Source organism: Mytilus edulis, chromosome 6 (assembly GCF_963676685.1).
Source record: "Mytilus edulis chromosome 6, xbMytEdul2.2, whole genome shotgun sequence".
NCBI lineage: Eukaryota > Metazoa > Mollusca > Bivalvia > Mytilida > Mytilidae > Mytilus > Mytilus edulis.
Genome location: NC_092349.1, coordinates 19,708,931 through 19,780,248, shown reverse-complemented (window position 1 = coordinate 19,780,248; position 71,318 = coordinate 19,708,931). Strand labels below are relative to the sequence as shown.

General features: G+C 32.6%; 1 protein-coding gene across 2 annotated transcripts; it reads left to right on the top strand.

Annotated features, from left to right (window-relative positions):
• The first annotated feature begins 20,223 nt into the window (after nt 1-20,223).
• LOC139527319 (uncharacterized) lies at nt 20,224-64,298 on the top strand. Of its 2 annotated transcripts, none has more exons than XM_071322682.1 (24): nt 20,224-20,398; nt 21,396-21,454; nt 23,000-23,149; nt 24,811-24,885; nt 27,775-27,849; nt 29,889-29,973; nt 31,853-31,973; nt 32,906-32,981; nt 33,782-33,976; nt 36,362-36,488; nt 39,012-39,128; nt 40,072-40,181; nt 40,672-40,790; nt 41,129-41,274; nt 43,322-43,435; nt 46,272-46,363; nt 49,523-49,646; nt 51,158-51,342; nt 53,507-53,588; nt 57,326-58,309; nt 58,759-58,844; nt 61,461-61,590; nt 62,494-62,678; nt 63,944-64,298. In XM_071322682.1, exons 1-24 carry the CDS (start codon nt 20,329-20,331, stop codon nt 64,031-64,033), a joined length of 3,597 nt encoding a protein of 1,198 aa, XP_071178783.1. In that variant the 5' UTR covers nt 20,224-20,328; the 3' UTR covers nt 64,034-64,298. The 2 variants fall into 2 exon arrangements, with proteins under 2 accessions (XP_071178783.1, XP_071178784.1); XM_071322683.1 differs by having other exon boundaries at nt 20,280-20,398; nt 21,399-21,454.
• Nucleotides 64,299-71,318: the final 7,020 nt, after the last annotated feature.

Below are 71,318 nucleotides of genomic sequence, written 5' to 3'. Positions count from 1 at the left end.
TGTATTATTACGTTTAGATATAATAGCATATTTTTAAAAGAAATAACTCCGTATTGTCGAGCCTGTAACTTTTGTTGCAGAAAGCTCGACATAGGGATAGTGATCCGGCGGCGGCGTTAGCTAACTTTTTAAAAGCTTTATATTTTAGAAGGTGGAAGACCTAGATGCTTCATACTTTGTATATAGATGCCTCATGTTACGAAGTTTCCGTCAGTCACATGTCAAATGTCCTTGACCTCATTTTCATGGTTCAGTTACCACTTGAAAAAAAAATCAGATTTTTTGTAATCTTGAATTCTCTTTTATTATAAGTAATAGGACAATTATATTTAGTATGTGCGTACCTTGCAAGGTCCTCATGCCTGTCAGACAGTTTTTACTTGACCTCGACCTCATTTCATGGATCAGTGAACAAGGTTTTGGTGGTCAAGTCCATATCTCAGATACTATTAGCAAAAGGGCTAGTATATTCGGTGTATGGAATGACTGTAAGGTGTACATGTCCAACTGGCAGATGTCATCTGACCTTGACCTCATTTTCATGGTTCAGTGGTTATAGTTAAGTTTTTGTACTTTGGTCTGTTTTTCTCATACTTTATGCAATAGATCTACTATATTTGTTGTATGGAATGATTGTAAGGTGTACATGTCCAGCGGGCAGATGTCATCAGATCTTGACCTCATTTTCATGGTTGAATGGTCAAAGTTAAGTTTTTGAGTTTTGGTCTTTTTATCTAATACTATATGCTATAGGTCAACTATATTTGATGAATGGAAAGATTTTATGATCTATATGGTTTTTTTTTTTACCTCGACCTCATTTTCACGGTTCATTGCTCAGTGTTAAGTTTTTGTGTTTTGGTCTATTTTTCTTAAACTATAAGTAATAGGTCAGCTATATTTGTTGTATGGAAGCATTGTTAGCTGCACATGTCTGCTTTGCATGGTTCATCTGACCTTGACCTCATTTTCATGGTTCATTGGTCTTTGTTTAGTTATCTTGGTTAATGTTAAGTTTATGTGACAGTTTTTAATAAAGTTTTATCACGGCCGACACTCGGCTAACCGAGAGATTGGTCGGTTAATCTATATTCAGTATGCGGCTATATGGGCGATTGGTCTGTCAATCGGGTTGGTTATACGTCTGTTAAGAGTAAAACACACAATTTAATGTTAAACTCTATTAAATATACCGATTTTTGGCATATTATAAGAACCAAATCAAAAAAAGAAAAGTGTCTGACAAAATGATATCAATCATAGAACAATTCCCCCTTGTAAAAACATTTCATAGTCTGCGCAGTTTTCAGTAAAACTAAAAGGCGTCGCGCAAGTATGTAATATTTATGCTTATACCCATAGCAATTATTTCAATAAAAGGCGAAACAAACAATTTTAGATATCATTTAAAGGACACAAAATAATACTTTGGTTCTAAAAAATAAATTGACATTAGTAAATATTTCATAATTGTAATATAACGTGAATAATACCACGTTTTAGTGAAAATTATGGGAAATAAAGTCTGTTAATGGGTTGGGCAATTGAAATTGTGTCAGTTAAGAGTTATTTAGCCACGAAAATAGGTTTGCTACCTTTATATTTTCCCATTGAACAAGTTAAGAATGAGATGTTCTTGAGTAAAAAAACGGTGCATCAGTATCCTTCTAGTAAGAGCATTATAATTTTGACTTTCTCTGCACTTTATTGAAGGGTATGTCACTTCAATATAGTGTGATATGGTTTGGCCGCTGAAATACGCATGAATTTATTATTAAAGTTTTCAATCAGCCTTAATTTTTGTGTCTGTTCAAAGTAGCACGTTCTCTAATCCTACTAAAAATGTCTTTCTTATACAACACAGGGTTAACAGGGTACACATTACATGTTTTCGTTCTCATATGCACATGATATTTGTCACTGGACGTTAAACCCTACTTCGTCAGCATCATCCAATTGGTTCTTTTCTCCTATTACTTAATCATATGTTGTTTAAATATCATTCTAAAGAACTGAATGGAAAGGAGCGAATGCAGCGATACATTTGGTTATCTTAAGTTTTAATTCATTTTATTCCTTTTAGTTCCTTTCTATATAAGTGCAGAGAAGAGCTGCAGTTGTCCGCATAAAAACTTCTAGCATTTGTCACCAATATGAGTACATCGCAATCCGTTACTGTTTCAACACCCAGGGATGTTTCATCATTTTTGTTCATGTCTGTATTATCAAACATTTATTTTTTCTCGCTCTTTTTTAGCAATGCATCACTCTCTACTGTCCATATCTATTATTCTATATTCTGCGTCTCCAGTCAGATTCACGTGTATACCATGAGTGTCCAGATTGCGGGTGTTGTTTATTTCTGCATTCTTTAAATTGTTATTTAACTTTTCTCTACATTTTAATTTATCTTACTCATTATTCTTTCCAATTTTACTTACTGATGTTTAGTTTCATTACGACGTTTATCTCTGATTTATATACTGGTTACCAATGTAGATGACAAATTGGTGTCATTCATGGATGAAATTAATAATACTTTAATAAAACACTTTTTGAAACCATTTTTATCAATTTTCATTGTCTAAATTGTTCATTGTTGTTTCCGTATATTTTAGCCGCTCGTCTTGAGCCTACCCATTTGATCCGATAACACCCCATATAGCAGTGAAATCATACTTTTATTCCCATTCATAACTCTTAACAGACCAATTAACAGACCGAGTTTTATACATCCGACCCATTAACAGACCAGGTTTTAAATAAAGATTGATTTATGTCACCAAATACAGATTTTCGTGTAGATTTTTCACACACTGATATCAATATGGTTAACAAACATAATGCCGGTCTTTTTTCGATGTTCAAAATATTGCATGCAAGTAAATTCAACCAACGTGTCATTTTGTGTACATTTTGTGTGTGTAAAATGTGTATAAATGTATTAGATTTTAGCGAGAGAAATTTATGTATTACTGAAAAATTATTACACCAGGGTTTTCGATATCACAAACTGGTCAAAACATTTACTAAATTTTATCACCGGTATAAGGAAATAATTCGTAAATATAACTCAACATGCAGACATCTTATACGTTCAGGTATTTCACATCCAAAATTTTATGGAAATATTCTTTATAAAGCACAAAAATGTCAGTATTCTCCTCAGAAACTAACAAAACCTTTAAATAGACTTATTAAAAGGGGATATAGTTACGATACTGTTGTCAGGTCATTAAAGATTGCATATTTTGGCTTTAACATTGATTCACTGATAGGGTCTTTGCATCGGAACTAAACACATTTACTTCTAAAAAAACAGTTGTTGGCATGACACGGGTTATGTTCTTCTCATATATTTTATGATAGTATGATACTAAACCCCTAACGGGAGGGATTGTACCTGATATTCATATGATGAAGACATAATCTTTCAATCAGTTTAATTGAGGTCTGGAGCTGGCATGTCAGTTAACTGCTAGTAGTCTGTTGTTATTTATGTATTATTGTCATTTTATTTATTTTCTTTTGTTACATCTTTTGACATCAGACTCGGACTTCTCTTGAACTGAATTTTAATGTGCGTATTGTTATTCTTTTACTTTTCTACATTGGCTAGAGGTATAGGGGGAGGGTTGAGATCTCATAAACATGTTTAACCCCGCCGCAATTTTGCGCCTGTCCCAAGTCAGGAGCCTCTGGCCTTTGTTAGTCTTGTATGATTTTAAATTTTAGTTTCTTGTGTATAATTCGGAGTTTAGTATGACGTCCATTATCACTGTACTATTATGCATATTTTAGGGGCCAGCTGAAGGACACCTACGGGTGCGGGAATTCTCGCTACATTGAAGACCCATTGGTTGCCTTCGGCTGTTTTTTGCTCTATGGTCGGGTGGTTGTCGCTTTGACATATTCACCATTTCCTTTCTCAATTTTATTGATGAGTAACCCGCCTTTTCATTTTATAGATCGTACATCGAAGCTAGAAAAATGATGATTACACCACTGGATTCAGTACATTGAATTGTTTTGTTAGACATGAATTATTTTTATGAGAAAAATATATTTGAAAAGTTATTCAATGAAACATACAAAACTTTCAACGATTTTCTCGATAACACCTGATTAACAGACTTTAGCCAACCCAATTAACAGACCATCCGCCGATATAGCCGCATACTCAATATATAGATTAACCGATCAATCTCTCGGTTAGCCGAGTGTCGGCCGTGTTTATACTTAGGACTATCATCATAATATCAATGATAAGTAAAGAAGGCGAGACATTTCAGTGTGTGCACTCTGGTATTAGTCTCGATCATCTAGCCGCTTTATTTTTCAAAGTAGAGCGTCTGGATGACAAGTGATATAAAAATGGTAGTTTATGAAATTCGGAATAGTATCGGCTTTTTTAGCTTGTTGTCAAAGATAATGTCCAAGACGAATAACCAAGAAGTTGGTTATTGACTTCGGAAGAAATGACCTTACGATAATATTATTGAAAAGCCCGAGTGTACCGATTGTTATTTAAAGCTATTTATATATTTTTGTGACGACATACAATTCATGGAAAACACCATACAGCATGGCTTACATGCATGGGCATGAACGCGAAGGAAAAACCAGCACATCCAACCTTGGTAAGGTGTTATAACAACATACACTGTAACATAAATTGAAATGCAACCTGATACACTGACTGAGTAGTTATATTCTTTCATGCATGTCCGAGTCACGAAAGCGAGTTTATAATTATACAATAAATGTCAATTGTTATGTTGACTGGGACCCCTCGAACAGTCGTAATGTTATAAATACATTTTGGTTTGATGTGTAGTATCGTTCACTTTATAAAGACTTAATGGAAAACTACTATGAACCCGAAATATCACCTTCATCGAGTTTGTTGTATTTATCTAAATAAGGCAGTTTGCATCTTGATATTATATTTTAAAAAAAAAGGGGAGGAGTGATACACAATGATGTACACATTCAAATAAAAACCAAGTGTATCTAGAAGATGCCATTTTTTACATAGTACACTAAACGGTCAAAATGATTTATACATTCGATTTTCTGCAAAACAAAACAGTTAAACAATATATTCAGAATCAACGAAAAGAGGTGTCAATGAGGCAGCAACCAGTGAACCCAATAACATAAATTACCAAAAGTAGACATCATCATGATTAATAGTTTATCATGTAGACTAAAACAAAAAGTGAAGATAAAATTGCCAAAAAACTCAACATTACACACATAAGGAGATGCGGTATGAATACCAATGATAACTATCCACCTTAGTTCAAATGAATTGGATGTGAGCAATTATAGGCAACTGTATGGCCTTCAACAATGAGAAAAATCTATGCATGGTTTGGATAGAGAATACAAACAGGGAATGTGTCAGAGAGACAATGGGCAACCTGACCAAAGAGCAGTAAACAGCCCAATGCCACCAATGGGACAGGTCTTCAACGCAGCGAGAAAATTTTGCACCCTGAAGCCCGATTCAGCTTGCCCCAGGACAATAATTTATACTATATATTTGTATGATGTTGGTTTTTTTAACAATTTGTTTTTCATATATATGCTATGCTGGTGACTAAAAAATTCTTTGATTTTAATATTTACTTTCTTTTGTAGACAAACAAATGATGATTAATGGATACAGATTTTATTTATAAAATGTGAAGAATTAAAAAAAAAAACGTAATATTCAGGATTTTCATTGTATCATAAACAAGCTTCAATTTTATAACAACAAGATTCAAACTGAAAGATTTTTTTTCTAATTACTGAAGCATCAATCAGTATAAATAGATCACAGTACCACAAATGTTGGGTATACATTATTTTGACAGCCGCCACAAAGCGAAAAATAATACACAGATGTACATTGATTAAATGAAACAAATATCAAGAAACACTGTTGTCAGATATGTTAGGGAAATTAGATTTGTATTAACAAATTAAAAATCATATGAACAATTAAACAGTTAGTTTTTACGGTTGAATTGTATCTTATTTTCATGTCGAGCCCTTTTTAAATAGCTAACTATATGGTAGGGAGTTTTCTTAATATCGAAGGTCATGCAGTGATCACATTTATGTATATCCATGTCATTTGAACTTTGTTGGGTTGTTGCCTCGTTAGCAATCATACCAGTTTCCTTATCTTTATATCAAAGGTTCACAGCAGAATATATTGTTCTTGTGAATCTGTCCTTTGTTGTAGGCTAATACATGATGGAAATTATAAGAGTTGGAGAAGTAGAATACACTTTTGAGTTATTATCTTTCTTTTTACAACTTACTATGCAGTATTGGACAAATTCCATTCCATCTTTTCCATGTGCATGATTCAAACATGCATTCAAAGAGTATTGAGTTTCATGACTGACTGGTTAAGTTCTATATTTCTCCATGGACACGGGCTACACTAGCAAAGTGGTTATGTGTGAAGGTTGGTTCCTAAATATTTTCTTCCCAAAAGGATTAGGCGATTATTGTATTTAACAGCTTAGAAACATTCAGACTATTCTGTTGTTTGCCGTTTTAAGATCAGTTAATTTGGTAAATGAAAATTGAGTTGGCTCATTGTGTGATCTCGCTGATCTGCCAGTTATACTTGTTAAAAAAGGAGTTTCTACATATGCAATCTTAGTATTTGTATGAGATGTTTTCTTTACATAGACGTAACTTGATGTGTGCTTTTTTGTAAGGTAAGTATATGAGATATATAAAAAAAAGGACAGCATAAATTATTGCAGTAATTTACAGAAATACGAATGACGAGACAAAACAAGTAAAAATGGATAAAACAATAAAGAAATCGAGACTAACGGTGACACAATAAATTGATGGTTGCCGTTGCTTAACGTCCAGTGACAAATATTTCATGCATGTTTAGGACGATGTGAAACAATACAAAGAATAGATAATAGTGTGGTATTTTATAGTATGGAGATAAGAGAATGAAGTGGACAGGTGTGCTATAATATAAGAATAGTTTTATCTCGGGTTGTTTTTGAATCGTCTTGTGGTAAATAATGGTAATATTCAGGACGAAAAGAAATGAACAATAATTATAAAAAGGAGGTCCTAATTTATAGCTCGTTCGGGATACAAGTTGGAGTAATTATGACTCACTAAAAAATAAGGGTATATTGTATTGAAGCAGAAATATAGATTTAAGTATCACGGTCCAGCTACGGACCTCTTTTTAAGCGTGCAGAGAGCATGGTATCCTCTATACACGAACAGTGGCAGATCCAGAGGAGAACTTCACTCACTCATGCTACAGTGTTTCTCTATAATCAACCACATTTTTCCTAAGAAAAAAAAGGGGGTTTGGGTGGATCCGCATATGACAAGTGCTATAATATTTAAGCAAGGCCTCAGAATAAAACGAGGAAGGCGTTTGGATGCCGCTGTCTGCGGTACTCAGGTAGTGGGGGAACCAGGGGTGACACAACCGGCCGAAAACTAGAAAAGTATAGTTATTGATCTGCAAGTCTTAGATAAAAACCATGACAAAATAAAGTAAAACTTATATAAAGTACTTTTAATCAACGAAAAAAAATATCCGAAATCTGAATATAAAGTACGGAGTGTCTATTCGTCCGGCTAGCCGAACGAATAGTTAAAAATCTATATTCGTCCGGCCATCCGTCTGCAGATGCGCAAATATTCAATATCAATAAAAGTGTCAAGTGACGTGGAAAGTGTCCCGGATGAGGTGTCGGATAACACACGCGCGTATGCAATGGACGTGTTGAGAATTGGAGATCGTGATTCATATTTAAAGATGTCATAGAGAAAACCAGAGTGCATGTGATTGCCTTAAACAAATGTCTTTAGGAGTGATTCCAGAACAATAGCGTATACATGTTTACTGTGAGGAATAAGCCTGAAATTAAAGTGAAATTGATGATTTACCATATTTACCTTATGGAGGCAAAACGCATTCGGAAAAAATACTATATCAAACTTGCTTAGATGCATTATTTTTTAGTTATACTACAACGCAGATCTATGAACATACTGATATGCCTGGACTGGAATAAGACACCAGGATTTGGATATCCCCCCTTTTTTTGTTGTATCTAATATACATTTTTTTTCTAGATTTTTTTTATCGAAAACACAATCCTCCTTTTGGGTACAGGTAACACGTGCCTGCCCATCTTAAATTTCATATGAGTTAAAAATTGTCGAACAATTTAAATGAAGAATGGTGCATAATCATATATGAGGACCTTACTTTAACCCGGCAGACTTCACAGAAACTATAAATTCAGGATCTTTTGAAATCATAGATGAAGCCAATAATGATTGGCCCGACTATTTTCCTTACAGGAAATTCATACTGAGGCAGAACAACAAAAGAGAGAATCATTTTTGCCCCCCCTAAAAACCCAAATCTGAATCAAATGTATGTTTTTTTTATATAAGAATGAGCTTTTTTTTTCATAAAACGAGGTTAGACAATATATTTTAAAACAACCCGTGCTTCATTCAAAACCTTCAAAACACGATGTTATATCTTCATCATTATATATTTAGCCGGACAAATAGCGAAAACCCGTAAAATTGCTATTTTTCCGGCTTGCCGGATTAATAGACATTTTTGACTATTTGTCCGGCTAGCCAGACGAATAGCCACTGCCTATAAAGTACGGCCAATTAAAGCTTAATTTTGACTATATCTTTATTACATGTTTATAAATCACTCAGTTTCAGACAAGAACTCTGAGAACAGGAATACGTGTGATTGACTTCAAGTTTGTATTAAAATTTCCCATCAGCACGTTGGCCAACATAGAGTGAGCTACACGAATTTCTACATGTACATTTACTACTACACTGTTTACTGTTATTTTAAAAAAAAATATATTGGGGATAACGGAAGTGCTATTTATAGATATGTTCTTTATTTAGTTATTTGTTACGCCCCCTATAATTATTTGACCAGTCCGGTTAATCACCCCAGACGCTATATTTAAATATGCGTCTGGGAAATCGAGACTACTCTTGTATTTAACATAAGGCTTAGGTAGTTCGAAATACTTTCTATATACTCAATTCGAAATACTTTCTATATACTCAATTCGAAATACTTTTTATATACTCAATTCGAAATCTGTATATAGAATAAAACAGAACAGAATATTTCATTTTTCCAAATTAAAGGGTCTATAAAGAGCATATAAACAAATAGTGATGGTGCGAACTATTATTATTATTATTATACAGGATTTATTACAGCGCATTATATAATATCAAAAATTACACTAAGCGCTTTACAACATATTCATACAGTATATAAGTATTAACAATAAAATATGAAAGCCCATGTTATGAGATCCTAAAAACAAACATATCTAAAATAAATGGCATATAAAACTAGAACTACTGATGATACCCCGCCCAAATATTTCGTTGTTGAGTTGTGAATCTGAAAAAGCATCACACAGTATAGCTGACTAATATAAACCTTGAAGCCAAATTTCAGAAATCTTTGTATTGTAGTTCATCAGAAAAATATGACGATTTTTTTTAACTTGGGTGTCATGTGAAAAGTGTTAACAAGAAGTGGTTGAGTAATGAATCTGAAAACTTATCACACGATATAGGCGACTTCAATAAACCTTTCAGATATCCTTGTAATGTAGTTCATGAAAAAAATGCAACGAAAATATTCATGGGACGGAGGATGAACTGGACGGTGGGAAGGACGGACAGACAGAGGTAAAACAGTATACCCCACTTTTTTGATGCTGCGGTATAATGATTGGATCAATATTAAAGTCTTTACAACAATAATAATATGATATAATTATCTTTATAGCACCAAAAGCCTCAGTCACAATCGGAGCCAAAACAAAATAGAAAAAAAAACAACTATATATATCTAATAACAGTCAGTATCAAGACATGTACTACATAATTCAAAAGAACTATTGTTTAACAATACAATCGTCAGTATCCCCCCATAATAGTCAAGTTTTCTTGTGTTAACATCGAGATGTGCTAGAAATGTGCTGAACGAGTTCCTCCCTCAAACCATTATGAAGTGAGCATTCGATTGAAAAATGACGCTCATCCTCAACTCTATCAGCTGTACATTACTAGTATCTGACATTTTTTCAATTCTTAATGTAATGGGTGAGCACCGATTCTTAACTTACATATGCACTACCTTTTTCTGAACATCTACGGAAGTGTATTAGCGCCAAACATTTTTAAAATGTTTTCTTCCAATGTTTGCGTTACAACTCAAACCTTTGCGAAATAATGCAAACCTTTGTTTTATGTTATTTCTTATTTAAGATTCAAAGGAAACAGAAGTTATTAATAGAGGAGGCTGTATATATTAAAATGTATCTCCATTGTAGTCATTGCAAAGTAAAATCCTTGAATAATTCGATCATATCATTGACTTCAATAATGAGCAGAATAATATAATAAAATGTGATATGAATGCCAATAAGAAAACTCTCTATTTAAGTCACTTTTCCTAAAAGTAAACCATCATAGGCCAAAGTACGGTCTTCAACACATACATCCCAGCTCCTTTGTTCTAACAGGGGTGATCTGAGCCGGATCACCCCTACCAGATCACCCCAGTTTGAGTTCAATTGTTTTGTAACATTTTGGCGGGAATGTCAAATCCACTATACAACTTATATTTAATTATACGGAAAAGACTATTTATCAAAATCCACGTAGAAAAAATCCAGTGAATATGTTGAGATTCGAACTCAAGACCTTTAGCATATCAAGCCAAGACACAACCACTTCACCAGGACGACTGGATACGAACTTTCAGTAATTTAACATACTTAAAGGAAGCAAGATATTTTTATAAGTGGGGCGAGTTGGCAGACCTTTATTCAGTGGGGTTTAAACCCTTTTCGTTATCAAGTGATTTGTCAGTGATTGTGTAGTTTGATTTTAAACTTTTTCAAAAGTGGGGCGAGTCGGTTAACAAGAGTGGGGCGATTTTTTTTCATAAAGTGGCGATATACGTTGGGCCGATTGGCCAGTGGGGCGAGTTGACATTGTTTGATATCTACTCATCGTGTTCGGGGTCAAAAAGGGTATAAATCATATAGTTATATATAAAGTATATAATAATGGTTGTGTGGCGTTCTAAACTAGATTTTATGAATTTTAAATGGTTTTTCGTCTAATCTAAAACAGCTGGGATGTTAAATAGTTATCCCACTCGGTGTTGGTGTGTCAGTGTACTTAAGATCACCCTCTGGCCTCTGGCCATCGGGGTGATCTTACACTGACAAACCGCGCCATCGTGGGATAACTATTAAGGAGCGTTGGCTTACACTGAACAACAAACTAAAGGCCCCCAGAAACCATATCCTTGTTACTACTAGTATATATATTACAAAGAAAAATGAGTAAATTGAGGTTATACGGAAGAAAAAAAATCTACCCTACTAATATAGCTATAACCGAATTTAAATATACTTCCAAAGTAAGCTCTCGTTTTAGGACTGTGTAAAGTAGGTTGGCAATAAATATATAGAATGAAGATGTTTTATTAATAAAATTATGTTCTCTCTGTTCAAATTGCTACGCAAGCATCTTAAAAATACTTCAAAATATCCAATTCATTATTCAAAGTTGACTATTTCTCAATGTTCACGCGTATTTCGATATTTAAGTCCATCGTTACTCCTGTAATATCTGTTGCGGAACAAACTGACTATATACCTTTTGTTCCTCTCTTGATAAGCTGTCAATTGAGGCATATTATATATCTGTAATTAGGGACTGAAGGATCAAAGCAGTTCATTATTCAAAATATCCAATTCATTATTCAAAATTGGCTATTTCTTAATTTGCACGCGTAATTCGATATTTTAGTCCTTCGTTTCTCCTCTAATATGCGTTACGGAACATATTGACTATATACCTTTTGTTCCTCTCTTGATAAGCTTTCGATTGAAGTATACTATATATCTGTAATGTACACCTCATTCTAAAGCTTATCAAGAGAGGAACAAAAGGTATATAGTCAATATGTTCCGCAAGGAATATTACAGGAGTAACGAAATACTTAAATATCGAAATACGCGTGAACATTGAGAAATAGTCAATTTTGAATAATGAAATGGATATTTTGAATAATGGAATGGACTGCTATGACTCTTCAGCCCCTAATTACAGATATATATTATACCTCAATCGGAAGCTTATCAAGAGAGGAACAAAAGATATATAGTCAATATGTTCCGCAACGGATATTACAAGAGTAACGAAGGACTTAAATATCGAAATACCCGTGAACATTGAGAAATAGTCAATTTTGAATAATGAAATTGATATTTTGAATAATGGAATGGACTGCTATGACCCTCGGGGACGAAACGTCCACCAGCAGTGGCATCGATGACGTAATCAATTCAACTTGATTGTTTTTTAAACATTGAAGTAATGAAAGATTTTTCTGTTCATAAGTTTGTTTACAAGAAATAGAATATTTGAAAATGGGAATTAAAAAGAATAATCTTGTGTTGAGTTTCTAAAGTCGGTCAGTACTTATATTACATTAAAAATTTCTTATATAACATTAAAGATATCTTATTTGATATTTTTTTTTATATTACTTTAGATACGCTGAGCATTAATAATATTTACATAATACATAAACATTATCTTAACATAAACTTATACTTATATTTAAATGACAGTTTCCTTTCAAATGATAAACTTAAGACTTAACAGTAATTTTAACGAAAGACGTCATTACTCTAATTTTATTCAGGAAATTAACCAGATTTCGTGTCAAGATTTAAAGTAAAAGTATAAGAAAAATGTCTGTTTGTATGTACTTTAGTCTTATATATATAATTAGTAGACAGTTTGCGTTCATCGTTCCCTTCACACGAGAATTTCTTATTTTACAAACATTAATAATTTGCGTGTATGCACTACTCGGTAGGAAGTGCAGCAACAATTTTTAGGTAATGTTTTCATTAAAAATTTATAACCCACCTTCAATAGTACATTCACAGTTGGGCATGTTATATCAAAGTCATTACATTATCTAATAAATTTTGGTTCGATTTATGCATGTGATGACTTTAAAAGATATAAATTGAAATAGAAAAAAGAGTAGGTATTTTTTTTAGGATACTTTTTTTCTCAAAATGCTACTGCAAATAGAAAGAGAGCATTCGTTGGATATGCTAATAAAAATATATTTTTTTAAACTGAGACCAAATAAAGTACTGTTTAATAACTAGAGATCATCATGCAAACTTCAACAATAAGTAAACTCATACTACATACTAGTTGTAAGCTTTTAAAGGCCCCGAAATGACGAATGTAGATCATTTGAAATGAAAAAGAGGTAGTGGCCTACAAGACCATAAACGGAAAATGAATATGATTTATAGCAACAAATGACCACCGCTGGATTACAGGCTCTAAATATAATTTGGGATAGGCACATACAGAATAAGACGAAGTTAGATATGTTTGCTGGCGCCATGCAAGCCCCATCCTAACCCCAACATTTGACAGTGATATAACAGTACATCATTAGAACAAACTATAAGCATCAGTTAAATAGGATTTTACATACAAGACACTAAAAAACACACACAAGAGCCACAATGGACAGATCAAAGGGTAATCGCATTTAATAAAAGATAGTTCACTGTCAATAAAACTAATAATAAAGTCATATGTGACCCTGGTATAATACTACTAACAACGTAACTAAAACATTACTTCGATGCAAATACAATAGTTGATATTTATTTTTAGATAGAAATATTTTATTCCTTTACAATTGTCGCCTCTGAACCAACATAATAGTATAAATAAGAGATTAATACAGGACAGGGTTAAAACAATGCCACTAAAAGAAGAAAAATATATGATTTAACAAAACCAAAGAGATGTTTTCAATGCTACAGAATTTTACTTTTCTATTAAATTGAACTCTTTATCACTCTCTTGATGGGAACGTATCATATTATCTGATATGTTATTTAAACATACAATTTACATGTTTATATATATAAGAAGAACCACACCGAATCTGTGGTATTCCAATAGAAAGATTTAAGATGCCATTAAATGAAACTAGAAAACCCGCATTTATCATACGTTCCAATGATATGTGATCAAATTGCTGATATCCCTCTCCTCCATTTTAATGTATGTGGTTCAAGATTGTTCAACCTCAGGAATAGATTCCCTTAGCTGTATTTGTCAAAACATTCAGAAATTTTGTGTTCTCAATGCTCTTCACTTTCGCACTGTTTTTAATCTTTTTAACTTCTTCGATTGAAGCGTCACTGATAAGGCTTTGTAGACGGAACGCGTAACAAATTTCACGCCTGTTATATATGATGGTTTATTAACAACCATTGAATTGATGCAATTGATAGAGGTTGTCACCCCGATAGTATCACCAGCCTAGTAGTCAACACGTCTGTGTTAATATATGAATTATCATTAAAAATGGTCAAATTTATGAATAAAGATTTATACCAAAGAAATAGATTACCATATGTAAGCTATGTTTGGCAAAACTTAAAGGAACTTTGGTTGCTTAATGCTGTTCGTACTTTATTTAGCATTTTAAAAAAAAAATATTCGGCGTCACTCCTGAATCTTTTGTAGACGAAATTCGCTTCTGGTGTACCAAATTTAAATCCTGGTATCTTTAATAAATTTATTTACTACTACTGGATTACATGCAACTACTGGTTGATTTTGTCATCCAGAGAGTATCACAATCTTAGTATTCAGCAGTTATGTGTTGACATGAATTATCATTTATATGGTCGTTATAATAAATTGGTTCTTTTCAAAATTTTTAATGTTCGAAATACTGAGGATTTCTACCCAACGAATAAATTATCTTAGTTATAAGTTGCAAAACCTTCAGGAATTTTTGTTTTAAATGCTCTTCAATTTCGTACTTTATTTTATCTTTAATCTTTTTGATTAGAGTATGAACTTTTTGAAGACGTACAACAATTTTGGTATCTATGAAGAGTTTTTTTTTCAGATACACATATTCGGGAATACGCCTAAATTTGTTTTGAAGTCATACAATGTATATACAATACAATAAACATGGTACCGAGTGATAAGATTGATTGATTGCTGGTTGCTTAACGTCCAGTGGCAAATATTTCATGTTGTTCTCCTCTTAAATTTAATGCGTTTCCCTCGGTTTTAGTTTGTTATCCCGATTTTGTTTTTTGTCCATGGATTTATGAGTTTTGAACAGCGGTATACTACTGTTGCCTTTATTCATGCATATTCAGGACGAGAACAAGTTCACAATAAATACAATAGGTAGTTTGATACAATAGAGGCCATCTGGGATGATGTTCGGGGAAATTTGGACTGACACTGGAAAATGAGGGTATCTTGGATAGGGACAGACATTTTGCCTTGCACCAGGCCACCTACGGACCCCTCAAAAGAGTTGTTGCAAGGATTATTAACGTACAAAGAGTGTGGCACTCTCTTTACACGAGGCATCGGATTTAACGTCCCCCTTCTGACCGGACGTGACTACGAACTTGATACACACCGCACAGCCAAACGGACGCCCCACTTTGGCAAGCGTTTTACTGCCGGTCGGGAGAAGACCACGTGACCATATTTCTATACCCCAGTCACCCTTAGGGGTCCGAGTGATAAGAATGGCATGTGATACACTATACGTTAAAACAGACAGAAAACGATCCAGGGACACTTGTTTAAATAATCTACAATATCAGGAGCCTGTAATTTAGAATTTGTCGGTGATAACTGTATGTTGTACTGGTTTTTTTGTTCATTGTTTTATCATCAATCTCGCCATAATGTGACATATAACTGCTTAGGTCGTTTGTAAGATTGTTGTCTTATTCGAAAGTGCACCACTTTATAATTTATATACAAATTTGTGTTACTGAAAACTTATCACGATTCTTCACTCACAGTGAAGTTGATGAAACATATTATAATTGGATCATTAGAGAACTATTATAACATGATTTATAATAGTGTCTACTCTATTCCTAATTTCCCTGAATTTGAGAGCTTTACGTATGGCATAGTCTGTTTCTGTTGTTAAAGATATCCTTGTCTCTTCTTTTTTTTTGTAAAGAAGGAGACGGTTGTCAGAATCTCCTTTTCATTTATTTAATATATTAGAAGAGAAAATCTTTAATTCTTTATTGAACATCTTCAATAAACAGTTTTGAGAAAAAATGAAAGCGGTATTGTTAGCATTGAAATTCAAAATATAGTACTTTTACCATGGTTTTGATATAATAATATTTTCATTGGTTATGAAAGATGGACAAAAGATACCAGAGGGACATTCAAACTCATACATCATAAAAAACATATAATAGTACACAAAACACAACATAGAAAAAATAAAGACTAAGCAACACGAACCCCATAAAAAATCGGGGTGATATCAGACACTCTGGAAGTGTAAGAAGATCCTGATCCACATGTGGCATCCGTCGTTTTGCTCATGTTATAACAAACCCGATTCTAAGTCGTATTTGGTAGGTCACGTTCGTGAAAAGTGAAAAGGATTGTAGTTTATACGACATCGGAACATATTTGCTATCATCTTTTTAATAGATATTCCATAACGATCAAATAACCGTGACATCGTCCGTAAAATTTACGCAGGGATGATTTCAGTTGCACCATTTGGAATACTTAGTTTATCAGCATCCTTGTGAGCAGCAGTCCTCCATCAAACTTATGGAAATCATGATACGGAATACAAACCCTTAAATAACGTTTCAATTGGGAGATATATACTCCGTATGCAGGCTGGAATGTTGCTACATAGATATTGAAAATTTACAAGGCAAGATATGAGGCAGACGTTACTGTATCTGGTGTATCCCTTATCTCTCGTTCAATGGGATATATGTGTTCAAAATAATCACCAAATTCTAAATTACTTATTGAGAGATCATCTATAAAGCTGAAAGTAAAGTTGAGGAAAACTGCTAACTTCTGTTTTCTTTCTTCTCACAAAGTTCCTATATGATGTCAGCCTCGTAAGAAAAACAGAACAAGTCGAAAAGAAGAAGGGCGTAGTCGGTTCTCATGGGAATGCAGATAGTTCGTTTAAAACACGTTCTCTTAACGTAACAAATGTGTTTTCAATCAAGCTTCTTGATGATGTCAGTTATAACTTCAACTACGTGTGTGTGGATCAGAGTGAAGTTTTACAAAGTAGGAGTTGTCCCTCCTTAAGACAAGATATTTATATCTACGTTGGCAATTCTTTTGATTAAACAAAGCAATATCATATCTTTCAATTTGTCTTTTAGTTTGTATTCCGATATAACTGTATACAGTGTAATAAATCAAATGTTTTAATACTATTGATACTCAGATGAAAGAGGCTTAGATTGTATGTAAGTAAGATAAAAGAATAAGTAAATAAATGAAAATTGTTGGTAAATATTGACCGATATATAACACGCCTACTTATTGGGATCACACGTTTATCAAAATGAAAAGAGCGAAGATATTAACACATGTTATTTCACCCTGTTCATCCTCTCCACCCCCCCCCCCCCCGGCAAAAAAAAAAGAAACTGGTAAATCTTAACAGATTTGTTTTATAACATTATCATAATATATACATAACGCTATTCTGAATGGATGTAACTTTAATGTTTGAAGATAGCATTATACAATTCATCTACTATGAGAAAGCCAGCTAATTAGAAAATCTATAACTTGTGTTATCAATGCCATCAAAATGTAGTGATTTTGAGTTCTAGTCTGGTCCCACGAATTAATATTGTCCTGTTATATTCCCATGTGAAAGTAATATCTATAAAAGCTGTTCGAAAGCACGAAATTTACAAAGCGTTTATTTCATTTACATATTTATACGTATTAGGATTTATCCATGGAATATTAATTCCGATAGTCTCGATAGTCACACAGTTTTAGCAATAGAAATATAAAAGGTTTTAACATATGTATACAATTGATATAATTGACGTTTGGGTTTATTATGAACTAATGATATTATCATATGTATATGTACTTATCATAATCTGTACTTTAATATCTCCTAATCCAGCAGAAATGTTTTTGAAATTTTTGGCAGATCAGTCATGTTTACCCATACAAATTGCGTAATTGAAAATGATAACTTTGACTTTCGTAATAATTAAGCACAAGAGATATACATAATAATATTAACGAAGTATTATGTGATTGTTAATATCACACCTTAGATTAGAATACAATGAGACTTGAAAGAATTCCAAATAGTATGTGTTTATGTTCCAACGGTCCGACCATACGCGTACGGTCCGTATAAGTATACGCGTACGGTCCAGTACGAGCTGACCATACATGTTATTTGATAATATGGGTTAAATTGAAACAATCTTTATTTTTAGTTTTACAAATTGTTATTGATAATTTATTACAATTACATAGATACAATGAACAAACGAACACTTGAAATTAAGTATTTGTTTAATTGTATATCTGAATCCTATTTTGGTACTCTTGCCCAAGGTGACACAATTCAAGTAACGTAATATTTTTCACATTTTCATGTATGCAATTCATGCATGTTCCTTTTTTTGCATTTGCTTTTTTTGGTAAAGATGCTAAATATTCTAAAACAATTGATAACAATTGATCTCCTACATAATGTTTACTTCCGATATCTTTAATTTCAGTGTTCATAATACAGTTAATGTATAACTGATCGACATGGCTGATACAAAAGATTAGCGTGAAGTAAAAAAAAAAATATAAAGTTTTTGTTTCAATTGTAATTGCATTTTTGTTATATTAATTTTAAAGTTAATTTATGGATCTGATATATGCATTTGTATCTAATAAACTTGACCAACTTGATAATATTAGTCCAAGCGTACGCGTACGGTCCGACCGTATGAGTATTTTGAAAAAGTACGCATACGGTCCACACCGTACGCATACGGTCCAAATACTCAGACGGTCTGAAACATTTACATTAGTTGCCACAAATCGAAGACAGAGAAATGTTTCCCTGTAAATATTTCAAAATAAAAGTATAATTGTGAGGGATGAACATTCGATTTTTCTTCGCGTGGGGTGGGGTGGGCAGACAATTTTAAACATGAATTGCCTGGCCTGTTTTGAACTAAAAATAAGTATCAAAAGAAACAAAAATGCTGCTATCAAACGGTTGTCCTTGAAGCTTGTTGTTTGTATTTCTGATTTTATAATATAACTTCAAATTCCTTAAATTCCGGCAAAAAACAACTGAATATTCACTTGTTTGCAATAGATAAATCAATATACTGAATTTATTGCACGTATATCCTATGTCTGGTAATATAAAGTTGATCAGTACATGAATTTTCAGAAACATAACGTTCAGCCATTTTAAGTATTTGATAGTTTTTTTCCAAATGTATACCAGGATATTCTTTGGGGGTGTGGATAAAAATGCCGAATTGTTTAACAGTGACAAAAAAAAACTCGCAAATTACAAGAATCGCACCTGTTTGTTTCTAAAAAAAAATCAACATGTAGTTTAAAACTTATCATTACATGGAATGTCCCCCCCCCCCCGACTTACAATTTTATGGTTAAAGTATAACGAAATTAATTTTTGAAGTGTATAAAAAAAGTGCTATTCATAAGTACGTCTGAGTCAGTGACAACCCTTATAAAGTGCTATTGATACACTGTCTACAGTAAGGACCAAATTTATAGACAACAAAAATCAAAAGACGAAATCTTGTCCCCCCGACCATTTATGTCTTTTGTAGACAGTGGCATCAACACAGTATATATGAAAAATCATCAAAGATACTAGACATATCAGTTTGGTATATTTACGTCAGTCGTGCGTTTACTGAAGTTTCTAAATTGATTCTCTCATTCTTGTCATGTTCCATGTTTCGTTCAACTTGATAGAAAGTTACAATCGCATCATATAAACATACTACAAAGAATATTGAAATATCTGAACCAACTCTGTACAATTCTTTGGATACCCCTGGTTTCAACATAATAAAAATCGCGAAGAGTATACATGACTATTATCACTTAAATGTCAAATCGAACAAAATAAAGTCATTCATCAGAGATCCTCCTTATTCTATTTTTTTTGTAAATAGTTCTTAACCAATAATATCCAATCGTTCTAAATTTAATCATAGGAACCAATTAAAACAGGTTGCATGTTGAGCAACATTCATTGAGACTCAAGTATTTAAAGGTTTAAAGTCCAGTTTAAAGTTACAGATATTTTGTTTGTCGATGACACAACTAAATTGACTAGAAATGTATTTCAGTCACGCTATTCTTCTGGTTCATTTTGTGGTTATGGCTGGAGCTGCTCATTTAAAGAAAGGTAAGCGATCACCAAGCTATGTATATTAAATAGATTTCTATTTCATTTTCATTTTCTTACCTACTGCAAATCATTTTAGACGGAATCTTCAATATAAGGAGCCTGTAGTTTGCAGCGGTTTACAATTATTGCTGCCTGCTACAGTTTTAAGCTGTTTATTGTTTTTTCGTAAATCTGGCCGTTGGTTTTTTTTTTAATTGTTTTACATATTACCTATGATTATTTTCTTTCTGACTTAAATCATTTACACTTAAAAGGTATGCTGCATGCCTACTTTTATGCCCACTTCTGTCATTTATTGCCCCTTCTTTATCTCATCATGAAATACAAATCACGGATTTTACTAAGAATTTTGCAAGCCGTCTTCCATTTAGATGCTGAAATAGTAAAAAAACAAAAATGAGTCCATAGTATACTGATGCCACTCTGGCACTATTACTTTCCATGTTCAGTGGACCGTGAAATTGGAGCAATACTTTAATTTGGCATTTAAATTAGAAAGATCATATCATAGGGAATATGTGTACTTAGTTTCAAGTTGATTGGATTTCAACTTCATCAAAAACGACCTTGACCAAAAACTTTAACCTGAACTTCGTACTATCATTTTCTATGTTCAGTGGACCGTGAAATTGGGGTCAACATTTAAATTGGCATTAAAATTAGAAAGATAATATCATGGGGAACATGTGTACTAAGTTTAAAGTTGATTGGACTTCAGCTTCATCAAAAACTACCTTGACCAAAAACTTTGACCTGAAGCGGGAAGGTTTTGTTTAGGGGTGTTTGTTATATGTTTTATTTTTAATCGTTATTTTTATGTCTTTTTGGGTATTTAGTAAATCTTTTGGGGAGAACGGGTAATCGTTTTGAATTGTTTTACTTTTTCGCTTGATAGTTATTTGTTTTTACCAAAAAACTTAAACGAAGTTTGTATGAATTGAATAACCTTCATTTAGGAAATGCGTTCAATTTCCTTCTTTCTTTTTTCATATAGAAGAAGTAGCAGAAACCATTAATGAACTGGATAACAATTACGGAAGACAAATACGCAAGGTAAGTTTGTAAAACATTTTCAAACTTGATAATAATATATGGTCTAATAATTGCAACGATCAACATCCAAACTATCTTGATCATGTTTAAAATTAACTGATGCATTTGCCAAATTAGATTATAAATTGAATAAGAGTGTAGATTTCACAATACATGTGTTTAAAGATTAGCTGCAATAGACAATAGCTTCACGCAATATCTCCATAAACAAACTAGCTCAGTTGGGGATTCAAGGGGGAGAAAGGGGTATACGTACCCCCATTGATCGAAAAAATAGATCATATTGAGCAATTAGTTTTCAAAAATGTGTACAGCATAGCTACACTCTGTGGTATTTCGTCACTTTATGGCCCTTTCAATAATCCTGGATCCGACTAGGAACTAGCTTCATCATTTGTATTTCATGGGTAAAATTGGTGACTGATACGAGAATGTTTCAGCTTATGGTATATTTCATTACATTTATCAAATATTACACTCCTTAAGAAGCTAGTTTGTCTCGTGAAATAGTGTGGTTATCTATAAAATATATTAGCGAGTTAAAGTCATACATGCAGGAAATGATACTTTCTCTAATTTTTGTGCTATTTTCACATTTCTTGACCGGTGTGAGAAAAATATTTCTCCTCACTAGTGAAAAATCTGTTCTCGGCAAATGATTAGTCGAAATTTGATTATGACGTCAAATGTTTTGTTTTCTTCTCAATTTTCCTATTGTGACGTCATGAAAAAAGGCGACCTTGCCTGATGACGTCGCATATAAAGAGCACAATTTTCTGAAAATCTTTGAAAAAGAACGATAAAAAGCATTAGAGAAACAGATTCCGACACTATAACTCGTGTATTACGGTATTTCTCCACTCTCGACAGTTAAATTTTATTATTTAAAGGGCTTGGCAAGCCTCTCGCTTTAAATAATAAAATTTAACTGTCTGGAGTGGAGAAATATCGTAATACACTTGTTGCAGTGTAAGAATCTATATTTCCATTATAGATTTATCCCATTTTCGTTATCTATTTAATTTGATGCATTCTTTTAAAACTATTAAATGTGCAAAGGCTACTGTGACTGAAAAAAACGTATGCTATGATCTTAAATATAAGACCTGAATTAAACGAACATCGTTGTTCATAGGTTATTCATGGGAAGTTGTCTCAGAAAAAATAATAAGAAATCTCATTATTTTGATATTACGAAAAAGACGTTAGGCTAGCATTATGATTAAATGTTTCACCATCGAAATCCGTGGAATCTTGTTTTACGTCAATTAATAATTAGTGTATGTTTTTGTTCTGTAACACAACTATTTTTACACATTCGCGTCTTAACTTCAATTATTGCATATAAATATTTCCGGTATACTTAGTATAAAATTGTCTTACAGATGTTTTGAGGAATAGAAGAAAACCTCGTTCATCGTATAGTACTTTGCTATTTGTTCTGTGTATAAAGCTCTTTTTTCAAATTTTACATGTACTTATGCTTTGCAAAGTGTGGCCTTGATAACAAATATAACATTGTATTGTATAAAATGATTATTTCAGATAAATCAACACAGGCAATTACAGGATAAGGATGAACGCTATATCAGCAATTATAATGCCTTTCGAGTCAAAAGACACCTTACGAAAAACCTACGGACACTTGATAAAAAAAAGGGTATCGATGAGGGGTACAAACTTGATAATCTAACGGTATGTTTTTTAATCTATTAATCTGAGAAATAAAATAACTATTAATTATCCTTAAAACATTTAATCTAAATGAGAAGGTTGAACTGAATTCTATCAATCGCTTTGAAATTTAAAGATTATTAGTTCTTCATACATTCGTCATATTTTTTACATATAATATATACATGTTATTTAGAAAGAGTTGTCATATTTCCAGTAGAGTTAATAGAATGGATCGTCTGTTGATGAGTGGCTAATATTAACGGGTTTTTTTTCATCTGTAAAAACAGAAGCTCATTCAATAAAATCTAATAACAAAACGATGATTTAAGTAATGCAATTAATATTGGAATATAAGATGTCAATGATATTCTTATGGAATTAACCTATTTAGTTTTAAGCCTCTACGAAGCGAAATGAACAACTTTGAATAGAATCTAAAATATCAAAGTAAAGAACGAATATGATTTAATAAACATGTCTATCCTTATAATCACATCAAACAGCGATGTTTGATAACCTGATGAAAAAAAAATTTCAAACGTATACATTCGATAAGTTGTTAAGTCATTCTTTTCAAACAACTTTACAACGAACATACCGAACTTCAAGAAAAAATTAAATTCGGAAAATTCAAAGTAACTGGACAAATTGCAAAATTAAAAGTTCAAACACATCAAACGAAAATTAAGAATATTCCTGACCTAGTACAGATATATCATTATGTAGAAATGTGTGGATTAAACCTGGTTTTATAGATAACTCAACCTTTCACTTGTATGATTGTCGCATACAAGTCCATTAAGTTAACCATAATGTGTGAACAATTCATCAATGAATTTTAGCACGAGTAACTAAACATATCGTAAATCGATTTTGGAGAGACAAATTAAAGTAACAACAAATAGAAACTGAAGGAATTTATCATCTTACAAGAAGGCTTGTTGTTCAATGTTAAGTATTCTGTGCAATGATTGTAGACTCAAACAAAGTTATACAAATGCATTTTAAAGAGAAAAAATACAATGATGGAGTACTATCTTGGGACAGTAATCTGATAAACTAAAATATTCTAAATGCACGTTGAATCTTAAAGTGTAGAATTGTCATACATGTTAAGCAAAATGCGAGCATGTGACTGTTGGCTGAAACTTAAAATATAAAACCATGAAAAACGTTGATGACGTCACGGTCACATGACTTAATTACGTCTATGGGCTCATAACAAAATAACGTCAGCCAATCAGAAGACGCGTTACATCCAAAATTAAATTATAAAGCTGTAATCGACAAAAATTGCATAAAACATTCAGGGCATCATTATAAAAAGCTATTTTTAAAAATCAAACAAAGAAATAATTGGAAAAAGGGCTTTCGTTTGATTAGGATCTCACATAATTTTGAGATATAAACTTTCCGGCAAAAGTCTTGGTCGACAAATTTCATGTTTTGTTTTGACTTAGACCGTGACGTAACAAGGTCCAACCATTCTCAAACTAGGATCTCGGATATAAGAACATGTCGGCACCGCAAAACAACACTTGAACACATTGATTGTGTTACATTTTAATGTTGTGTAGTTGTTCTCCTCTTATATTTAATGTTTTTTGTGTCCATCGATTTACGAGTTTTTAACAGCGGTATACTACTGTTGCCTTTATTTATACTTATTTTTTTCACAGGATCTTGATCCTAATTCGTATTTGGCGTTTTTATTGGATGGAATGAGTATTGATGACCACGGAAAAGTACACCAGGTACAGTTTACTTCATAGATAATATATGTATTCAGTGTTCAAGTAATCTTCATTTTGTCATTTGGAAAATTATGTTTTGACCGTGGTTACCGTATACTGTATTTGATTGTATTCCACAATTTCATTATTTTCTTATCTGAAAATTTTGATTCATGTTCTTTTAAGAAATACAATCAGTAACAGTGTGTGATTACCAAGTGATACTAACACTCACCCTTTTTCATCATTCGTTCATCTCATTGTTAAAACAATAGAGCATGATAAAAGATGTACTATTACACATTGTTAAATACACTAAACAAAATTCATATGAAAATAAGGAGCTGTGATATGATAAAGTTAGACAACTGTTCAATAGAGACGATTAAGACAGCTAAACACACTGCCTTTATCAACAACTATAGCATGTGAAAAGACACGACATCATCAAGTGTAAATTAATTCAAATTAGAAAACTGGAAATACTATGTAAGTTTAAACTTATAGAGATTCTTTATGATTATTAATTTAAAATGTTGAAAACTCTTCCTCGACGAATGACAATATATCACCACAAATAAGTCCTGGTAACCTTTTACTGTAAAAAAGTCTCTATATATTGTAAAAGTATGTTCATTTTAGTTTAAAAACAATATTTGAGAAAATAGTTTCCATTTTTAATTTCACATTCGTTCACGGTTCAGGGTACGATGATGCTGGTGATGTTAGAAATAGACAGGAGGTATTCACTTTTCTCTTACTGTACCATGCCTAATCAGTTTATTTTACTGATCATATTTTACAACTTGATTCAATAACCTGGTATCTGGAAATGTTGAAAAAAGAGGGACGAAAGGTACCAGAGGAACAGTCAAACTCATAAATCTAAAACAAACTGACAACGCCATGGCTAAAAATGAAAAAGACAAACAGAAAAACAATAGTACACATGACACAACATAGAAAACTAAAGAATAAACAACACGAACCCCACCAAAAAATGTTGAACTATTGTTACCACCTGAATGCTTTACACGGGGATTTCGTGTTGTACATTTTTGTATGTAGGATTGTATTGACTCTTGTTATTAGCCTTTCTTCTTTTTCATCATGGTTCTGTCTGGGTTTTATTCGACTAGGGTATTTGAACGCCCTCTTAGTTTTTGATGCATCTCTTTTAAAATAAAGTTGCGATAATGGGGTATCATCAGTAAGTTCTAAGATTTGTTTACATATTTAAAATATTTTAGTGTTTTAAAATGTTTGATGATGATGACTTGATATATATGTATTGTAGAGGCTCTGAGTTATGATGCTCATATACATAGTTTGAAATTTTTATTTTAACATTTTGAAAAACCTCCATGGAGTAATGATAATCTATCACCAAAAATAGCAAAAAAAAGTCTTCGTAACCTTTTACTGTATCATAAAAGTCTCTATATATTGTAAAAGTATGTTTATTTTAGTTTAAAAACAATATTTGAGAAAATAGTTTCAAATTTTAATTATCACATTCGCTCACGCTTCAGGGTACGATGATATAAAAAGTAAAATCACAAAAATACTGAACTCAGAGAAAAATCAAATCGGAAAGTCCATAATGACAAAGTCCAATATTCCTGGCTACAGGCATTTTCAATTGTAGAAAATGATGATGTCTCTATATAAAGTATGTTCATTCTAAATTTAAAACAAAATTTAGAAAATAGTTTCCATTTTTAATATTCACATTCGTTCACGGTTCAGGGTACGATGATATAATTTGGTGATGTCTCTATATACTGTGAAAGTATGTTCATTTTAAATTTAAAATAACCCTTATAAATAGTTCCAATTTCTAATTTTCACATTCATTCACGGTTCAGGGTGCGATGATATAATTTGATGATGTCTCTATATACTGTGAAAGTATGTTTATTTCAAATTTAAAATAACCTTTAAAAAATAGTTTCAATTTTTAATTTCCACATTCATTCACGGTTCAGGGTACGATGATATAATTTGATGATGTCTCTATATATTGTGAAAGTATGTTCATATTAAATTTAAAACAAAATTTTGAAAATAGTTTCAATTTTTAATTTTCCCATTTGTTGAGGATTAAAGGTAAGATGATAGAATTTATTGATGTATTAGCCATTATTAGACACAAAGTATTCATCAATCCGTTATTGCATCAAGAATAATCAACTGGTTTTACTAATCATATTTTATGTTTTGATTAGATAACCTGGAAGCTGGAAAAATTTGATCAATAGTTAGCACGTAAATGATTTACGCAGGGGGTTCGTGTTGTAAAATGTTTAATTGTGTGCGTAGTATTCCGTTGATTGTTGTTTTTCTTTTGTCTTTTGGATTTTTATCATGGTTTAAACCTCTTATTTTAATTATTGTTTTTGAACGCCTTCTTGATTTTTGGTGTACTTTTTTTGAAATAAGGTTGTTGGATTCATTTGTGATATTGTGGTGTTATCAGTAAGTTCTTAAATGTGTTTATATATTTAAAATTTAAAAATATAAAATGATGATGATGACTTAATATATATGTTTTGTACAGGCTCTGTGTTATGATGCTCAGAAACGTTTTTTTTTTTTTAACATTTAAACATTTGGTCCTGCACGAACCCGAAAAAGTTATATCTTAAACACCTGAGAGCTGAATTGGTGTCAAATGTGTAAATCGTCCCAATTCTAGGTTGTTTTTATATTCTTTTCCTTATATTTACTTTATCGTCTTAGGATTTCAATTTTTGGGGTTTTAGCGTTCCCCACTTCGGAAGCAATATATACGAAATATTTACATTGGACATTGCATAGGCAAAATATTCCTTTTTGTTACATAAAAAAAAACGTTTTCCCATTATTACCATAACCATATTTTTGACCATTATATTTTTTCTGTTTTAGCCCATTGGACGTAATATCAAGAATACAACGAGAGCCATTGCATACAACTTAGATAAACATCCAGTCCCTCCTTCTGTGAGTAGTTTAATATAGAGAGTTTGAGTTATGACAATATTTTAATATCAATTAAACACATCAGTATTGATAACAAATATAAAAGTAATGTCAAGTGAAAAGATTATAGAAGAACAATATTTAGTTTATGATGACGGACAATTCATTTGGATAGTCACTAGAAAAGACAATATGAACGATAAAGACAGAATTGCGGCTTCGTATCAGGCTACCTCAAAGAGATGTTCACGAATTTTATAACATCCAGAGACCGTTTCATAATGGGTAAAAAAGAATTGAACCCTCGCCTTCCTTTCCAATTTCATTTTGTAAATGTATTTATGCTGGTCAACTAAAGGATGATACACAAGTTTAAACTAAGATTTATCTTAACATATAATAAATACGAAAAACTGTTTAAAATATTTACAAAGAAAATGCATATGATTAAAAGAATTTGACCAAATTGGAAAGATAGAAAATACCGAGTTATTGAAGAAAATGATGACAAGAATCGGCACTTGATTTCGAAGATGAGAATTAAGTATTCAAATATCTGCAAAGGCATCCAAAATTTTAAGCAGGCATTATTTAAGTTTAAAAGTTTTAAGTTATGATATCGTTTTTTGAATTTTGGGTTAAAAAAAAACGATTTTAGTATTTCTTTTTTTAGAAGTTTTGCCTTTATATCAATGGGTTTGGTGAGAAAATAACACTCTGTAAAAGTTAGACGGGATTCGGCAACAATTTACCTCGGTGTATTGTATCCAGTTTCGTTATATATGGAAAATGCATTGCCGTGTATTGTTTCTTTTGTTGACTAGTATACATGTTTACATCAAACACAGTTGAATGGATCTAAGGCAACTTTGACCTAAAATAGACAATTGCGACGAAACGATTTTCATAACCGCCTTTAAGCCCAAACTACTTGTCGTATTATTCATAGTTTGCTCATGTGATTAAGCGAAACATATTGCAATTTTAGTCACCATCCTCTAACCGCCAATGCAAAAAATTTATAACAATATGAAATAAAAAATAAATCATTGTCATTAAGTTCCCCAAAAACGGCGTATCGAGCATCTTAAGAGCATACAAAAAATAATTGCTTTTGGACCTTGAATGATTTGTAATTAGAATTGACAATGCAAAATTGTAACCTAGGTTTAAAGTATTGTGTACCAATTTAACATTGTAAACAAACAGTAGAAGAAAGGGGTGCCGAGAATCTGAAACTTAGAGGATAGAGAAGCGAGTCAAATATTAAGTGTCTGTATTATTGATCGACATTTTAGCGCATGTCCTAAGTTTGACCTTTAGTTCTATGCGATATTTTTAAATTTTGGTTCTTCATATCATTCGAGATTTCGTGTGGCGTCCATTTCGCGGAACTGGTATACATAATGGTTTAAGATTCAGCTTAGTCCGCCCTGGATGTAGGATTTTTCGGTGACCGAGACAATGATCTGTTGAATTATTCATTAGGTAAAAGAAAAATTACAAAAATATCGAATTCTGAAGACAATGCTAAGCGACAAGCCCCTAATAAAATGAAAAAATTAAAAGCTAAAACGAATTGATAACAACTGACATATTCATAAAGTCGTACAGACATTTTTTTATTAAACCTGGTTTTATAGCTCGATAAACCTCTCACCTCTGTGCCAGACGATATGTCAACAAAGAAAAACAAAAAGACATATAAACAACACACTTCAGCAAAAACAAATAAGATAACAAACAAATATACCATAACACAACAACGTAATGATATAAGTACAAATGTACCGTGCCACGTCAAAAGGATAGTCACAAAAATGGACTAAAAAGTAAAAGATAAAAATAACAAATACATAAATAGCCCTATGCTTTATAATTAAGAGATGCACAAGCTCATCAAAGGTACCAGGATTGATTTTTTTCTCTCCGTTACTTCTTCATCTAGTAATGAATGTAAATGAAGTTATCACATGTCTTACAGGGAACCGATAACAAATTAGCTTTCTGTCCTCATAGTTCTTATAGATTTTATGCTAGTATATATTGTTTCTTTTTAGGATCCATCTAAGAGAAATTTTGACTACATGTATGCTGGTTTGTGGCCGAACAGAATTGTTCCTTATAAGATTAATTCAACGTTTAGTAAGTTGATTTATATCTAAGACAATTGCAAATAAATAATATTCAAGTCTTGAACGGTACACTTTATTATATTTTATCATATACATACATACATGTATTATGGTTACCAAATGAAAGAATTAGATCATAAAAAAGATGACATTTGTATAGCTTTTGGTCTCTTACCAAACTCAGTCAACCATTCTCGTTTTCAAACATTCAAATAACGTGTCCACCGTTAAATCTGGAAATCAATGGTTGCATAATTTAAATACATGGTGTATACATGATAATCAGTTCGATAATTTATCATCTTTACATTGTTTGCATTAGAATCGAATTTAATGAATCAGTTTAAACAAATTTATTTATACTGGATTTGGAATCAAGTTTTGCATCTTATATTAATCCTTTTTCACTTTGAGGGTGCAAGTGCTGCCTTGTGACGGCATCCGCCTGTGTTTTTTTTAATCTAAAAAGGTGTTTTTTACGTGCAAGAGATATGGCTCTTTCTTAACACGGGTCAGCCATTATTCGCCCATTCGGACGGACTATCGTCGTTTCCTCAAGACCATTCTTGCAAATGGTGTCAAAGGAGAGCCGAAAATTCAGTCCCTGAAATGTTCATCTCGGAACAATAACAAGTCTTTAACCCGCCAAAGATTAATATTTGAAACTCCTAGGGACACCTTTCAAATATTTTTTTTGATGATGACAATGCAAGGAAAAGATATTTTGGGACAATAAAAACAATAAGTCGACGAAAAAGACGCAATACCAAGGACCTAAATTATCGATTGTGTCATACCCCTTGTGTAACATTTTCGACGAGAACATGGCTTGTAATGCATTCATAAGAGATGACGCAAAGGTAGCATTTAGATGAAATCAGTACAGGTAAATGTTTGAGTAAATTCGAATCCTTCCGGTACGCTTGGTTTGTATTTCCCAAATAAGTTTTTAAGCGTCGGTAAACTCTTCTGATAGTTTGCAAATTTGTCACTTTGAAGCATGTATGTGTAAAATTAAGGTTTCAAATAGAATTGAATTTGTGCCGATGTTTTTGATAATTGATTTTCACTGCGCATGTTTGCAACATAGATTAACCTTCGACCTGCACTTATAGTCTTAAAAACAAGTAATTATTCTATCATTCGACAATCGAACAGACCCTTACAGTTCCGTCTCTAGGACATCTTTATCAATTTATATAGTTAAGTTTTTAACTAATCTAATTTATAATAATTCTTCTATAATGTGAAGATCAGCGCTATAAAACCAGGTTTAATCCACCATTTTCTACATGTGAAAATGCCTGTACCAAGTCAGGAATATGACAGTTCTTGTCCATTCGTTTTTATGTGTTTTGTTATTTGATTTTGCCATGTGATTATGGACTTTCCGAATTGATTTTCGTCTAAGTTCAAAATTTTTGTGATTTTACTTTTTATTTCTAATTAGTTTTGTTTGTTTGTCTATCTCTTTTTTCCTTACTCTTTAAATTCCTTTTATTCTAATTGTTTTCTTTAAATTTTATATTATTTTACACACAGAATTCTGAGATATATCAATGTTACTTTCATCATGTATGATGATTCAACTATTCGACACTAGAACAAATCCTCGCAGTTCTCTAGGACACCTTTATCAATGAATATAAGTTATGTATTTAGTTCATCTAATTCACTATTCTTTAATACCTTATTAATTTCATTTATTTGCCGATCTATATTTTTGGAGGGCTTTTTTTCACAAGTGAAATACTGCTTACTAAATCAATTCAGAAAACATCTTTGAAATATTAGCCTTAAATATAAAGATTAAGCCCAGTTGTATCATTATTCTTTCTCCTTCTGGCAAAGCCACCTAAAACATTAAATTATGAAGATTTTTTTTTCAGATGCTGACCAAAGAACAAAAATTGTTAAGGCAATAGTAGATTTTAATGAAAAAACATGTGTAAGGTGGATTCCATATGACAGCAATACTCATACTCATTACGTCATTTTTAATGATGGACAGTGAGTATATATAGGAACATCATTCAATGTATCAAAAGTATTAATATCATATCACTAATGTTAACAAGAATCATCAAGAATACCGCACAGTTAATATACAATATAAACCACAAAAACCCGAATTCTCTAATCTCACTCCAAGCAACGCAGAAGACAGAAAGTCTGATCTGGTACGGGAACAACCTGTGGTCTAGTTGAACTAGTTGTACATACGTTATAACATTTCATTTTTTCGTGTGTTATTTATGACGACGGCCAGATTGAACATGGAATAAAAAGAGCCACAGAATTTTGTAAAGAGGACCACAATGTGTTCGTCTCTTCAGGAAGATAAATGCGTTAAATCTGAAAAATTCCCAGCCTTTTCATTATTCATTTCTAACTTGTATAACATCTAAGAATTCATGAAACTCGGTAAAGCCTCGTATTCTCGATAGTTATATCCACGCTGTTAACGTGGTCAAATCATAATAATTTTCTGAAATTGAACCTATAAAAACAATTCTAAACAACTCTGATGTAGAAAAAATGGTGGAATCAATCTCGTTTTATATTTATCTAAACCTCTCACTTGTAAAATTTTATGATATTTAATTAATTTGGGATACAATACGAAAACTTTTTTGCTACTGGTAAACATTTGATTTACTGTTAGATCATAAGTATCCACGAATAGGTTGGGATTTTTTTCGTACATCATCGTTGAAAATAGCCCTACATCAGGCATCATATTAAACGTTCCCATTTCCAACCGGACTGCAAAAACACTGTACCTTTTCACCACAGTTAACCATGATTCAATTGTAATACCTCAAGTACATATATAATGGTGTACACTATTAAAGCTCGTTATGAAATGCCTGTTAAAGCTTTCTGTACAGATTTGTATTCACAGCCTTACTTTTAATCATTTGTTTTCTTACTACTTGTAGAGATTGCTCATCGTATATTGGACAAGTTTCGGTTATTCCCCAATCAATAGATTTGAAAAAAAGCGAGTGTTTTGAGGTATGTATTGGGTATTTTTGTTTTTTGTTTCTTTGATAACTAACATTACGATTATTTTCATTGTTATTCTCATTCCAAATAATATGATTTACATCAACAAATATAATTGTTCTTATATTAGAGAAAGGCATAAGATGCCAAAGGGACATTCAAATATTATAAGTTTTCCTCTTCAAAGCACTACATATAGTTTACAATTTCAAGTCAAATGAAAATCGTTTTAATAATTTAAATGATACTAAAAAATAAAAATAAAAGACAAAGAATGAATAGGTTTTAGAAAAAAATGGTAATATGGTCTTTAAAGAATTAAGATATTATTGAATTCCACGCAGAAAAGAAGCCTAACTTCAATTTTTGAGTTTTTTCTGTTTTCATTTTTTAGGGGGATTCCCTGCAATTATAGATTTTGATCGAAATATAACAATAACTGAAAAAAGTATTTTTAAAATCTACGTAGGCCAATGTATATTCTCAGCTTATTGAATTCATTTACAGAAAAAAAAGTTGGCAGCTAGATCAAACGTCGGTCAAAAGATAACACTTAAAGAAACAGGTGCTTTCGTATATTTAACATGCAAATTACTTGAGTTTAAGCAGACCAGTTAGGACTTGTCAGAAGAGGTATATTCTGTTTTACCTGGCCTTTCAATGGTAAAACGGTAACTTTCGTTATTAAAAAAAAATAACTGATTGCATTTAAGTATACAAATACAAATAGACAAGATAAGCCTTGACACTATGAATAATATAATGTTTTATTTCCTTTGATATTTCGTGTTATATTGTTACTTTAACAGCATGGAATAATTATTCATGAAATGCTACATGCCGTTGGTGCTTTTCATGAAATGTCTCGATGGGACCGAGACAATTATTTGACTGTTGTTATGGGTAATCTCGTAGGAGGAACGGGTAATACAAACTACAGAAAGGAAGCAACAAGTGATATTTATCCATTTGACCCAGCATCCGATTTAATGTATCCTATATATGTAAGTCTTATTTAGAATCATCATTTCTTTTATTATCGGGTGTATCTTTAATTGTTTCTGACACAAACATTTCCATTTAAAATTTTACCTAGTAAAAATTATACCCCCATTACGCCATTTCGGTTTTACAATCGTAAAAATGGAAGCAATCGTAGGGATGACGCGCTTCCAATTGAGCTCTTGAAAAAAACAAAAAAATATCCACACAGCACCATTACGATCCTTATATTCCAGTTGTGTTTTTATCGGCAGAATAGTAGCTAATGAGCATGTGTGATCGGTTGTCAGTTGGAATTTTCAAAAATTTATAAACATTTAAAAACATTCTAATTAAATACTTTGTGGAAGGGCAGACTAAAAATGTTCAGTGGTTGAAGACTATAAACCCTAATTCTCACTCACAAAAAAATGAAGTTTTTACGAAGATATACATTTTCAAGATCCACATGAAAGTCTGTCGTCAAGAACTATTAGTAAAAATTTGCTATTCGAAAATACCTTCTCTGTGTTTTTGATTCATTAGTAAGGTATTTCACTCGACCCATATATTTCATTTTTTAGTACTGGTTGATGTTATAAAGTCAACCTGTAGCCTTGATATATAAAAATGATAGAATCTGAAGCAAGATGATGTGTCAAATACGTTTTCAAGACAACATATTCAAGACAATCACGCCCTAACATATAGAGATGTACTCGATTTTCTCTTTTCGATGCAATAGTTACCCATTTTTGGGACATTTTTCGTTAGGCACATAACGGAAGGACAGAAACGAAAATTAAGGAACAAATCAATTGATATATTTTCCGTCCGTGGTGTTTTTATTTCCAACTTAATAGACACTTATGTCGTCGACTTGATGCAAATGCTGTTTGTATGAAAAAATAAGTCGTAATTTGTCCGAAAATTGTCCTTTTTTATTCACTTATCAGAATTGATGTTAAGTCGACATTTATCCTCGTCCGCCCTAAACAATATGTTAGATTTGTCAAACTAAATGTATTTGAAACTGAACTTTAAAATAATCTACATTAACATTGTAATATTCAAACATAATAAGTGTTTAATGATATTAGTTACATAGTGCACTAGTGACCTAAAACGATAGATATAGCGTCAGTAAATTCCATATGGAGTGAGAGCGTAAAACACTATGTAACGAATTTATCTTACTGACTATCTAAACATGTGATATTTAGACTTATGGCCTATACAAGTGATCAAGTCTTCAATACTGTTAGTATTATGATCCAACTTTCATAAGTCTATTAAAAAAAATATAAAAAAAGGCCAACAATAACAACTTGTTAGCTTTCAATGTGTTGTATGGAATTAATTTCACTCGTTCGTTATCCATTTAATCGTCTGTTGTTATCACCGCCGTGTTGTTTGTATAAAGGGACACAACTCCATTACTAACCTTATATGGAATATACACAGTATCCACGCGGTTGCTCTTAACCAATCATGTTCTTAGAAATATATAGGACCTTATATAGAAAGATATTTAACCGAGTCATCAAGATGTTCCACTTAATATTGTTCTAAAGTTCCCACATTATTCTTTTCTAAAGTAGAAGATGTCATACTAGTAGTATGTGATTTTTTTTATAAAACAAAAGACATGTTGGAAAATTTTCAATCACAATTTTGATATTTTGGCAGTAATATTAAAACTTTGATTTATACCTCGCGGTCTAGTCAGTGTTGGCATTTCATATATCATTTTAAATTTGAGATTTAAAATACTAACGAAAATAGAGATTTGCTTCATTTTTTAAGCGTTTCTTCAAACTGACACATATGGACAACTTCAAACTAGAACCTTTTAAAAACGTGATGACATCAATTTTCCAATAAACTTTCCACTTCTCACCAGTAAACTGCCCCAAAGCTTTATCGCTCGCATATTGTGCATGATTGTTTATTGAGACAAAGAACTTAAGTCTTTAGAAAATAAAACAATAGTTTAATATGTAATTTAACATGACATTTTGACTGGTTATGGCGGATTGCAGATACTGAATACATAGCAGGGGACGAATACAGTGTCGACGTAACCAGTCTCGCCCCTTTTAGAGTTTATGAAATTACATGGTTTTAGTGTAAGCGTCAATTTGTCAACTTCATGAGTTTCTAAGATGTGAAAATAGGTAGACTACTGTTCCCTAAAAATATTGCATACACGTTGCTCTTTTTAAATGATCCAATATATTTATTTTTCTTTATTATTCCTAAAACAAAAGTGCTAAGTTGATAATATTTATCATTAATTTCTATTGCCTTTATATTTGTAGTTCGTATTAGATCCTTCAATATGTTGTATATGCTTTTATTTCTTTAAATGTAACGTATTTTGTTGTTTTGTATCATCATCTTTTTAGGCATTATCAATAAATGGAGATAAAACATTAAAATTCCATGACTGGAGACAAGAGTTTCTTGCAGGAAAAGCTACAGGTTTCAGTTTCTATGATATTGCTGAGGTTACTGAGGCTTATGAATGTACTAGTAAGAATATCGTCATTAATACTGTTTAAAAGAGGGACGAAAGATACCAAAGGGACAGTCAAACTCATAGATCGAAAACAAACTGACAACGCCTTGGCTAAAAATGAAAAGGACAAACAAACAACAGCACACACGACACAACACAGAAAACCAAAGAATAAATAACACGAACCCCACCAAAAAACTAGGGATGATCTCAGGTGCTCCGGAAGGGTAAGCAGATCCTGCTTCACATGTGGCACCCGTCGTGTTGCTTATGTGATAACAAATCCGGTAAATAGTCTAATTCGGTAGGTCACATTAATGAAAGGGAAGGGGATTGTAGCTACGATGTAAGGAACATATCCGATATCATTTGTGAAACGGTTATTCCATAACGGTCAACCAACTCGTGATGGCGTCCGTAAAATTTACGGAGGGATGATTTCAACTTCACCATTTGGAACTCTTGGTATAATAGCTTCCTTGTGAGCAGCAACCCTCTATCAAGAAAATCATGATAGGAAATGCAAGCACGGGAATTTCGTATCAGTTGGGAGATATATACCCCGTATGCAGGTGCTGCTGGAATGTTGCTACTTAGAAATGGAAAGTTCACAATTGGATAGCTGAAATCATCTCTTTTGTCGTAAAGTTTTGTTTTCAACCGACCCTCATTGTCAATTTCTAGATGTAAGTCAAGATATGAGGCCGACTTAACTGTATCTGTTGTATCCTTTATCTCTAGCTCGATTGGATAGGTGCGTACCACATAGTCACCAAATTTTGAATTATTTAGTGAAAGAACATCATCTATGTAGCGAAAAATAGAGTTAAAGGATATTGCTAACTTCTTATCTTTCTTCCTAAGAAGTTCCTGCATGAAGTCAGCCTCATTATAATAAAGAAACAAGTCGGCAAGTAGAGGGGCACAGTTTGTTCCCATTGGAAAGCCGACAGTCTGTTGAAAAACACGTCCTCCGAACGTAACAAATATGTTGTCAATCAAGAAATCAAGCATCTTGATAATATCATTTTCAGAGATTTTTTTGTTCGAATCATAGTGATCCTTAACAAAGTAGGATTTATCCCTCCCTAAGACAAGATACTTGTATCTACGTTGGCCATTCTTTTTAACGAAGCAAAGCAATACCAACTCTTTCAATTTGTCTTTTAGTTTGGAATGTGGAATACTAGTGTAAAGAGTAGAAAAGTCAAATGTTTTAATACTGTTACACGATAAAAGAGATTGTATGTACTCTAAAAACAGCAACGGTACCAATTTTTCTGCACCAGATGCGCATTTCGACAAATAATGTCTTTGATTGCTGATAAAATAGATGTTAATAATTTCGAAAGAGGTTTCGTGGAGCAGTTGGAAGACCAAGCAATATACCGTTGTTTGTAAGGACACTTATGTAGTTTAGGTATCCAATATAGTGATGGCAGATCCAGTTCTTCATCTTTGGTTGAAATTCCAAAGGAACACAGAACAGACCTATGATTATCCAGGATTTCTTCTTTGGTAAGTGTCGTGAGAGTATATGTTGAGTGTCCAAGTGAATTGTCAATACCTAATTCGTTTATCAAGCAGTTGATGTAATGAGTTTTACACACAGAAACGATGTTGTTTTTGGCTTTATCTGCGGGGACAAAAACATATTTGTCATGGAGGTAGGATAGGTGCTTTGCAACAGTTGGGTCTTTAAAGATTGACGTAGCATGGGCATTGAATGACCCATTCAGTTTCTTAATTCTGATTTGTATCAACGACCTCACTGCCTTAATCCATTCGGTCTTCCTTCTCGCGCATAGCCCATTGCCTGGCATAATCCTCAACTGAGTCCATCAACATTTTAAAGTTGTATTTCCAATTGATGAATTTAGGCTCGCGATATTTCGGACCTTTCGATAACACATTTCGTAGAGAAGTGTTATTAACAATGTTGAGGTTACCGGTGATAACGTGGCCGCAGGATTATATGTGAATTGGGAATTAGCACAAGTGCAATCAGGAGGTTTAGACTTGAAGTCGTCAATATCGAGATCCAGCAAAACGTGTTTGTAATTGAAAATTTTAGTTGCAATAAATGTTGAAAGATAAAACCTATGTCATTGTTAATTAAGTGTTCTGTATGAGTCGTTTTACAATAAAATCTCTCTCTCAAACTAAAACCGAAAAAAACACATCAATTATGAGAGGTTAACAACAAAACAACAGAACAACTCAAAAAACGATAAAACAACACACATACGATATATATACATATTAATATATATCGCCAATGGAAAAAAATATTCCCGAACATATTCCTTATTTGTTTTGTGTTTATAGTGATACAATTGTATTTAAATGATAGAGATTTCTTTTGGACATAATTTCTTAAAAGATAGTATTCTTTCATGTTAATATTTCAAACGATATTTTTGTGATTAATCTTAATTTGGGATTTTTTAAAACAGTTATTTTATATTTTAGAAAAAAGGACCATGAAGTTCTCTTGGACTATTCCAATAATATATTTATATGTACTACTATTTTAGATTCGTGTGTCTCACCACCTACCTGTCAGCACGGAGGATTTGTTGATAAAACTTGTTCATGTGCTTGTCCTGGAGATTTAACTGGCACTGTTTGTCAACAACTTAAACAAAGTAGTTGTAAGTATATTCTGAGTATATAGTGTCTTCAACCGTAGTGTGATGCATTGGACATTTTTCTTTTTCATTTTAATATGTGTACTAGTAGACTTCAAATAATTCCTGATTCAGAAGTACTTTTCTGCATGTATCATTATCTGGAACACTCAAAAACAAATAATTGAATTCAAGAAATTTACAGATAAGGAGAAACATTAGAAGCTATCTAAATAAGGGAAATAAAAAGAATAGCACAGTTACTTTAAGTCCGTATTGCCTGATGGATTTGGAATTATTATTTTCTTTGCAAATCGTAATTTATCAAAGTGGGGGTTAGTAAAAATAGATATTGTATATCATATCAGTAACCAGACACCACTAGTGAGCTGATGATACACCCGAGAACTAACAGTCTATCAGCAGTGGTATCAAGCCAGTTAAGGTGGTACCTAACACTACAGGGAGATAACTCTGTAAAATCAGCTAAACGTTTTAATTACGTTGTGTTGTTAAGGGAATATTAAGCTTCTCAATTATCAAAATAAGTGTTTGACAAACTGCTATATAACCAGTGTAATTTTTCTGATAAAACGGTTGGTTCAAATGTTTTTAATTTTTTATATTTTTATAAAAGGGTCAAAGTCAATACTTTGTCAAAATTTTAAGAAAATTAAACGAGCCAAATTAATTTTAGTTAAAGTGTTGGGTACCACCTTAATAACTTTATTCAAAGGTTTTGATAACATTGAGATATCTTATTTCAGGTAGGGATGAACATTTCAAAAATCTTAAGACTTTTTCCATAGGGAAAATATGAAACTTGAGAAAGTAAAGGATCATTGACTTGACGCATACATTTAAGACAAAAAATGAATGATTTGGAAATTATTGTTGTATGTGATAGAAACGGTGGTAATTTTGAGTTAATCAAATGACATCACGAATATACTTATAATAATTTCAGTCAACTGCGGAGGTACTGTTAATATATCAGGCGGTGAAACATATTTCCTGACGTCACCAAATTACCCATCGAATTATGACCTCGATGTGCAGTGTGTATGGTTAATACAGGTATGTATAGTGAAGAACTTAAACACAAAATGATACATTTAATAGGCAGTGTGTAATATTGTGTTTATACATGTTATATTTGAATGTAGTATTGAATATATGTTAATAGAGATATTTGTAAAGATTTCACAGCGATATTTGTATCCCTTGATTATTGTTTTTGATCAAAAAATTTGATCCACTGTAAATGTTGGTTTCAAAGATTCGTATTGTTTTAAAGATTTTTTAATAACTGTTGTGTGTAAAATATGAAGGACAGGTTTTCGACTGTTCGGTGTTTGGCCAAGGCTCCGTGTTGAAGGTCGTTCTTTGACCCATATTTTTTCTATACTTTTTATACATTGTGACTTGGATGGATATAGTTTATTTATTGGAACTCATATCACTGCGTTTAATTATACTTATGTAGACTGAATACATGTCACGTTTAGCAAATTATAATTCAAATAATTTCTTTAATGTTATATTTAAAGTCTTAATAATTTGATAGGGAGATCCTGGCAACTATATCAGAGCAACTGTTACCGATATGGATATAAGCAATAACGGCAATGCGTGTTATCACTGGATAGAAATGGTTTATGACCTCCTTGCCAACAAAGGTCCAATGTACGTTGTGTAATCTATATGTATGAAACAAAGTCATATAAGAAAAAATTGCTTGTAATTAAAATAACAGTGAAATTATATAGATATTCAAACTTACACATTTTCAAAGAGAATCTTACAAAGAAGCATAACACAGTGGCAGTCAAATACTTATTGTTTAGACTGCTATACGTGTGCACATTATGTTGTAACCTACGTTTTGATCTTAAAACTTTCATGATCATTGCAATTGTTTAAACTTCTGCTGGTAATTGCCTGACATTTTATGACAAATTGTTTAACAAATGAGACTACAATTTTCCAAAGTTATTATGCTGATGCATAGTGGTTATTTTTAGGCGATGCGGTACTTCGAACCATGAAGTCTGGGATACATCCTACGACGGAGAAATGAATACAATGATCATCAAATTTGACAGCCTTAAAGGAGGTGATAAGGCTGCTTCCCGTGGTTTCAATATAACATTAGAATCAATTGGAACAGGTCGGTTAAAAGTATATATAACCATATATAAGTGTCGTGTAATGTTTTTGTAACTGCCGTCAAGTTGTTTACTTTTTTAAAGAAGGCAATTCGTTTCTTTATATCATGTTGTTTAAAATTAGAATAAAATGGATATGTGTATCATAGTATATAAGATTAACTAAAAGCTACAGCTTGTATTTATTACATATTAGTTTTACTAGTATTGTGTTAGGGGATGCCCTGAACAGGTAGGTGAAAACCTGCCAGCGAGGAATTATTCCCAAAATGATAAACAATCCCTCATTTGAGTAATAATTTGATAGCGTTATAAAAACAAACTTTTCATAAAATTGGTATTTTTGCTTAAAATGGCACTTTATATAAAATGGAATTACTTCTCCCAAATTTGTTTGTATTCTTATTATGTTTTTTAAGTAAGTAGCTTAAACCAGTATTTAGAAGTTTTCATAGGCTGGTAACTCCGTAGTAAATCAAGATATGCCTATTAATTTTTATGGAGGTGTGCCACTTAAAGTAGAAGAAAAATGGAACTCCTAAATGATAAATCAGGTGAGTGGTTGTTACTCTTTTTGGGAATAACTCCTCATTTGGCGAGTTGCATCCAACCTGCAGAATTGACTGCAAATAAATGAGGCTTTAAATTTCTGAGAATATGTATGGTGTTCTATCCGGTATGTCAAACCGTATAGTATTAGAATGTAGAATGTAGAATGTAGAAGTAAATACTTGTAAAGTAAAAGCTCATTATAATTACATCGACAATCTTAGTTGTTGGAAAGTGTGATGATTATAATGTTTAGTTGGTTTTTCATAAACTCCAAAATGAGAATGACATAAAAAGGGAAAATAAAGAAAAAGGGGTATATTTAGATTCGATCAGCGCTTAATCGTTTACGATTTATTTCTAAACATTTGTTTTATAAAGCTAGAATCTTGAAATCTGATAAGTTAAAGCCATGTTTAAAATAACACCCCAATCTAGCGGAGCTATACTAATATATATCTTGCTAAAACAAATTTGCTGAATATATTTACAACTGGGGTAAAAATAAATCTATAACGCGAAGGAATATAAAATGATACATTTACATTAATTTCTATGAAATAATATTTGAAATGTACTCATTATATATAAGAAATAAACAATGTTACAATGCAAACTGTTAGTGTAATAATTAAAGGCATGATCCAAAGGTTCACTAAGCTTTTAATGCATTTGTGATTTGATAAACATTACACTAAACATTTTGCATCGATAATGATGTCTATCATCTTCGTGGTAGGTGTATCTCTTTCTTAACACATCTAATCCAATTAATATGTAAAATTATGAAGCCGGTTTAACTCACCATTTTCTCGAAAAAGATCAGATGTATGCGAATCTGGTAATCGCAATAAACTTAATATATCCGCATCCGTAAACTCTTGCAAAAAGTATAATAACAAAAATACTTAACTCCGAGAAAAATTCAAAACGGAAAATCTCTATTCAAATGGCCTACCCAAACGACAAAACACATCAAAAGCAATGGACAAAATCTGTCATATTCCTGACCTTGTACATTCTCAAATGTAGAAAATGGTGGATTGAATCAGGTTTTAAAGCAGTAAACCTCTCACTTATACGACAGTACCATTGATTGCTATTATATATATAACGATGCGTGTGTCAGCTACCCTTTGGAAAGTCTCAGGTTAGCTTTCATAGTAGGTTATTGCATGTCGATATAAGTATGCTGATTTTAGATATTTCATTTCAGTTTGGTTGACACATGTTAAATTGGATTATAAATGAAATGACAAACACTACTGCATTCCGTGCGAATAAACAAGTGTGTGTTAAAAATGATTTGTATTTTTGGTTATTTATTTTACAGTCGGTGTTTCGGTCAACAATAAGATATACCACGATAAATATTTGTGGTATAATTACTAATGGCATGATAATCTAACAAATTTCAATTTTTGAATGTGAATATCTAGCAGTTTTTTAACACTCATTACAATAATCAAAGATATCTATAAATGTTATTATTATTTATAGGATGTGAGTTAAGTCCGTGTCTCCATGGCTCGTGTTACAGTCCAATGAATTCAAACAACTATACCTGTACATGCACCCAGGGATTTATTGGAACAAACTGCGACGTACCCTCAGGTTTGAAATAAACATACCATTGTATTTTATACAAAGTCATTATAAACATGATATCGTATTACTGCAATTATATATATATATATATAATTTTAAGTCGCCAATTGAGATCACATGGGCACGCCCAAGCTGATTTAAAAAAGAACTTACCATCACCATCATAGATCACAACGAGGATTGGTCAAAGGCCGACAGACTTGCTCGGGAAAATTTTTGGATAAGAAAGCTCAGGACAGTTTCCCCAGAGGGCATTAATGAAAAAACATAGAAAGATCACTCATTTTCCCGACCATCACTAATTTTCCTGCCATCACTTGTGTTCAGTAACCATGGTAACTCCGGCTTCCGTACTGGACTCTTACACTTTTCAGGATTTTCTTTAATTATACAAGTTTTAATTACAGTTGGCAGGGATGTGCAAATACGCAGCCACGTTCAATTACTTACCCTTAGTAAAAATGTATTACTCCATTTTCTTATCATCAAATTACTATATATTTGGGATGTTTAAATACGCAGTCTCTGTTGCAATTGCTCTACCGTTGACATATTTTAAATATTATACCAGCTTATGTCGGTCAGGACTGTTTATTGGGACTGTATTTCCACGCAGTGTTTTCAACATTTCAACTGTCACCATCTATGGAAATTTAGAGGTGTGCCAGTACACATCGCAAATAACTATTTTTATTTTGGCATATCTTTGAAGTCTTTGCGCCGTGTTTGGAAATTTTTAAATTGTACCAGCGTCGCTTTTATTGTATAAATTGTAAGATTTTGAAAGTGTCCTTATTTGAATATTTTGACATGATTCATTTAACATCGTGCTATTACCGAGGAAGGATAACTGTTATCCGAAATATCTAACATATTGTTCGTTTTATTGTTTGTTTGTTTTATTGTGATGTTGTACCCTTTTAGACTTGTTATATATTATATTTATAGTGTTCTGAATCATAGTTATATGATCCATCGCCCCGTAAGATTTATCGTTGACTATTTATTCAGTCATTTTATATATATATATATATATATATATAAACGACTCATGATACTAGCGATATTTCCCATATTATATCAAGACATTTGTGTTAGCGTTTATATCTTATAGGAATCACCCTTTTCCACGAAGTAAAACACAAACAGTTATATTATTCCATGAGATGTCATTTTTCTTAAATGTTGTAGTTACATTGTAATAAGATTATATACTTTTGATTAACTTATCGATATGTTATTTTATTGTTAAAATATGGACGATAAAATCAGTTAAAAAGTCAAATCACGAAATACTGAACTCCGAAAAAATTTCAAAACGGAAAATTCCTAATCAAAAAGTAAAATCACAAAAATACTGAACTTAGAGGAAGATCAATTGGGAAAGTCCATAATCACATGGCAAAATCAAATAACAAAACGCATCAAAAACGAATGGACAAGAACTGTCATATTCCTGACTTGGTACAGGCATTTTCAAATATATCAAATGGCAAAATTAATTGATAGAACGCTTCAAACGAATGGACAAAACTGTCATATGCCTGACTTGGTTCAGGCATTCTCAAATGAAAAACAATGGTGGATTAAACCCGGTTTAAAAGCGCTAAACATCACATTTGTACGACAGTCGAATCAAATTTCATCATATTGACTAAGATACGAGAAGAAAATATCTCACTTAGGAGGACAACAACACAAACCCCACCAAAAACTTGGATGGCTTTCAGATGCTCCGGAAAGGGTAAGTGGATCATGTCCACGTCGTGTTGCTCATGTTATTACAAAGACAGTAAATAGTTTAAATTGTTACTTCACATTCGTGAAAAGGAGATTAACACTGTCAGGAAATGTGTATAATATATCTTTAAATGCATTTGTCAACCACAAAAGAGGCGAAAAATATTATTAATTTTGTATGTCCGAAACTCTTAATGGATTTCCCTTTAACCCTATGAACTATATGACAAAAATGCAGCAGATACTTATATATTGAAGACTCGTAAGACAAGTAACTGGCATTAATTTGGCATTAATTAGGCAAAATAAAACGAATGATGACGAAAACAAGACGAGCACACAAGACACAACATAGAAAACTCAGCAACACGAAATCACCCAAAACTGGGTGAGATTTTAGATGTCTTTTGTGGAGGACTAAGCACATCCTGATTCACACATGGCATCAGTTATGTTGCTCATGATACGTCAATTGATGTATGTAGATGTCTTTTGTGGAGGACTAAGCACATCCTGCTTCACACGTGGCATCAGTTATGTTGCTCATGATACGTCGATTGATGTATCTTCCGGTGTGGTCAAAATCGAGAATTAAAGGAAGGAATTTGAAAATACATTTAGCTCACCATCTGTAAAGACCTCATCTTGACAAACCACATCAACAAGAAAATCTTCAAAACACTTTGCTTCTTCCATATAAACATGGGTAATGTATTCCAACAACAAAAGCTAACCTCATCTTAGTAAGACCAACTCTTGAATATGCTTCCCCGGTATGGGACTCTCGCTAATCATACACGACATAGATTAGGTACAAAGACGAACAGTTCGCTTTGTTAATAGTGGCTATAAGGACCAAGCCAGAAATGACAAAAATAGGCGAAACAGAAGACTGAATTATTGCTGCAACTATCTGTGTTAAACAGTTCATATAACACTGATTACTTGCACATAATTTCTGTACAAATTATAAACATTACAACCTGAACACAAAATATATAATGCTACAGCTGCATGGTTTTAAAACAATTTACAATTATGCCATATTCTAAAACATATTTTATCTTTCGGTCTAGATATATATGTTTATTTTGTTTTATAGTTGATTCAATATTCGAGTGTACTGCAGAGATTGATCGTTACTGTATGTTTGATCAATCCACTGATGATGATTTTAACTGGGAGACAAAAACAGTGAGTAAACATATCAGTATTGTTTATAAATTTTGTTCATTTATTCGAATTAAAGCCTGTGACGTTTTAAATACAATCGAACATTATATTAATAATTCTTTGAATAAAGATAGGCAATACGTTTATCGATTGATAGCTAAATATTGTAAACATAGTAGCTCTTACAAGAGAATATTCCATCAACCAACTACTGACACCCTAGGTAGAAACAGACATACACATAAAGAACAGATAACAGCACATTGTTTATTGATTAATGCTCTTCAACTTTGTACTTGTTTGGCTTTATAACTACTTTGATATGAGCGTCCCTGATGAGTCTCATGTAGACGAAACGCGTCTTGTGTATAACATTATAATTCTGATACCTAACTAATTAGAGACCCAGACTGTATACAGTCAAAAACTGATGAGTGGTTAAAACCAGACCCAACTTTCCTTATTGAGACCGGACATAAGTAATAAATTGAAAATCAATATATAAGACTTGCACATATCAGTTAAAAAAGGATGACCACTAACTTGATCAGGTTGTGTACCATATTTTTGCATCCATATTATTAAAACCTGAACATGAACACTATTTAGATGTTTACTAAGACGTATGTGGTTGGATTATTTAAATTATCTTTGAATTACTTTCATTTTTTATTAAAATGCAGCAAACCAGTTTTAAAGCGGTATTAGCTGCCCTAAACACGTTCAACAAATTTGATTCACCTTCAACTTTAAACTTTTAACATTCTTAAAAGGTTTACAAGAGTTTCAGAGTAAACGATTAACCAGGCAAGGAAGATATCAACACTTACTGCGAATTTGTGGATGGTAGCTTTCTTACAATCGACATGAACTCCGAAAAAGCGTTGAACATGTTCCTCCGATATGAGATTTAGATCCCGATGAAAATAGACGTGCATGGAATCAATGTTCTTCCTATGCTATTGTTCCTATATTTTGGCAAATTTTATATCATTGAAAAGAATGTATAGCATCGTGTAACCTGTATAAGGACGAGTTTTTGCACATCTTTGCCTTATTGCTGCTTATGTTTGCTTTTTTATGAAACATTACACACACTAAATATTATGATTCATTGAACAATTGATTTCCAACTGATGTCATATCAAAGGTCGATTCAGACGTAGCTAGTACTAGTCAGTTGATGCCTAATAAATGTCTTGCTAGTACTTTTATATATTGTTACTTTGATGGAGATTTGTCTCGTTGGCACTCATACTACATCTTCCTATAGGTATTTAGCAAGTATCTATGGTGTGTTATACAAACGTTGTATCCTACAACACGACGTTACACTAAAAATGCGGCGTCAAAGAGGGTTTTTGACTGATTAATTTTTATTATATATAAGTTTTATTCGGGTTTTTTTATATGCTTTTGGTTGATTCTGGTTCTGTTCTTTTTGTGATATCATTTTATCATAAATTACCTCAAGTTGTGGAAATCGATTTAATAATGTTTACCTTTAAAGTTATTTCACCTAAAAATACAGTGCTTACTGTCGCAAGTAATGTTCAAGTTAATATTGACGAAAAGTTCCGGCTTCGCTTGTACATGTAGTACAGGAATTGCTGTCATTTATAACATGAATTGCAGGACAAATTGCGAAGTAAAACATTCCATGGACTTGTATTAAGCCTTTTAATATAATTGGTGAATGCACCTTACTGAAGTGACGACTTTAAATGATCTATTTCGAATTTTCGTAGTCCTTCCGCAACATAAATTAAAATTCGCATTTTACATTTAGAGGATTGTCTTGGTGTTTCCAATTTGTCTTTGCAAAAGTTGAACGAAGTTCATGTAATGAGATTGAATTTCCCTTTTCACGATTCTTTTAAATAAATCGGTAAAAGCTATAAACGATCAATAAAAATTGCAAAATTTAACCTGTGTCGAATCTATTTCCCGACCAGAGCCTATACATGTAGCAACATGCACTATTCTTTTTTTTTGGCAGCTATCAACATCTTTTTTTCCAAATTATCATGAACATTTAATTGAAACTTTAGGACATGTAACGTCGGAAATTAACGTTTTTCGGATTTTTCGACGTTTTTAAACTTTTGGACAAAATGGCTACCGTTTTGTAATGTGTTGAAAAAATATATTCCTTTAAGACCCAAATATGTAGTTAATAAGAAAAGAATGTTGGCATTTTGTACTCTTCGTGTATCTAATTTTTGTTTTGATCAATTATAAATAACTTATTGAAATATCAGTTAAATAATACGCGTTAACTGCTTTGAAAAATGAAATATCAACTTGGACAAAATGGCTACCGCTTGAAAAACGACTGTGTAAAGAAGATTTTAGAAAATCTGCAATATTTGAACTCACGAACAATGAGGCAAATATTTGTACTTTTGGTAGATGTTATTATTGTCTTACTCTTTTTATTCGTTTTCCGCTATATCTACTTATAAAATTCACTTCCAGTCGTTAAGTTACCGAAAAACGTCGTTGGACATTTTTCTTATTCCAGCTTAATATGCGGCCACCGAGTCAAATGAAATTTGGCAAAGTAACGGCTTTTACGCCACAAAGAACCGACACATGCCGTTGTGCCTGCCAAGTTTCCGGAAGATCAGAGAATAAGAAATATGATCACTCTACATAAGAGTCAAAACAGTTTTTCATAAATGTAACGTTGGACATCCGTTTTTTTCACATAGCTTTGTTATTTTAATCCTCAAATATACTAGATATTACTTAGTATATGATCAAGAGCTATAAAACATAATTTAAAACATATATTGAATTTGTTTTAATAGTGGTTCGTGTTTGCTAACATTTTTTTTTTGCGGAGGAAATTACGAAGATTGTGTTACAAATCCTAGAGGTTGTAGGAACAGCGTGCGTAACGTTACAGTCAAAATCGTAGCTATTGTCAATTTTATGGTCGGATGCATGGTTCATTGACAATTTTCTATTCGCCCACTCTGTAAATATTATATTTGTTTTTGAAAATAATCTTTGTTGCTATGTATGCACAATTGAAGAACCCTGTACGCAAGTTTTACTAATGGGTATCTGCCTTTATAAAACAGACATTTCAAGTAATTTAGTTTAGTTCGAGTTCAGTCACTGAAAATAGTTTTATTTCTTTCCCTAGTCTAAAAACATTCCACTTTTCTTCAGGGTCCAGTTGGTACTGGTTATCCTGGTGGCGCAAAAGAAGGATTTGTATATTTATATACAGTGCATAAATGGGAATCGCCAGTGGCTGAGGATGCAGTTATGTCAACTAATATATCTTTTCCAAGTGAGAGCTCTAAATACTATTATTGTTTTTATTTTGCTCGATTGTTAGTTGACAGGTAAAATTCTTGTAAAAGCATAAGTCTCGGTAAACGAAGAAAATTTAAATAGATGATATTGACTAATTGAAACATAATATAATAAATTTCATTAATTTTATTAAAGCCAATGTATTACTCGATTTATTTCACTCGACTGGGCGGAGTATAACCGATTCGCTCACAATAAACCAGTCCATCTATAGATAGGTGTTTTAGGTTAAATTCATCAATGAAGTGTCCAGTCATTGTTTTGTAAATTCCTTTGATGACACTGATAGGTGATTAGAAATCAGTAATACTTATAACGGCAATCATCCTTATCACACACATTTTCAAATAGACTGTCCTTATGCAAATTAAAACGTAAGCTCCGCCCGATCAGTTGAAATAACATTGGTAATATTACCTATGTTATTTTAACTGATCGAGCGGTGCATATGTTTTAATTTGCATAGGGACAGTCTATTTGATGATATGTGCAATAAGGTTGATAGCCGTTTTAATTATTATTGATTTATAATCACCTATCAGCGTCACCAAATGGATTAACAAAAGAACTGAGTGTATAATCTGGGATAAATAATAATTCATTGATGATTGTGTCCCAAAACTCATGTCTATAGTTGGACTGGTCTTTATTAAGTGAACCGGTTAAACCCCGCCCGGTCAAGTGACATAAATCAAGTAATATAAGAGACGAAACAGCTCGAGAGCAGGGATTCATAACCAAAAGGACATAAAAAGAGCCAAATAAATCTAAAATTAACAAAGGCGTTGACAACTTTAGTTCCTTTGTAATTTCAAAATTTATTAACGGACAATATTAAAAAGTTCTATAACAAATCATGTATTATCAAAAATCATATCAGTTATTTTCTGGTGATCTTTTTATAGACGGTGTTATCTGTTTTAAATTAAGATTCAGTGGGTTTTTGTTCTTTTCGATAGAGCACCTTTAAATTGTGGTGAAATTATCCTCATTTCAAATATTTAAACTTGAGGAAAGAGTAAGATTAGATAGACTTCGGAGATTCGGATAATTTTCGTTACAATTCAAAAACTGACAAGGAATTTAAATATTGTATTTTGTAATGGTGGTTATGTAATCAAAAGAGAATACATATTGTTACTTGCATCCTAAATGCTCTTCAACTTTGTACTTATTTGGCGTTTATAATCTTTATATATTTCTTTGAATATAGTTTCAATGATGAGGCTTTTAAAGACGAATCGCGCGTTTGACCTATAAAATATCAATCCTGTTATTTATGTTTATTAATTAAGATAAGTATTGATGACTTTTTATACGATTGCCATTGTTTGCCTTATAAGATTTTATTTAACAAATACATGTGTGTTTATGTATTAATAATTATAATAATCTTAGGAATTAATCAGATTGGATAGAATTTACTTTTTATTGATTTGCATCAATATTACTCTCAATGAACTTTTTGACTTTTTTGCTTGATAGGGGTCGCGCGATGTTTGTCTTTCTGGTATCATATGTACAGTTCTCCAGCATATGAGATGGGAACACTACAGATTACAATGACTGACAGTACTGGTATTGTAACGTCATTGTTTAGCCGAACGGGTAGTCAGAGCAAAGTATGGTTACAAAAAAAAATAGACATACCAGCTGTTGATAATTTGAAGGTACGTAAAATGTTACTTCCCTTTCAATTATAAAGATGTGTTACTCGTAAGGCTTTTAAATAGTATAAAAAAAGATATGTGGTATATAACTGCCTATGAGCTAACTATTCATCAAACATCAACGGATAAGGAAAGTAGAACATAACCAAATGTCGTCGTACGGCCTTTTATAATGAACAAATTAAAGTTACACTGCATGATATGATATAAAAAAAATAGACATACCAGCTGTTGACAATTTGAAGGTACGTAAAATGTTACTTCCCTTTCAATTATAAAGATGTGTTACTCGTAAGGCTTTTAAATAGTATAAAAAAAGATATGTGGTATATAACTGCCTATGAGCTAACTATTCATCAAACATAAACGGATAAGGAAATTAGAACATTACCAAATGTCGCCGTACGGCCTTTTATAATGAACAAATTAAAGTTACACTGCATGATATGATATAAACAACCCTGGGATGATAATTTAAAACAATTAAAAGAGAGAAAATGAGGCCGAAATTAAACAAAGGCTATTGACCTTGGATATTCGCATCAAGACGTACGTCTACAATGGTAAACAGCATAACAAATACAGTTTTTCTTTTAAAACATGCAACACAAAACTTTGATCGGCTATATTTGCTTGGATGTGTGTTCTTGTTTTACAATTGATAGGCGGAGTTTGCTTGGATGTTTGTTATTGTTTAACAATTGATAGGCGGAGTTTGCTTGGAAGTGTGTTATTGTTTTACAATTGATAGGCGGAGTTTGATTGGATGTTTGTTCTTGTTTTACAATTGATAGGCGGAGTTTGATTGGATGTTTGTTATTGTTTTACAATTGATAGGCGGAGTTTGCTTGGATGTTTGTTATTGTTTTACTATTGATAGGCGGAGTTTGCTTGGATGTTTATTATTGTTTTACTATTGATAGGCGGAGTTTGCTTGGAAGTTTGTTATTGTTTTACTATTGATAGGCGGAGTTGGCTTGGATGTTTGTTATTGTTTTACTATTGATAGGCGGAGTTTGGTTGGATGTTTGTTATTGTTTTTCAAATGATAGGCGGAGTTTGCTTGGATGTTTGTTATTGTTTTACTATTGATAGGCGGAGTTTGCTTGGATGTTTGTTATTGTTTTACTATTGATAGGCGGAGTTTGCTTGGATGTTTGTTATTGTTTTACAATTGATAGGCGGAGTTTCAGTCTGTTTAATATAGATTGTGATTTGATTGAGTTTTATAGAAAAGCTGTAAATATACTTAAATGCTGCCGAAAAGTGCTTAACTCTTCACTTATTTTACGGATCAAGTTTACCTTTAATCCATGAAATATTGTTGATAGCCAATTTTGAAACTCTATAAATATTTTCTAAAACCAACACAAATCTGAACTGGATGGTCATCAGAGATTCGTGTAGGAATGCTTATACCTTACAAGACTTGCACACTGAATAATGAATGTTTAATGAACACGTTGTGTATTTTCGTCTTATTAATCGAAATATTTTGTGTTTTTTATTTTGTGTTTTTAATGCCCCATGTTTTCTGGTCTGTGCGTCCCTTCGATCCTGTCCCACTTCAGGTTATAGTTTTTGATGAAGTTGAAGTCTAATCAACCTGAAACGTAATACACATGGTCCCTATGCTATGCTTTTCCTCATTTGTATGCCTAATTAGAGTTTTTTCCCAATCTCACGGTCTACTAAACATACAAAATGATAGTGCGGATGGGCCATTCGTGTACTACGAAGATTTACACTTATAAGTTAAAGGAACACGGTCATTAATTAACCCCTTCAACCTTATTTATCTCCATTAAAAGACTAGTGTATCCACTTTCGAAAGAGTTAATTATTTAAAAAGAAACAGTTGGACTTTAGACAGAAAAAAATTATGAACATATCCTATGTCCTCCAAATTTCTATTGAATCCCAAAAGCTGTTTCCCAATTTTATAAATGAGTTCTGATCGTATCAGACCTTGTAACAATCTCATTTAGCGATCACAATATGCAAATGCTGTTTGAAATTTTAATGTTGCATATTGCTCGCTGAGTGAGCGATTCAAGCTCCTTGAATTCTTTTATTTCTAAATGCACTTGGAGGTTTTTCTATTCTTTCTTGTGCCTGAAGATTCGATAGTAAAAGCATTTGACAGAATTATTATTCCTTACAGATTACAATTAAAGGAACCTCTGGGCCTTATTGGATGAAAGAAATGGCTCTAGATGGTATATTCTTGGTTCCTGGTACCTGTGGTTAGTACGACTGCGTTATTAGAAAAAAGTATCCAACTATATATCCTTTTTAAAGCTCATCTGGAGTATATAGCCATGTTGTCATGTTTGCCATGCTTGTTTTAGCGTACAAGTAGGACTCGGCACCGCGATGGTACTCCAAACCGCGATGGTCACGCTGAAGTGCAATGGTCTACGTTGAAGTGTGTTGGTTAACACGCTGAAATGCGATGATGACATTGTGACGCAGACTTGTTGTTAGAAACGCTAAAGTGCTTTGGTGGGTACGCCGAAGTGCGATGGTGGGTACGCTGAAGTGCGATGGTCTAATTGTGACGTTGTTTATACGACGGTCTGAAGTTTGAATCTTATGTAATATGGAGGTGTAGTTGTTAGCGTGCTAGCCTCACATTTGAGATATCGGGTTTTTATTTCTGTTCAGGTTAAATCAAAGACTTTAATTTTTAATATGCTAATCATCAGCTTATATTAACATGTATAACAGCAGTGAAGGGTCAGAAATTTTTTATACCACATCTTCTTTTATTATATGGATGGCCGAGATTAAAGGGAAATCACACTATCTATTATTAGTCTAATAATACTAAATCATTGAAATTTTGTATGAAGATAGATTATACTTATTTCAGAATTTTAAGCGAAAAAAAATTATGTAATCACCGATGTTATTTTCGAGAAATGTCTTTATATTGCGTGTTTAATTGCGATAAACAACACTGGGTTTCAACTTAATTTATCAAATATACTAATAAATTGTTTTGTCATGTCATATCTAAGAAATTGCTCACAACACCCAGTTATCCATTTGTCTAATACCATAACTGTTTTATGATTGACTCATAGCGGGTAATTAGCAACTTCTCCACTCATGACCAAGTTGAGACCATTCTGGTTGATTGTTTCGCCTATCCCGTTACATAAGATTATTACTGTGAGCACAATAAAGTTACTTGATATAACGAAAAAATATGCTTATAATTAATTTTATCTTATCAGTTGTCAACACAATTTATTGTGAAGGATACTTTTAAAAAAGTCATAATTAATAATAAGATCATTTACTTGTCGTACAAAACTTTTCCGGCATATATTTTATAGTTCCGAACACTGGTTAGCTCATCTAGAGACCAAGATCATCTTATCCTTTGGCCGCCTTGTTCCCATTGATTTACATATTTTGGTAACCTCGACACCCAATGTTCAAAACGGGACTTGAATCGTTCGTTTCATTCTATTTCTGTTTATTTGTACGCATGAAACTTTCAGCTACAAATCATCTTATGCTCCTGCCTGCATTTTGAGATTTTATTATAACGCTGTATTTGAAAACGTCACAATATTCAAACGTCATACAAAACCATCGCACTTCAGCGAAAGGACCATCGCACCTCGGCGTAGACCATCGCACTCCAGCGTGACAATCGCACTTCAGCGTCCCCATCGCACCTCAGAGTCCTACATATAAATCAAGAGTAAAGGGGCATACATCAAACATATCTAGAGGGAATGCACAATAACCGAATCTATATTGTATCTCATTTGTTATATCTCAGGTTTATTGTATTTAGAGGTAAATAAATAGTTGAGGATTGGAAATGACAAAACAAAGGCTTACAAAATCGGTTATGTGCCTGGAACGTCATTATCATGTTACTTTACTCGTATGTGTTTGAATTAGATTTATAATTTAATGGTTTGAGATATATATGCTTCCATATTTTCTACGAAAAGCTGCGATATACAAATTGGATAATTATTAACTGTACCTTTAATAAGTTAGTAAGTTCCTTTCTAGTTGATCTAGTTCTACAGACTTTGTGGTCCTTTTACATTATAGATAATGTCTTTGAAATTTTTAAAAACGTTTTTTAAAACGTTTCAATCTATAAATTTGGAGCTTCTATCTGTTACCCACACTTTTGTGGGATGTCTTAACTGTATTGGCAACATTTTTATTATTTCCCTTGGACATTCTAATATCAAATATCAGTCTATCCCTTATGATTAACTTGAAGGCATTGTCTCAATGTAATGTGTCAACTCATCAAATCATCGGTGTCGTTTGACAAGTGGCATTGTATTGCATGAGATATACCTTCAGAATGCTAGGTCATGTTTAAAAGTGTGGCTTTTTTTTTTTAAAGAAAACCGATTTCTACCTGCATTTTTTTGATACTTTAACCTCGTCTAAATCGAATGCCAGCGTGAGCTTTCGTCGTCACCTTTCCTTAATTGTCGTTCGTTTTTAAAAAGATCATCTCTTCTACAACTACTAGACCAAATTTAACCAAACTTTGCCACAACCATCATTGGGTATTTAAAATTTGAAAACTAATGTGTCTGATTGCCACACTTGCAAACAAGCATGGCAAATATGGCTAAAAATAGGGGTAAAATGCCGCTTTCGTCTTTTAAAACGTGAAAACCGCTACAGAAAGAGAAAACCTGTTCAAAATGAAGAGATCTACTATACTGTCAGACGACTACTTGTAGGAATAAACAAGAACAATTCCGATTTTGTTTAGATTTTTATACCCCCGCTTTAAAAAGGGGGTATACTGTTTTACCTCTGTCTGTCCGTCCGTCCGTCCGTCAGTCCGTCAGTCCGTCCGTCCGTCCGTCCGTCCGTCCGTCCATCCGTCAGTCCGTCCCATGAAACTTTCGTCACATTTTTCTCAGGAACTACACATCCGCCCTTTCTGTAATTTGGTATCAACATTTATATATGTCAGCCATACCGTGTGATGCGTTTTCAGATTCATCACTTGACAACTTCCTGTTTACCGAACACTTGTCTGATTTTACACATGATAGCCAAGTTGAAAATTTTCATCACATTTTTCGCAGGAACTACAATACAAGGATTTCTGAAATTTGGTTTCAGGATTTATATAAGTCAGCTATACCGTGTGATGCGTTTTCAGATTCATCACTCGACAACTTCCTGTTTACCGAACACTTGTATGATTTTACACATGACAACCAAGTTGAAAATTTTCGTCACATTTTTCTCAGGAACTACAATACAAGGATTTCTGAAATTTGGTTTCATGATTTATATAAGTCAGCTATACCGTGTGATGCGTTTTCAGATTCATCACTCGACAACTTCCTGTTTACCGAACACTTGTATGATTTTACACATGATTACCAAGTTAAAAATTTTCGTCACATTTTTCTCAGGAACTACAATACAAGGATTTCTGAAATTTGGTTTCAGGATTTTTATAAGTCAGCTATACCGTGTGATGCGTTTTCAGATTCATCACTTGACAACTTCCTGTTTACCGAACACTTGCATATTTTTACACTATTAATATTATCCACTTGCGGCGGGGGTATCATCAGTGAGCAGTAGCTCGCAGTTTTACTTGTTTTTTCTATCTCAAATATTATAACAGAAAGGAAGTAAATTTGAACATCAAAAAGAGCAAGACAAGATCCACAAATAATTCAAAGAGCAATTTTAATTTTGAATGCTTTAAAAAAAAATAGATATATATTTTAAATAGAAGAAAAGACCAGCAGGACAAAATCTTTCAATAAATTAGTATAACCGAAAATGTGAAACCACTTCTGACCGAAGTTAAAGTCTGTAAGTGCAATTTTCCTAAAATAGATACAAAGAAACTTTTTAAAAGGAATTCTTTTTGCTTATTTGGGCTTTTCTTTTAATTTTTTATTCCGATTTTATTATGATAAAAAATAATCTCACTTTAATGCTATGAATTTTACAGCAAGTCAAACTACAACAACAACTATTTCGACCACAACAACTACTCCGACAACAACAACTACTTCGACAACAACAACAACTGAGAAAACCACAACAGCTACTCCGACCACAACAACTACTCTGACTACAACAGCCACTCCAACCACAACAACTCTGACTACAACAACCAATCCGACCACAACTATTCCAACGTCAACGACTACTCCAACCATAACAACTACTCAATCCACAACAACTACACAGACCACAACAGCCACTCCGACTACAACAACCAATCCGACTACAACAACCAATCCGACCACAACGACCCCGACTACAACAACTATTCCAACGTCAACGACCACTCCGACCCCAACAGCCACTTCATCCACAACAGCCACTCCATCCACAACAACTACGCAGACCACAACTACTCCGACAACAACAGCTACCCCGACTACAACAACTACTCAAGCTACAACAACTACTCCGACAACAACAACTTCTCCAACCACAACCACCCCGACCACAACAATTTCTCCCACCACACCAACTACTTCGACCAAAACAACTACTCCGACCACAACAACCACTCCGACCACAACAACTACTCCTACAACAACAACTACTCCAACCACAACAACTACTTCGACCACAACAACTACTCCGACCACAACAACCACTCCGACCACAACAACTACTCCGACCACAACAACTACTCCGACCACAACAACCACTCCAACCACAACAACTACTTCGACCACAACAACCACTCCGACCACAACAACTACTCCGACCACAACAACTACTCCGACCACAACAAACACTCCGACCACAACAACTACTCCGACCACAACAACTACTCCGACCACAACAACCACTCCAACCACAACAACTACTTCGACCACAACAACTAATCCGACCACAACAACTACTCGGATCACAACTACTCCGACTACAACAACTACTCGAACCACAACGACAACTGTTCCTACATGTGACAAAGGTATAAAGAAGTGGAATCTAGGGGAAATGTAGATGTAGTGTAATATTATTTTTTTTAACATCTTATGCCATTTGTATCTTCTCCTTCTGAATCGTTTCATGAGACATTCGATATTATTGTTCACATATAGTGTATACAGCATATTTTTTATCCTTTTCGGAGTATTCGATATTTTTAATTCAAAAGACGTGAATCGTTGTAAGAAGATTATGGTCAGTTTGATTTTTTTTTAAATGTATCAACGAGCAGTTCTCGTCAACTTTCATAGTAATTTAATCTGAACTCAATTTTTTACATATTGAAATGAAAGAAATAATGAAGGCGCGGGTCAAGATATAATGTGTTGATTGAGCTAACTATTCGGTGTCAAACAGTTGCTTCATCGAATACTGTGGAGGGTAGCATGAAACCAAAATATAGACGTCATGTCTGCCCTATTTTCTCTTCAGTCATTGAATGTGGATTTGAACAAGGACAAACATGTGCATTCGAAAATACTAATGGCGACGACTTCAACTGGACTTTAGATAAATCAGTAAGTTTTATTTAGGAGCAAATTAATGATGAATATTCACATAGTTCTGCTATTTTGATTAGATTTGTGGTCATCGTTGTGTCATTTATGTGAAACAACTGCTTGCTTTTAATGAACTTGGCCATTCTTCGAAAATATAAATGCATGGATTTTTTTATTGTAATACAATAACATTATCGGCTTGTGATATTCTTGTCCAAAATGATATAAAAAGTAATAATAATCCTACATAAAAGAGTTTCAATTTATTTAGCTTGCTGGTAAAAAAAACTTTTTAATCCCGCTTTCGGGTTTGTTTTTTTTTTCATTTTTCTTTTAAAAGAAATAACGTCCTTTCGCAGAATACGGTTAATACGTATTAAAAAGTAATAATAATCCTACATTAAAGAGTTTCAATTTATTTAGTTTGCTGGTAAACCAAACCTTTTAATCCCGCTTTCCGGTTTTTTTTCAGTTTTCTTTTAAAAGAAATAACGTCCTTTCGCAGAATACGGTTAATACATATTAAAAAGTAATAATAATCCTACATAAAAGAGTTTCAATTTATTTAGTTTGCTGGTAAACAAAACCTTTTAATCCCGCTTTCGGTTTTTTTTTCAGTTTTCTTTTAAAAGAAATAACGTCCTTTCGCAGAATACGGTTAATACGAATAGTCGGAAATGTACGGTGTTTATCATTTCGATGAGGTAACAATCCAACGAAACAACAAACTAATAGAATTATAATTTAATTTTGGATGTAACGCGTCTTCTGTTTGGCTGACGTTATTTTGTTATGAGCACATAAACATAATTTAGACATGTGACCGTGACGTCATCAACGTTTTTTCATGGATTTCTACGGTTTAAAATGGAATTTAGAATTAAATTATAAGAAATGACTGTAATATTATTTCTGTCTATTCGAAATAACATAAAAAATGTGGTGCACACTGTTAAATAACCCGCTACGCGCGTTATTCAGTGTGCACCAAATTTTTTATGTTATTTCTTCATAGACAGAAAAAATATTACAATCATTCCTTAAATACATATGAACTACAATTTCTAAATGTGTCAATTTGAGTTGATATTAGAGTAATAATAGTTATTCCTGACCCATGATGATAATCTTGATTCTAATGTTAAAGAAAGAAATTGTTCAAATATTTTTCACCAAGTTCAAATTCATATTTAAAAAATTAGTAATCATTTTTTTTTTCTTATTCACATGCTCTCGGTCTCAATCTCATTGCCAGCTTTAGCTTAATGTTTCATTATAAGACAACTTATTGTCTTGTACAGCTAATGGCATACATTGAAAACACAATTAAATTCTCAATATGAGACGTAATTTCGAAAAGTGCTAACAAGTTGGTATCGAAATCAGATAATACAGAAAGTATTGCTATTTAGCAATCACTGAAATACTTTTTTATGGCGAACAAAGTATTGTGTTATAGCAATTACTGAAATATTTTATTGTCGATCAAAATATTGTGTTATAGTAAACAATGAAATGTTTTCTTGTAGAAGAAAGTATTGTGTTATAGTATCAATGAATTTTTTTCTTGTCGAACAAAGTATTGCTGAAATATTTTCTAATGACGAACAAAGTATTGTGTTATAGCAATTACTGAAATATTTTATTGTCGATCAAAATATTGTGTTATAGTAATCAATGAAATGTTTTCTTGTAGAAGAAAGTATTGTGTTATAGTATCAATGAATTTTTTTCTTGTCGAACAAAGTATTGCTGAAATATTTTCTAATGACGAACAAAGTATTGTGTTATAGTAGTTACTGAAATATTTGCTAATGACGAACAAAGTATTTTGTTATAGCAATCACTGAATCTTTTTCTTGTCGAACAAAGTATTTTGTTATAGTAATTGCTGAATTTTTTTCTTGTCGAACAAAGTATTGTGTTATAGTAATTACTGAAATATTTTCTAATGACGAACAAAGTATTGTGTTATAGCAATCAGTGAAATATTTTCTAATGACGAACAAATTATTGTGTTATAGCAATTACTGAAATGTTGTCTTGTGATGAACAACGTACGTACTAAAGGAATGACTGTAACATTTTTCTGTCTATGAAGAAATAACATCAAAAGTGTGGTGCACACTAAATAACGAGTGTTAGCGGGTTATTTATAAGTGTGCAACACATTTTGTTTGTTATTTTGAATAGACAAAAAAATATTACAGTCATTCCTTATAATTGAATTCAAAATTTCATTTTAACCGGCGTAAATCACGAAAAAACGTTGACGACGTCACGATCACATGACAAAATTATGTCTATGAGCTGATACACATAACAACATCAGCCAATCAGAGGACGCGTTACATCCAAAATTACATTATTGTGGCATAATAATCACTGAAATATGTTCTTGTCGAACAAAGTATTGTGTTATAGCAATCAATAAAATGATTTCTTATGTCGAACAAAGTATCAGTCGCTGAAATGTATTCTTGTATTGAACAAGTAATCGTGTGAAGATTAAAGAGGCGTGTGAACGACACATCAAAGAGGCGTGTGAACGACACACCAAATAGGGAACTGTAAAACATGACAACAAACAAATACAATTTTATTTTTCATATTATAAATGTCATTGCAATACAGGGATCAACATCTACCCCAAACACTGGTCCTTCGTCTGCACACAATGGTACCCAATATGCCTATATTGAGGTTAATGGTCAAGGACAGGACTTTGTGGCATTTTTGCGCTCAAAGAATACTAACCTGTTCTGTAAGTATTAAAAACATTTATTTATATATGTTATGATTTTACCTTAAATTGTTTAACAGGTCTTTCATTAGTATTTTTTAATTATTTCAGTATCCAACTGCACTATTGTTTTCTTGTAACTATCTTTCGTGTTGTCTTTAGTGCCGCGTGAAGACAGTAGAGTGCATCCTCGTGCTTCAGGTTTATGCTTTTGTACTATGCAAGATAATGGTCTGTGTCGGGGCTAGAGGGTTTTTACTGTGATGAAGACCAATTGATTGTCTACGTTCGTTATTTGATCTGTGGTCGGGTTGTTGTCACGTTGACATATTCCCGATTTCCATTCTTAATATTATTTATATACGGTCGTCGATCTAAAATCAACAGATACTATATATCTTTATTTCCGATGCAGTGGATTTTTTTATTTTCCCCCTTTGACCCTAATGTTGCTTGTCAATTGTAGCAGCATGGTTGTCATCTGCTATCTGTTCTTTGAGTTTAAACTTGTCATGTTGGGCCCCTTCATAGCTTGCTGTTCGGTGTTAACCAAGGCTCTGTGTTAAAGACCGTTCTTTGACCTATAATGGTTTACTTTTACAAATTTTAGCATTCACAATAGTTTCTCCCTTAGCAATGCTACCTATAAGCATGTAATTCAGACGACAAAAAAAACTATATTAGTGCAAAAAAGTAAGTAAAAGCTATATCGTAAATGAAATAAGTGTCCATGGCGTATCCTTATAAAAATCATTTTGTCATGTGAGTTGCTCACAAAGGTTCTATAATTTCCCTGTTCATTTGTATAACTTCATATTTCAATTGTTTTGATAATCAAGTACATATATATAAATATTACAGTTTGGTTCCAACAACCATAATTTACATATCTCACTTGTCGAATAATTATTGTGATTATTTCAGCGTCTTCGTATTGCCTCAGATTTTGTTATCACATGTATGGTCAACATATCGGGTATCTATCAGTGTACTCACAATCTCGCAGCGCGGGCTGGTGGTCCCATCCTTGGACTAGGTCTGGAAATCAAGGAAATCAATGGATGCAAGCTAGTGTGGATATAACTGGTAATACAGTGAAAGGCATTGTTGTAAGTATATAATCAGAACATCAGTTCTTCCTTCACATTTTCCCACCAGAGTAAACTTTAAATACACATTCATTTGTCTGTTTGTAAAGTTGCACTGAGATTGCGTGAACTTATTATAATATGCACTGAGCTCAAACATAAAACTCGTCGATGGCATTATTTTAAAATCAGTTTGGGTTTGAAATTTATATCTAGGGCTTCTGGCCTAGAAATCCCTCCTGACCGAAGATTCGGGTTCTAAGTAGGGAATACATTTGCTGAACAGACGGACATGCAGCTGCAAGTTTTTTCATGTGATAACTTTCTAACTGTTCACACATTGCTCTTAAATGCGCTGTTACATGTTGTTTCAAATACTACGATTGATGTCAAGTTCTATGTCGATGATTTCCACTTTTGTTTGTCAGAATTAGTATTATATGGTTTTTGATTGATTAGAACATGGCAATTTTCATGAAATGAATTCAGAGTTATCACACCAATGCTTTGTGGATTGGTTATGTTTTAGATGGCAAGAAAGTGCAGTTCATTAACGGGGTTGACGATTTTTACTTCAGTTGTTAAGGAGAATTATGGCTCTTAAAAGTTTAATAGTGACACTAATGAATATAAACTGTTTATCTACGTTCGTTGATGACACGTTTGCCCTTTATAATAGGGTGAATGTATGAAAGACGACATCTTGTGTAGCACGATTTATCATTGACGCATGCAACAAAATTAATTGTATGCATAGCGAGACATTAAGAGATAAAATAACAAAAATACAAAACTCCAAGGAAACATTAAAACGGAAACTCTCTTTTCAAAAGCTCAAACAGTAACTCATCAACGAACTTAAAAGAGTACCTATTATATTATTTACTTGGTAAACTATGGTTACTCTCTTGATGTAGCCATGTATTGGAACAAACATTACTAAACGATTTTATCGTATGATACATACAATTGGACTCTTCAATTTTAAATTTGTGTCAATTAAAACAAGGTTAAATTGTGAATTTGTCATAATTCTATAATTTTCCAAATAAAGTACGCAAATACATTTCAAACTAATCAGAATGTAAGATATCAATTGCATTTAACTACTAACTGAAAAATTCAAAACACGTGAATGACTTATTTGTGTGAAACAAAAACAAAAATAACATAAAATGTATTCATTCAAAAGAACATATAGTGTGATTGGCATTTTTTTTAAATACTTGTAAACCTGAACAAAATTCTCGCAACAGTATTTTCTATATTGAAATTTTTTTTTTCAGATTGATATCGAGGCTTCGAAAGGAAGAGCTGGTAATAACGGTGATATTGCAATTGATGATATAACATTGTGTACCGGTTCTTGTAATTAGCTTGTAACACTTCTCCATATTGTGTGAACTGACGTTATCACATTTTTTGTTATCTGTTATAGGTAGAAATGTACCTAATATTGCCCGAAAATCTTCTTTTAATTATTTTTTTTTATATCGGATTATGTATACTAAAAACCATTAGTCACAACAAACAGTGTTTTTAGTATTTAATGACATTTTTCTTCGTGCATCTATTTTTTAGAGACGAATATCATATTAAGTGTATTTAAAACTAATAAAAAAACAATTTGCATTCAACAAATGTTTTCTTTGTGTAAAATAATCTTATTGTACCATACCACAATGTGCTCATCGACATTAAACATCCTTGAAGACGTTAACTGTCAAAATCTGGTATCTTATATAGACAAGTGTGTAACCCGCTATATAGTAAAGCTATCACGTTTTCTCCCAACTTTTAACTATGATTGAGACGGGATTTGAACGAGATTGCTATTACTAGCAACAACAATCAATGGCAAAATGTTATGTGATGCATTCCGGGTAGAGATCATAATATATTCAAAACGCCCTATTACTAATTAGCACACAGTTGAAAATTATCTTTGATCATCAATGTGTTAATAAAGCTTATTTAGATGTCATTATGATGTTTTAAATATCAAATGATCAAAGTTATTTGCATTATTTATCAATTTAAAAACTCCAATTTTAACTGAAGATAAATTTTCAAACAGAATAAAAAAAACTCAGTGGCGGATCCAGAAATTTTCATAAGTGGGGACCCGCTGACTGACCTAAGAGGGGGCCGCTCCAGTCACGCTTCAGTAATTCCCTATATAGGCAACCAAATTTTTTCCCAAAAAGGGAGGGCCCGGGCCCCCTGCTCCCCCTAAATCCGCCTTTGAAACTTCTTCGGTAATCGTATGGTATCAGAGGAAATTGCCATTAATAAGCTGGCAAGTAAAATTTAGGTCGGGACAATTTTGTTTATACATGCAGTATAAGTAGCACTGATTAGGAATAAGTTTAATAGGAACAACTTTCCATATTATTTATTTCAAGTATATATGCTACGGTTTTCAAACTTTAAGAATTATTTTTCAAATTACACGGGGATTCTACAGATAATAATTGTATGCCTTTTCTTCAATCGCTAATATCTTTGATCCTGCGTAACTGAGATCTTAGTCAGTTCAAAGCCGGGACTGTAAATTCAGAACCTCGCGTTTTCAGTATAATTGTTATACGCTCTTTCAGGGTTTGTATTATTAATAACTTTCTTAATGCCGTAAATACCCGACACATAATTCGTCAACACAACGTTCTATTTAAAAAAGGAAACAATTACGACTATATTTTGACAAAAACAACTATATCATTTAATTAAAAAGACGATACGTTTTCAGTTCGACATGGCAGATTTTATATGATTTAATAGTTTGCATTTGCCTTTGAGCGACGAAACAACAGCACTAAATGGTCTAACGCTATTTTCAACAAACTGATAAATAATCAAACACCTAAGAGACTGATTAACATCTATATCTTTGAAGATAACAATTTTACGCATGAATCCATAGTTATAACAGGATATTTGGGGAACCACCAATAGCGCCTACCACTGACAATTAGGGATATCGTGATAGCCTTACTATAAAGCCCAGCTTGCACACTTCGTGTCGTCTAGTTATGCACTTCTCTTATTTCTTATTTTCATATGTAAACTTCATTGAAAGAAAGTACTTAGTGGATTTTTTCAAGACGAAAAATCTCTACTTACACTTTTCTTAACATAATGCAACTCAACAGTGAGGCATTCAACATCTCTACTTACACTTTACTAAACACAATGCAACTCAACAGTGAGGCATTCAACATCTCTACTTACACTTTACCAAACATAATGCAACTCAACAGTGAGGCATTTAACATCTCTACTTACACTTTACTAAACATAATGCAACTCAATAGTGAGGCATTCAACTTCTCTACTTACACTTTACTAAACATAATGCAACTCAACAGTGAGGCATTCAAAACAAATGACAGGCTATTATTTTAGCTGTTCAACTGTTTAAACATCCGACGAAGATTAATCCAAAAAAGTGCTTCGAACGCATGGTATTTATTTAGTTGGTTGTTGTCTTTTGTAATATATTTTTCTATTATTTTCTATCATTCTCAAGTCTCATCTACAAATGAATCAATTATAAAATACTAAGTCACTAATACATTACAGAGTGCATTTTCATTGAGCTCTATTTCTCAATAATACTATCAATATTTTCGAACAGCGGTATAACGGAATTTGATGAGACTGTCGTACAAAGTGAGAGGGTTAGCGCTATAAAACATTTTTTAATCCACAATTTTAAAGGTTTAATCCACAATTTTTCTACATCTGAAAATGCCTGAACCAAGTCAGGAATATGACAGTTGTTGTCCATTCGTTTTTGATGTGTTTTGTCATTGATTTTGCCATGTGATTAGGGACTTTCCGATTTGATTTTCCTCTGAGTTCAGTATTTTTGTGATTTAACTTTATACTACTGTTGCCTTTTTTTGACCATTTCTCTTATATTCTTATTGCTTCATTTGTTAAGTATAAACTCATAGATACCATGTCAATCCTAAGCCATTCAATTGGTTCACAACAGATCGGACTATAAATTTAACTCTTCATCAGTAAAAATGTCACTTCAATATGAGAATACATGTATAAAGAATATCTTTAAGTCAATGATATTTTACACCCAAGATTATACTTGATAAGGTTGGGTGACAGCTTATTTAATATACCTCTTCCAACTTTTGAAAAATTAATCAGTTAGATCTAGAATGTTTGTACATATCTACATTTAAAAAAGAGATGAATATATATTTGTTTAATTTCTGTACAAAAAGTGCACTATTCTGTTTCACTACATATACACATCTACAAGTAAAGTATTTGCTCAACGAAATGGAGTAATCTGTATGAAAATGCCAGTAGAGTGGACTCTTCGGTTATAAGTAAAAGATGACTAAATGAGAAACTCCATTCTTCAGTCACGATATGTATTCCCAGTTTTATTTTCTATTTCTCTTGTATACGAGATGGGGTTTCCTTTCTGTTATCTAGAAAAAATGTTTTGATACTTTATCCGCTGTTTTTATGGCGGTTACAATTTTGTGACCGACAGTAGTTAATTTGAAAACTACTTGTGTATGAATAATATTTGTCCATTCCTTTGAAGGTAAAAAGATAAGTCAATTGAACTCTATGAACGTTGTTTTTATATTAAAGTTTCTAATAAATTCATTAAAAGCGTTAAATTCTCCATTTTCCTTAATGAGATCACTTATGAAAATTATTTTATTCTTTATCCAACTATTATAAAAAGCTGATCTTACATTAATAATGGTATTCTTTAAAAAAAAAAAACAATGGTTGAGACAAGATGTCACTTGGGGCTGTGGTCAGAGGTACTCAGTGAGGTCAATCATGAAATAACGTGTTATTCTCATTTAAGCGGCACTAGGTTTGTACCGTTGCTGGTTTACTATTATTTTCCGAAGGTATCATCGGCTTTATAAGCAGTACCTCGGTAATGACATGATTTATAATACACTTTTCGCAGAGTGACTTTTGTGCATTTAGAATTTATTAACTAAGGTTTCAACTTCCCCGAGCAAAAAAGTAAAAATAACAAATATACCAAACTTCGAGTAAATAAAGGCAACAGTAGTATACCGCTGTTCAAAACTCATAAATCCATGGACAAAAAACAAAATCGGGGTAACAAGCTTAAACTGAGGGAAACGCATTAAATATAAGAGGAGAACAACGACACAAAATTACAATGTAACATACACAGAAACGGACTAAGCATTTGACAAAATCCTATGAGAATAACATTATATAACATCAAAACCAAATACATGAATTTGAGATAGAAAAGTACCGTGACACGTCTTATAGTAATGTGAATTCACACTCAAAAATAAGAGAAAACAAACGACACAACGGAAACACAACGTTAAAATGTAACGCACACAGAAACGAACTATAATATAACAATGGGCATATTCCTGACTTGGTACAGTTATCAAAGGTACCATGATTATAGTTTTGTACGCCAGACGCATGTTTCGTCTACATAAGACTCATCAGTGACGCTCATATCAAAATATTTATAAAGCCAAACAAGTACAAAGTTGAAAAGCATTGAGGATCCAAAATTCCCAAAAGTGGTGCCAAATACGGCTAAGGTAATCTATGCCTGGGATAAGAAAATCCTTACTTTTTCGTAAAGTTCAAAGTTTTGTAAACAGGAAATTTATAAAAATGACCACATTCTTGATATTCATGTCAACACCGAAAAGTTGACTACTGGGCTGGTGATACCCTCGGGGACGAAACGTCCACCAGCAGTGGAATCGACCCAGTGGTATAAATAGTTATCAAAGGTACCAGGATTATAGTTTTGTACGCCAGACGCGCGTTTCGTCTACATAAGACTCATCAGTGACGCTCATATCAAAATATTTATTAAGCCAAACAAGTACAAAGTTGAAGAGCATTGAGGATCCTAAATTCCAAAAAGTGGTGCCAAATACGGCTAAGGTAACCTATGCCTGGGATAAGAAAATTCTTAGTTTTTCGTAAAATTTACAGGACATTTCAAAACGGAAAGTATCTACTCAAATGACAAATTCAAATACTCAAACAAACAAACCGAATTCCTGACTTGATACAGGTAATTTATTACGTAAAAAATGTTGGATGAAAGCTTGTTTTATAGCCATGGTAGCTAGCTAAACCTCTCAATTGTATGACAGTAGCAAATAATTCAATTATATTGACAACAATGTGTGAACCAAAAGAGACATAACAGGCAAAAAAACGAAAATAGAGGTACAGCAGTCAACATTGTATAATAATCTTAATCACTATTATAACAAACAAATATGTCAAAAACTGTATATGGAAAAAGCACATAAGCAAACATGAAAAACTAGAATACAAAACATTATCACAGCAAACACATTGGCTGGACACCGGGATTAGTACCTAGCCACGCCAAATTTATATTGCCAAAAATGGACTTAAAAGTAAAGATATTAACTAAATAATTGAAAAAAAAAAAACAAATACAAAGAAACACCATAACACGTAATTTAGATGATAAACACCGCCAGTACCTATAATCTAATTGAAGACCGTGAAATTTATACGGAATATTTATCAACAAGGTCTTGATATCTTATGTTGAACTTTTTTTAGATTAACGACAAGAGTTATTTTACATAACCCTGGTTTATAAATTTCTGCTAATACACTGGTGACGTTTATAAAGTATGTGTAGCAGCTGCAAAATATTGCATACCGAATGAGTTGGGAAAGGTATATCCAATACGCCGGTGGGTCAAATTACAAAATTAAAATCGTCTCGTTTGTCATAGATTCTGGTACTGATCTGACCGCCTTATGTCAAATTCGATGTATGAGTCTAAAACTGAGGAGTAGGAAAAATAATACACCAGGGTTTTCGATATCACAAACTGGTGAAAACATTCACTAATTTAGATGAGTCTTATGTAGACGAAATGCGCGTCTGGCGTATTAAATTATAATCCTAGTACCTTTGATAACTATTTTCACCACTGGGTTGATGCCACTGATGGTGGACGTTTCGTCCTGGAAGGCATCACCAGCCCAGTAGTCAGCACTTTGGTGTTGACATGAATAACAATTACATGGTCATTTTTATAAATTTCCTGATTGCAAAACTTTGAATATTTTGAAAAAACTAAGGATTTTCTTATCCCAGGAATAGATTATCTTAGCCGTATTTGGCACACCTTTTTAGAATTTTGGGTCCTCAATGCTCTAGAACTTTGTATTGGTTTGGCTTTATAACTATTTTGATCTGAGCGTCACTGATAAGTCTTATGTAGACGAAACGCGCGTCTGGTGTATTAAATTATAATCCTGGTACCTTTGATAACTATTATCATCGGTACAGGGATATCATTCGTTAATATAAATCAATATGCAGATATCTTATGAGTTCAGGTATTTCACATCCAATAGTTTATGGTAATATTCTTTATAAAGCGGCACAAAAATATATTTATCCTGAAATTAAATGTCTCACTATACAGATACAGCCCTACAGATATCGCTATGCTGTATCTTTATACTATACAGATATCGCTATGAAGCTACATGTATGTCTACTGCCGGCCTTGACCTCTGAATGTGTATTGCAGTCGCATTCCAATGACGTATTATTTGACCTTTTGCGAATTAACGATTTTTTTTACATTCTATTTGTTTTCAAACATTTTCTTTAGAGAAATTAAGAATTAAACCAATGTTCAAGTAACAGACAAACATGAACAGCAGAATGTTCTACGAAGACAATAATCGATTTCAAAAATCAATCATGTCAATTTCAGCATGCATGTTAAAAGTGAATGTCAAGTTCAGAATTCTGAAGCGTAGGACAACTCCTTACACTTCTATTTTAAATTGGACAATGTTAGTTGTTTTTACGTTTGAAATAAGTTGTTATGATGATATAGATAAATATTCACCTTGAGCGATGTATTATTGATGACCATTCGAGATTCTTTTTTTTTTTTGCGAACCCGTCTTTAACTGACTGTGCGATTTTAATATTACTACGCGGGCCTCAAGGAATTTCAAATAGAAAATAAATGCAAAATATGTGAGGTTTTTTTTTTGTCTTTCAAAGCACAAACAAAATACAGAATTAATTGAAGGATAAAGTAAATAACTGTTTAGTGTCTTTACATATCAGCTGTATTTGTACTCGGCTCGAAACAGGAGTAATAGCACATTACACCTGTTTCTTAGCCTCGTACAAATACAGCTGATATTTAAAGACACTAAACAGTTATTATTACTATGCATTCACCTCAAAAGCTAACCAAACCTTTAAATAGACAAATTCCGAAAGGATGTAGTTATGATATTGTTGTCAAGTCATTATGGATTGCATATGAACGGTATTAATATTGATTCACTAATGGGGTCTTTGCATAAACACATTTATTATAAAACCAGTTGTTGTCATGATACGAGTTATGTTCTTCTCATATTCGTTGAAGACTGGTGGCCTTCGACTGTTGCCTGCTCTTTAGTCGGGTTGTTGTCTATGACATATTCCCCATTTCTATTCTCATTTTTTTTAATACAATTGAGCTCCTTATATCAATGATAAATATATAGTATACTCAATGTCTCATGACAAACAAGATCGGAAGAAAGAAAGATTTCTGTGCAAATGCAAAAAAAAGTTAAGGATTT

Excerpts from the sequence above, each read along its gene's own strand:
- LOC139527319 (XM_071322682.1), top strand. The coding sequence starts at position 20,329 with ATGTATTTCAGTCACGCTATTCTTCTGGTTCATTTTGTGGTTATGGCT. Across the intron at positions 23,150-24,810 it reads ACAAACTTGATAATCTAACG|GATCTTGATCCTAATTCGTA; the intron begins GTATGTTTTTTA and ends TTTTTTTCACAG. Across the intron at positions 29,974-31,852 it reads TAAGATTAATTCAACGTTTA|ATGCTGACCAAAGAACAAAA; the intron begins GTAAGTTGATTT and ends TTTTTTTTTCAG.